Source organism: Gordionus sp. m RMFG-2023, chromosome 1 (genome assembly GCF_954871325.1).
Source record: "Gordionus sp. m RMFG-2023 chromosome 1, tfGorSpeb1-WG-v2, whole genome shotgun sequence".
In the NCBI taxonomy this organism is placed as follows: Eukaryota; Metazoa; Nematomorpha; class Gordioida; order Chordodea; family Parachordodidae; genus Gordionus; species Gordionus sp. m RMFG-2023.
Genome location: NC_088775.1, coordinates 23,155,863 through 23,227,951, shown reverse-complemented (window position 1 = coordinate 23,227,951; position 72,089 = coordinate 23,155,863). Strand labels below are relative to the sequence as shown.

Below are 72,089 nucleotides of genomic sequence, written 5' to 3'. Positions count from 1 at the left end.
TTATAGAGGTGGAACTTCGAAATCATTTTAAAATTTTCAGGAACACTGTACCCAATTCCAACTGTCTATGTAATTTACATTATATTGCATAAAATGTTGTGTAATTCAATGTGAGATGTTTATTTAATTTCCTAATATTTTCAATTTTTTTATTTGCTTTATTTAACAGTTTTGAATCGGTACCAGTACCAGAAGCTAAAACTCTCGGAACCGCATTAAATTTAGAAACCGGAACTATAACTCACTTTTTAAAATTTTAGGAATCCGAACCAATTTCTAAAAATATTAAAAATCGAATCCAGAATTCCCTTTTGTCCAATTCCAGACTCCTAAAAAATAGCATTTAAAATGTGTTGGATTTATGGTAAGCATACTGTCATAAAATATTTGTGATATTTATAAAGCAAAATTGATCTTATTGCTATTTTATTTTTCAAAGGCAAATTTAGATGACTGATTAAGTGTTAATTTACTCATGCTATGGGTAGGAACCTTTTTCCCATAAAATAAATATTTTGCTTAAATAATAATTTTCCCAAGGATTTCAACGTGTTTTCATTTTGCCGGGTACAGGTAGCGTTATTTAAATGGAAGGGAAATGGGCTCGAGTAGCGGTAGGTAAGAGAATATATTCTAAATAAGTTATATTATATATACAATAAATATAATTTTTATAATCGTAAATCTGAATTAATGATATTTCAGAATAATATTAAGGGCTTTAAAGGAGGATATGTTCAAACTATATTGAAATATCTCTAATTAGTCATCAGGTAAAATATATTTAGGAAATGAAAAGGAATATATGATTGGGATATAGAATGAAATCTATGGGGGTTCGGAATTTCTGAATTTTATATCATTTACTCAGGGTGATTAGTAAATTTGAAAAGTCCGATTTTACCGGAAACGCTTTCCAGCATATGCAGAATACATATAAATTTCAGGCAATTTTCGCCATAAACATCTTTGCAATTTTTTTTAATTTATATGAAAAAGATATAAAAAGCGACAAATTAAGAATAATTTTCAAAGTTCTTATCAAAACTGCTGAAATTCACAGTGTGAATACTCTATTTATGTTAAATAACCTTTCCTGTCAAATTAAATTTTTCAATTTAAAAATCGCGCTCAGTAAAATCTAGATATTCAGAATCCCAATGCCTATTTCACAATGCGACATATAGCTTAGATGGTAGTGTTGGCATGATTATATAAAATTAATATAAATCTATGGTTGAATAAATATCAAGATTTAAATCAAATTTATATTTTGCTTGTACTTCATATAATTCGTTTTTTTTGATGAAATAATAACATTTTCTTATTCCTCATTTTGCTTTATGCGTGTAAATTTTAATTAATGTTTATCCTTAAATTATTTCCTATAAAAAATTCTTTTTTTTAATATAAAATTATTTATCATTATAAATTTAAAGTCCGTCACAAATGAATGAAAATATTTAAAGCAAAACATGACATTTAAAAATACAAAATTTTGATTCAATCGATCCTTTTTAATTATAAAATTTAGGGCTATATTAAAGAATCTATATATATTGTAATTTATAGTAATTTGCCATTCAAATTTTTTATCAATTCACGGCTTCATGTGGCCTATTATCCATCGTCGTTTTTAATAGTATTTTTATTAGTCGTTTATTTTAATCTTTTATTTAAAATATATATTTACTTTTTTGTTTTGTTTTAACATATATTATCTAATACATATATATTGTAATGAGTACAAATAAAACTTTCCAAATATAGGAGTTTCCATTCAAGAATGGAAATGTGTCAATCATAAAAAGAAAAGAGTCAATCAAAAAAGGAAAAATCCTAAAGGCTTAGGAAAAAGTCCGATCAAAAAAGAAAGCGTCAAACAAAAGGAAAAGGTCTAATCAAAAAAGGAAAACTGTCAATCAGAAAAGGAAAAGACTCATAGGCTTAGAAAAGGTTCGATCAAAAACGGAAAAGTGTCAATCAAAAACAGAAAAGGTTCAGTCAAAAAGGAAAAGCGTTAATTAAAAAGGGAAAAGTCCCAACAGCTTAAGAAAAGTGTCAATCAAAAAGGAAAATTCAAAAGGAAAATCGTTATTTTTTTTATTTATTTTACAAAAAAATTATATAATTGTTAATTTTTCTTGAATTTTTATTTTTAGCTATTTTTAATCTTTATTTTTCTTATTTTTCTCAATTTTTTATCTTCTCATTTTTGATTCTTTTATACCGATCTTTATAATGAATACCTCCTTAACACCCTCTTTTTAAGAGATTTTTAAATGTGAAAACTTTATGAAGAATATACATAAATTCTTTCAATGAGAAAAAAGGCCATTAGTAACTACTTAAATGAACACACCTTAATGAACTCTTTCGAACTAATCACTAACTTATAAGAAGAACCTCCATATAGTGAGCCCTTTAAAAATAAACCTTATACCATCTTTATATTGCTAAGTTCTTTTATACTTCCAACGGTGGTAAAAGCCACTGATAATAATATATCCATCAACCTTAACAATATTTCAGATAGTGAGGGTTTGGTAGAGAGTATGGTTACAGGAAAATTTTTATTATGTTTGTAGTTTCAGGAGAGGATTAAACTATCATAATTATTTGCGCTGGTAATATTTATTGTAATTATTAAAAGCAAACTTATGGTTCATTTCAATAAAATAGTTCAAAAGAGATTAAAACTAGATTGAAAATTTTTTTGAGAATGCTTAAACAGGATTTTTGAACAAATTTTAGCTAAAATTTTAATATAAATTTTTTGTGACTTTTATGAATAAAATTCTTTCATGATAAAGTCACAAATCTTCAATTTTACTATCTTCAAAGATTTTTTAAAAATTTTTGGCAAAGAAAATCTTCAAACTCTGGATATCAGTGGCGTCACTAGGGGGCGCAGGGGCTAGACCCTGAAAAATTTGAATAGCCCCCTGAAGCAAAATTATTTTTTATAATGGCTCCTTAATATCCCGTTGAACTAAAAATAAATTTTTTTTGCCCCCTGAACGATTTCTTTTATAATTAATTGAGTAATATATTGATTTAATTTTATTATTTAAAAATTAATAAGACTATCTAAATTTTTATTAAATGAATACTTAGATTAGATTAATACATATAAATTATATTTTCACTATATCAGTTTGCATACAAATTCTGTGTTAAAAATATATAAATATCACTCATTAATAAATTTAGCATTACGAGTTGAAGCTTAATTGATCTTTATTATTTAAAATATTATATAACCCTAATTAAATAAATAGAATTATTTATTAATTGAAAATTAACAATTTTATATTTTAAATAGCCGAGTTCAAAATCGCTAATCAACTATATTATTGATTTTTAAATTTAATTACCATGCCTCTTCCTAAAATTATTTTAGGTCCAAATCCAAATAAGTATAAGAGATTTATTTATTAAAAGTAAGTAGACATATAGTTTATAATCCTCTATTATATATAATTGGTTATAAAATATTTGATAAAATGCCACTTTTACAGACGTATTTGACAGTTATATAATATATTACAGTTAATATTTTAATAAATTTTACTAATAAATTCCTTTGATAATAAATATAAGAACCATTTGCATTCAAATAAACGCCATCTATTTATTTAAAATATTATTTAAAACAACGTCTTATTATTCATCCCACAATGGCTGTAATAAATAAAATATCTTTTCTTTTCTTTTTTACATGTTTTTAGGAAAGCTATTTTTTTATTCTTTGAAAAACAGTTTTGAGTTAAATTTTTAGAGTATATTTTTGATATTATTATAAACTACTATTATTATTTTAAGATATAATATACCAAAGGTGGTGCGACAATAATATATAAAATCTTAATTGCTTTCATCATATCACTTTGGTTCTTATTTTATAGTTACAAAATGTTTTATTTCTAATATGACATCCTTGCCATGTAAATAACTCAAGGCTTCAATATATTTGCAGAATTTCTTCTAAAGATTTTAGTATTTTTGTTTTATCAATTTATCTAACATAATAAATTCTGATATGAGTTAACATCGTGCGTGTCATGGCTATTGCTTATTAATCAGCATCTATTATTTGTGCGGCTATGTAATTTAAGATTATTACTACAGCCTGAGAACATATGATTGCATATTTTGTAGTTGTTTATATACCATTAAAAATGGAAGATAATCTTTTAGATTAATATCTCACAATAATTTCTTGATTACTTAACTAGCTTCCATCATGTCATCTAAGAGGAAGCTCTATCCATAATATAGTTTTATGATTTGGATTGGTCGTTTATATTCTCTTCTTCAAATATTGTTCATTTGGTTAGTTCTATAAAATTTTCCTTATTATTCCATTCTATAAAACATTGTCTAAAATGGTAACAGAGTGTTATATTAGGTTAGGTCTATAAATTTTTCCTTATTATTCCATTTTGTACAAAAGATCTTTTTTGAAGATTTTTGAGCAAGATCTCGCTCAAAAATTCGAGCAAGATTTTTTGAAAATCGTAAAATTTGAAGTAGATCTTTGAAGATCTTTTATTTAAAAAAATTTTAACAACGATCTTTAAAGATGTTCAGATCTTCATATCTTATAATGTTATAGTAAATTATTATTTTTATATTTTTTGGAGTTAAGCATGTTAAATTAAAATAAAAATTCAATATAGATGTACCGACAATTTTCATGTTCGTTATGTTTTTAAAACTTTTTTTGACATATATTGAAAATTTATATTTTAAAAAATTTCATATGAAAATTTCAATGAAGATGTAATGTAAATGTAACATAGAAAAGTGACAATAGTCATAATCGTTATTTTTTAACTTATTTGATTTATTATGTCGCAAATGGGTTAAAATTTATATTAAGATCTAAAAATATAATTTCAATGAAGATCTACCATAGAAAAGTGAAAATTGTCATAATCATTATTGTTTAAAAATAGATAATGTTAACATGTTAAATTAAAATTTCAGTGAGGATGTACCAGGGGCGTCGCTAGCCTTCACAATCTCAGGGGCTCAACTAAAAAAAATTTATGGGGGGCTTCGCCCCCATATTTCCCAAATTACGGGTCTTCGGTCGGGTATTATATTAATATATTATACTTTTTTAAAATTTGTTAACTCTGAACAATTATTCTGATTTTCATATTTTGTCATTTATTATATTATGCATACAAAATAAACTGGCATATAAAAAATCACATAATGCAATAATATAATTCTTAGCAACTTACATTGACAAAAGGTTATCAAACTAGTATAATTCTCTGTAACCATTTAAGACAATGTTTTATAGAATGGACTAATAAGGAAAGATTTATAGGCTGCCTAAACCAAATCAACAATTTTTGTAGGAGAGAGTATAAACGACCAATCCAAATCATAAAACTAAATGGTGGTTAGAGCTTCCTCTCAGATGACATTATGGAAGCTAGATAAGTAATCGAGAAAATTATTGTGAGATATCAAATTTCTAAAAGATTATCTTCCATTTTAAATTGTATATAAACGACTACACAGTTGACAATTATTGTTTATCTAAAATATGCAATTATATGCTCTCAGCCGTTATAGTAATAATCTTAAATTACATAGCAACACAAATAATAGATGCTGGTTAATTTGCAGTAATAGCCATGACACCCACGAAACTAATATCAGAATATGTTGGATAAATTGATAAAATAAAAACATTAAAAATCTTTGGAAGAAATAATTATGTAAATATATTGAAGGCTGGAGTTATTTACATGGCAATGCCATATTAAAAATGAAACATTTTCTAACTATAAAATAAGGACGAAACAATTAAGATTTTATATATTGTCGCACCACCTTGGTTATCTTAAAATAATAGTAGTTTGTAATAATATCAAAAATATACTTGTATTAAAAATTTAACTCAAGACTGTTTTTCGAAAAAGAAAAAAATAGTTTTCCTAAAAACACGTAAAAAAAGAGAAGAGATATCAAATTTATTTATTGCAGGATGAATAATATAATGTTTAATTTTAAAGATAAATAGATGGCGTTAAATACTTGAATGCAATTGGTTATTATATTTATTATCAAAACCATTTATTAGTAAAATTTATTATAATATTAACTGTAATATATTATATAACTGTCAAATACGTCTATAAAAGTGGTATTATATCTAATATTTTATAAACAACTGTATATAGTAGAGGATTATAAACTATATGTCTACATTTTATAAAGAAATCTCTAACTTATTTAGACCTTGAAAATATTTTTAAGGTATGATAATAAAATTTCAAAATATATATACAGTTGATTAGTCATTTTGAACTCGGCTAATTACAATATTAAATTTGTTAATTTTCAAATAATATATGATTATATTTATTTAATTAGAGTTAACTAATAATTCTAATAATAAGTCAATTAAACTTCAACTGTTAAAGCTAAATTAATATTTAATGAGTTATTGATATTATATTTTTAATACAGATTTTGATTGCAAGCTGACATAGTGAAAATATAATTTATATGTATTAATCTAATCTAATAATTAAAATAATATTCATTTAATAAAAATTTAAATAGTCTTATTAATTTCTAAATAATAAAATTAATTATATCTATATATTACTTAATGGAATTATAAAAGAAACCATTCAGTGGGCAATCAAAAAAATTTATTTTTAGTTCAAGAGGATATTAAGTAGCCATTAAAAAAATCTTTTTTGCTTCAGGGGGCTATTCAAATTTTTCAGGGGGCTCGAGCCCCTGTGCCCCCCCTCCACTAGCGACGCCACTGAGATGTGCCACAGGAAGGTAAAAATTGTTATAATCGTTATTTTTGAACTTTTTTAAAACAAATGGGTAAAAATATAGATATTTTTAACATGTTAAATTAAAATTTCACTGATGATGTACTACAAGAAAGTGACAATTGTCATAATCGTTATTTTTGAACTTTTTTAAGACAAATGGGTAAAAATAGATATTGTTAATATGTTAAATTAAAATTTCAGTGAAGATGTACCACAGGAAAGCGACAATTGCCATAATCGTTATTTTTAAACTTTTTGAATTTTTTTTAAGACAAATGGGTAAAAATAGATATTGTTAACATGTTAAATTAAAATTTCAGTGATGATGTACTACAAGAAAGTGACAATTGTCATGATCGTTATTTTTAAAATTTTTTCAATTTTTTAAGGCAAATGGGTAAAAATAAATATTGATAACATGTTAAATTAAAATTTCAGTGAAGATGTACCATAGGAAAGTGACAATTGTCATAATCGTAATTTTTGAACTTTTTTTTAGATATAACATAGAAAACTGACAATTGTCATATGTAATATTATTATACTTTTTTAAAATTTAAACAAGGATAAAATAAAGATATTTTGAAAATTATTTATTATTTCAAAATTATTGAAAATATATATTGTTAACCAAGTTTGTTGTCAGATCGGTTCTACCCCATCTAATTTTAAAAAATTACCGTCACCAATCCAATTTTTTATTAATAAAAAATATTGGCTCAGCATGTTTCTTAAATCTTTGATGGCTTTAGATTATAAAATATTTAAAAGTGGGGCTTCTAACTCCTATAATCTGAGCGTTATTTAAGCAAAAATCGTGCTTTTACAATTTACAACGACATTAAATAGCAAGTCTTTGCGAGCTATAAGGCATAGGTCAAATTTAGATTACGAGTCCAGATTTTTTAAATATATTTATGGATAGTCAAATTCTTGGTTTTGACGAAATAATAAACCTGACCTAACTTATTCAATTGAGTCGATCTAGTTTTTTTTATTCTGAAAATATTTTATATTTTTGAAAGGGAGATTAAAGAGGTGTTTGAAATTAGCGTAAAAGTTAAATATATTAAGATTAATTTTAAAAGGAGAGATACAAGAGGTGTTTGAAATTTGAATAAAAAATTAATATATTGGAATAAATTAAAAAAATATAGGTTAAATTATAAAAGGAGAAATACTAAAGAGATGAATTTTAAAAGGAGAGATACAAAAGAGGTGTTTTAAATTACGTAAAAGTTAAATATATTAAGATTAATTTTAAAAGGAGAGATACAAAAGAGGTGTTTGAAATTTGAATAAAAATTAATATATTGGAATAAATTAAGTATAGGTTAAATTTTAAAAGAAGAAATACTAAAGAGATGAATTTTAAAAGGGGAGATACAAAAGAGGTGTGTGAAATTTGCGTAAAAGTTTAATATATAGGGAGGATATATTTTTAAAGAAGTATGGGTTGAATTTTAAAAGGAGAGATACTAAATAGAATATAAGATAATTATTTCGATGTTAATATTTAACTATTTCCCTAAGTTTATAATAAATATTCATAATTATAACTGCATTTCGCGATTCGAGCTGATAGAAAAAAATTAAAAAATATACAGTATTTTCAGAATAAAAAAAACTTAATCGACCCATTTGAATGAGTAGGATCTGGTTTATTATTTTGAAAAAAACAAAGAATTTAACAACCCATATATATAAAATATTTGACTTAAATTTGACCTATGGCATATTACCCGGAAAGGCCTCCTATTTTATGTCGTTGTAAATATTAAAAGCACGACTTTTACTTAATATTAAAAATTAAAATTATAGATGTTAAAAGCATCGTTTTTAATATTTTGTAATCTAATAATAAAGCCATTAAAATCAAAAATTTAGGAAACACGCTGTACAAATATTTTTTATTAAAAAAATTTAGTAGGGACGCTAATTTTTAAAATTAGACGGGGTAGCACCTATCTGACAATAAACCTGGATAACAGTATATATATATTAATAATTTTGAAATAATCAAAGTTTTCTATGTTATATCTAAAAAGTTCAAAAAATATAATAACGATTATGACAATTGTCACTCTTCTATGGTACATTTTTATTGAAATTTTAATTTTACATCTTAATAATATAAATTTTAACCTATTATCCTCAAAAAACAAAAAAGTTCAAAAATGACGATTATGAATTGTCACTTTCCTGTGGTACATCCTCACTGAAATTTTAATTTAACCTGTTTACAATATATATTTTTACCCAATCTGCTTTAAAAAATTCAAAAATAACGATTATGACAATTATCACTTTCCTGTGGTACATCTTCACTGAAATTTTAATTTAACATGTTAACAATATCTATTATTACCCATTTGTCTTAAAAAAGTTCGAAAATAACGAATATGACAATTGCCACTTTTCTGTGGTACATCTTCACTGAAATTTTAATGTAACATGTTAACAATATCTATTTTTACCCATTTGCTTTAAAAAAATTCAAAAAAAAACGATTATGACAGTTGTCACTTTTCTATGGTACATCTTCATTGAAATTTTATTTTACATCTTAATAATATAAATTTTAACCTATTTGCGACACAATAAATCAAATAAGTTAAAATAACGATTATAAATTGTCACTTTTCTGTGTTACATTACATCGTCATTGAAATTTTAATATAAATTTTTTTTTAAATATAAATTTTTACCCATATATTGTCAAAAAAAGTTTTAAAAAAATAACGATTATGAAAATTGTCGGTACATCTTTATTGAATTTTTATTTTAATTTAACATGCTTACTAACCCATTTACTTTAAAAAATAATAATTTACTATAACATTATAAAATATGAAGATCAAGATCTTTGATAGCTGCTCAAAATTTTTTAAAAATAAAAGATCTTCAAATTTTACGATCTTCAAAGATCTTTCTATTTTAAGCAAATGTATAAGTCTGACCCCAGGGGCGGACTGGCCATAAGAACCGGTGGGCATTTTGCCCACGAGGCCACGAGAAAATGCCGATCTTTGAGGCCGATCAGAGGAAAATATCAAAATAGAGCCCGATTAGAATAAAATTATTATGTTCACATTATTTTCTCTTATCATTTATTTATTTTTAATGATATCTCTATGATTTAAATATCACATTCCTTGAGAATTGTCATGTCTTACTATATTTTAAATAATATATCAATAACGTCGCTTGACGCTACACATCATTACCACGTTCTTTTCTTTGTTTTTTTCAAATGAAGTAAAAACGCTTCCGTTTGAGTAGAGTGAAAGCTAAGTTTTGGTTCATTTATTATATTATATTTTTATACATTGATTTATTGTAGAAATAATATAGCCAACATTTCTTGTTCTTAATTCATTGAAATCAAATAAAATTTAGATCGGTGAATCAGATAAAAGGATGGATGCTTGGGTAAAACAGAATAATTCATCTGGCCAAAATAAGTTAAGAAGGCTGCTAAAAAATAGGTGAGATAAGGTGGTGGGCACGTGAAAAAGCCCTTAGATGGATATAAAGAGAGCTTGCTCCCAATAACGATAAAGGCACTTCAATTTATAATAGAATAAATAATTTGAGATAAAAACTAGATAATTTATCTAAATTTATGACTCTAAGTACAGCTATAATATATTTGGAAATTTTTAAAATAATGGGGCCACTGTCATATCTTCAAACTAAAAAATTAGGTACTTTGTCAGCATGGAAAATGAAAGAAGATGCTAAATCTTCTGTATCATCGATTCAAAAAAAAGCAATAAAATGGCTGCTAATTTAAATGAAACATTTTCATATTTATAGCTCTCGGAGAGTATCTGAAAAATGCTCTGTAAAAAGATCGAATAAGATGAGCGAAGAGAATATATAGTGACAAATGTCAAGATGAACGTCCTCAAGAATCGATTGACCTTTATAGGTTCGAACTATTTAGTCCTATCCGGAACTACTTTCTGCGAATTCAGAGCTTATCTTGAATGTGCTATATTTGTATCCAAGACATTTTGATGAAATAAATAGTAAAGGTATTTCTGAAAAAGCCTTCGAAAAACTGGCACAATTGACATATATATTGAATGGTAAATTTTATAACGAATTATGTTCATTCAGTGTATTCAAAGATTTGGTAGCAGAATTAAAAGAAACGGACGATGATATCGCATGTACAAGTGAGGAGTCAAATGAAGAAGATGGAATATTACAATATGATAATAAATCAGAGTGTGATAATAAATATACCAAGTGTTTAATATGCGTGTATGAAATCTTAAAAGATACAATAAGCATACAAGTGACACTAATTTATTTTTGGCTTATGAATACATTTTAACTTTATCATTTAAGCAGATTAATTGCGAAAAAGCATTTAGTAAATTAAAAAATAAGCTGAGAGCTAATATTGACTAAGAAAAATAAGAAGCGTTTTTAATGATGTAAGTTGAACGAGAACTATTAGCATAGATTGAACTAGAAGATATTCCTGTATATTTGGGCAAAGGTTCAAAGTTAATGAGAGATTTATTAACGTAAATTTATATATTTTCTTTATTCTTTTATTAGAATCTTATTAATATTATTTACAATATGATCGGTGCCTGATTTTATAAAAGGGCACCAATTTTATTCTCTGTAATATTATATGACTGCAATAATTTTATATTTATAATTAATTGATTTAATATATTGAGTATGCATTTTTTTTTATATTTAACATGTGATGTGTGATTTGATTTTATAGTGCAATATCGTTGTAAATCTAATATAAAATATATATTTTAGATGAATATTATTTTATATAGGTAATGAATATGATTTTAAATGTGCATTTTTTTTAAATAAAATATATGATTATTGTATAATACTATTCTTTTTTTTACTAAAAATGTAAAAAGTTTGAACTTATTTTCAAAAAATAAGAAGCCATTTAAGGGAACCCGGTCGAAGACCGGGCAAAAGCGGGCCGAAGGCCCACAAAATGGAAGTATGGGGAAGAAGACCCCATATAAATGAGGCCGCTATAAAAAAAATGCCCACGAGGCCGTAGCGTCGCCAGTCCGCCCCTGACTAAATATAAGAGAATATTTTATCAGTTTACCTCCATTCTATAAAACATTGTCTAAAATGGTAACAGAGAATTATATTAGTTTCATGACCTTTTGTCAATGTAAGTTGTTAAGAATTTAAAAACCATTATCAATTGAGGCATACGTATGAATTAATTAACCTTTTTCATCACTTGTAATTCTTTAGACGCAAAATTTTTTTATATCAGCAATCGAAAATATTTTATACTGTATTTTAGAAATATCTTATACTGTTTAATTATTTATATGCAAGTTTATTTTGTATACATAATATAATAAATGACAAAATTTGATATTCAGAATAATTGTTGAGTTAGCAAATTTTAAGAAATATAATTCAATATAAAAAATTTTACCCGGCCCTTTGAGGGGCATGGGGGTTTCGCCCCCCATAAAATTTTTTCTAGTTGAGCCCCCTGAGATTGTAAAGGCTAGCGACGCCCCTGCTGGTTATTACATATAGATTTCATGTTTAATTTTATTTTCAATCTACCAATTTAATTGTTCTTTGACTTACATTTATTAACAAACCCAAGTATAAAGTATTGAACGTAAACTATTATAAATTATATTTATTAATTTAAGATAGGAATAAGGATAAAAATTTATTTTTATTTAAAATAAAAAAAACGATTTCCAAAATATGCAACTATATTTTGTTTTCAAATTTTTAGGTAGTATCTTTTTATAATGATTAATTTTTCGAAGATATGTTTCACTAATTAATGATACCAGTTTGATTGCTGAAAATGAACAACTTTGCAACGCACACTCTATGTAAAACATTTCAAAATATAGCGACTGGTATATTAAAAAAAAACATTAAACAATTAATTTTATATATAGAGAAAATCATATTTAATAAATCAAACTCGGGCGATACTACGGGAAAAAATTGATTCATTTTAATGATTTCTAAAACTGCATTTTATTTTTTATTATTTAAAAACTACATTTTTAAAACTGCACTATTAAATATAGAAATTTGTTATATATATCAAAAAATTATTTATCATGGTGTTAGTTTATAATGTTACACGTTAGTTAAATTGATTTAAAACAAAGTTATTAATATAAATTGAATGATATATAAATTTATAGTAAAGGACAAAATATATAAAAATGTTTACTAAATTTGACAATAGTGATCGTGATATATAGCGCTTTTGCCCCTTAGCGTTGAAAGTTCAACAGAGCTATGCTAGGTTTCCCTCATTTCCATCTAAATTGGAATTAATTTAATTTGGGTGTATAAGTAAAAAATAAGAGGCCACATGTTTGTGGGCAAGCCGTATGTACTTGTTCGGGCAATATTTCGAAAAATGTTGCTTAAACGTCTATAGGCTTAATCAAAATAACGGGTTAAAAAAAGAGCCTATACCTGAGAACTCATAATTTAATTACTTTAAGGGTGGGGGGGGGGTGGTGGTGGATAATTTTAAGTTTAATGTGTCAGTACTAATTGATTACAGATGGGTTTTGAGAAGATTCCTCTATTTGATTGTATGAAAATCAAGAACATAAATCGCATCTATTGAATTCTAAATCTTTATAGTAATTTGTCTAGGCAAGTAAAATCTACTAGAGATGTATTGGTAATAATACTTTTTGTTCTTGATTGAGCGAAAATTTTAGGTTGTGAGTTTTCATTTGAAATACCTCTTTGATGAGAAATAGTTTTTTGATAGATATCTTGGAGTTGATTTTATAAATTGTTTCATATCGGTATTTAATTTCATCACATCCTGTATAGTTTTGTAGTACCATAGTACTGTTTCTCTTTGTATGTATAAAGCCATGTTATGGCATCATGTACTTGATTATGATCAGTTTCTTATTATGTGGGCTAGGAACTGAAATCGGCTTTAATGTTATGTTTATTGCGTATGATTTAAATTTTTCCAAAGATTTGAGTTTGAGATGATTCTTGGATAAAAGATATCTTTTATTGTTCGTAGGCAATTATTGATAAAAGATTGAGTCGTCTATTTTTTGTTTATTTCCCATATGTCCCCTCCATAGAGTAATATAGGCACTATTTGACAATAATCATGTTTAATGAATGTTAAATGAAATATTCAAATAATAGCAGAACTTTTAAATAGGGAATATAATATATCTTGAAAGTAATAAACTTAAATTTGTAAAAAAGTAACTTAAGAACTTAAAATTTATTGTTGCTTTGCGAGAACAAATTAATAACTTTACATTATATAAATTTCTCTACCTCACAAAATTCCCTTTATTAAAAAAAATATATTTCAAATACAAAATAGGGTATAAAGTGTTTATTATACTATTGTCATATATAATTATAATTTAAACACAAAATGAAATATATACACTATATATATTTTCTCATAAATAAAATACCCACCCATAATTTTTATTAGCTCTAGTTCAATATATATATTTTTTTTCGCAATTTTTAGAAATTTAATTTTACAGCATTACCAAAATGCAAATGCGACCTCATTTAAATTTAAAACACAAAATTTTTATCATACCCTAGAATGAGAAAAAAAATGAAACAAATAAATAGTTATTTAAAAAATTTAACTTTATTAAATTCCCCCCATATCTATTTGATTATGTTATAAATATAATTTTTATTATGGCCAAAAATAATGATAATCTATTTCAGAAAAAGTAAAATATGAAATAGTTTTCCCATAAAACTCATACATTTTAAGTATTTTATATTATTAACCCAAATATATATTATGTGGAAATAAATAATTCATTTCCACTACTTACCCATTAATTTATTAAAACCACAAATAATTCACCAACTTAACTTCAGCTTGCCCCATACCTATTTGATTTTATATTACAGATATCTTCGCCTGAGAATTAGATTATTGTATATCAACTTTTTGTCAAAAATAACTTTTTTAGACAAATCAATTTATAATTATACTATTCTATTTACGCAAAAAAATTTGAAATATTTATAAAATAATTTAAATTATAGCCAATATAAGATTAAGGTTCCTATTGAAAACAATAGAAGCTTAATTATTAAAATTGTGCTTCCGTAAAATTACAAAAAGTGAAGATGAAATAATCGAATTCTCAAGTGACGATATATTTTTTAGTTAATGGCCAAATAAAAGGTACCAAAATAATAATGATAATACAATATTAATCAATGATTTTTAAATATTCTTTAGAAAATCCCATTCTATTTCACAAAGAGTGAGACTTGTTGAAATTGTTTTCCTATATTATTATAATAACTCATACATTTTAAATTTGATTACAGTTTACCCATTCCTAATCGTAATCGCATCCCAAATATTATTGCCTGAGGAGAATCAAAGTGTCTTGCTCTCTGTGAAACAGTGAGAGGGCAAGCGCAGTGCTTGAGGTGTTTATTTTTAGTGTAAATTCTTTAAAATTATAATCTAATGGCTATTATCTTTAAGTCTTTATCAAGTGTTTCACATTTTAATTGTTGAACACGTATACTATAAATTTGATATTTTATAAATAATAAATTATATGATAAAAGTTTTAATATATTAGAAAATTTTTTTTTATTCACTCTATTATATTGTAGTATCAAATAAAAATATTAATTTCAAGGTATTTATTTATATCTAATTAAATGATTGTTCCTCTTTTGAAGGTGAACGTTGAATGCATTAGATTTTTTTTATAAATCTAACCTTAACCCAAATCTATGAAACACACCCTAGTTAAAAATATTTTATATTAGAATTTCATGGAATGAATGAGGATTAACAATTTGCATATAATTTAAAATTACAATCATTAAATATTATTTTTGAATTTGCATTTTAAAAAATTAAATGTATATATAATTTATAATAACTTTCATTCAGAAAGAACTGGTGATCTATAAAATATATAAAAATATAACTATATTAATTTTGATATATAATTTGAAACATTCTAATTGTAATATGTAAGTGGTGCACAATTGGGCAAATTGACATAAAATTTTTAACATAATCATATATTTTACAAATAAATAATTTTTTAGAAAAAAAGACGAAACCATTGGCAATGAATTATTATATCTTATAAAAGAAAATTGATCTTTTGACTGTATAATAATTTATGTTTAAAATTTAACATTATATCTACAAGCCAATAAATTTCTATTTTTTAAAAAAAAGGTTATGAAAAAATAATGATTTTGGTAAGAAAATATTATGAGCATATAAGAATTTTTTAAATTAAAATTTGTAAGATTTTTATTAAAGTTATATTTTTCTAGAAATTTTGATTGACTAGTACAGTAATATATAATTTTTTTTTTAAAAAAGTACTATATGGAGGAATTCTTTTTACTTCGTAGACATATAAAATTATTAGAGGTATTAAAAAAGGAATCCTAGTTATATAAGTTTTTATAGGGTATAAAAAAATATTATTATACAGCACTTTATATTGTAATTATATTAAAAAATTTATTGTTTCAAGAATTTTTATTTAAAATTATTTTTTTAAAAAATGATTATTTTAAGAATTTTTATATTATAATTATTTTTTTAAATGTTATATTATAATTATTTTAAATGTTATATTATAATTATTTTAAAAAAATGATTATTTTAAGAATCATTGGCCCCTTAGGATGGAAGAAATGGTGTTTTAAATTTTTTAAGTTCATTTAAAAATATATATGTACAATCCAATTAATTTGGGCATCAATATATATATATATATACGCATATGTACTTAAAATAATGGGTTTGTGTACCCTGAAAAACATAATTAGCATGGCTTACTATTATAATTTTCCCCAAATTCTCAATTTATAATATAGTTAAAATAAATTATATAGTATGTTGTAATATACAATTTTAAAAAAATTGAATTGGGGAGGATGTTATAAATTACAAACAACTTATTTATCGAAATTCGTTAATTAAGAATTCATTCTCTAATGAATATTAATAAGTATTGATAGGGGTAAGAAAATCTTAAAGAAATTTTTGAATCGTAATTAGGAGTTGAAAACAGATAGAAACGACATCATCAATATCAAGCTGATAATAAAATTATTGGAAAGGAATAGAATGGCGAGAAAGAATCTAATAAACAAATATTAAAATTTTATCTTGTATAATTTTTTTTTGATATATTGAATTGAGCAGATTTAAAAATGTAGCAATATCCTTAGATAATAAACAATGGCTAAATTATTCTAAAAAAATATTCAAAATTTTTGTTAAAAAAAATAAGAACTTTAAAAGTTAAAGCATGAAATATGCTCCTGGGATTTGCTCCTTCTCTCTTCTTCCTCTAATATTTGATGTCGAACGTATTTTGCAGGAACTCGTAGGTGAATAAAGTAACACCGAATTGAGGGGAAGATCTACATACTCTGGCTATTAAAAAAATATCATTTGAGGTTGTTTTTCTAAACTTTTCGTTAGCTTTAATCTATTTTTGATGCAGTTGTTTCTAGTCCTGTGCGCCGAGATATAAATCAGCGGTGGCTATTTATTTTATTTTTTTATCTGCAGTAGTCGAAGCGCCAAATTTGCCACCGCCTAATAAATTGATGGCGCGGTGGGTTATTTTAAAATTTTTAATAAATTATAATAATTTATTCAAATGTAATTTGTATAATATATTAAGGATTTATATTAAAATTCTTAATTTTTTCGGGGTCCAACTCTGTATATAATAAGGTATTTTTTCTCATTCTCCTAAAATAGATTTATGATAAAATAACTTTTTACTCAGTGGCTACAATAATATTTTATGATTTATAATAATATTATTAAACAAATTTATATTCAAACACTATCTTTAATATTATCATATAAATTTCAAATAATAACAAAATATTTAGGAAATATATTAATAAATTAAAAATTAAATTTCGCTAAATGATAATTATCGTGAATAAATGTTTTTATCAAGATTAGTGTAAAATATAACATATAGAGATGTCCTTTTATTATATGTATTAATCCAGCGATAGAAAAGATCCTTCGTTAGGCACGCAAAGAACATTTCTATCTTTTCCCAGGAGCATAACGTATCTTTTTTCTGGTACATATGTTGAGCAAGTAAAATATATTATTCCTGCTCTAAATTGTTAATGCTATTTGAATCTTTATCAAGGAAGAAATGCTTTCGATCTATTTTCGTAATACATAAGCTTGATGTGCTTCGTCTACAATTCTCCTTTTCTCCCTTTATATATCATTGTCAATTGGAAGCTTAATTTTGTATTAAAATATTCGGCAAAAAGTCTTCGAATTTAATTTGTATAATAATTAAAATTTTAAACAAACTACTATGAAAATAAATCATGTTTTATTGCTAGTTTAAGTAAGATCCACAAAAAATATTATCATAAAATTAGAATGCTTTTCTTGTTTTCTTTCTTCAAAATTATTTTACCGAAGTATCTCCAAATATGACTGGTTTTATTATTATTAGAGAGAGCATTGGCTTTTTTTATATAATTAGAGAGCAGTTATTCCATAATTATAAACAGGGTGTTTTAAACCGTTCGAGTCTATTAAAATATATTAGGCGAATAAATGACAGGAAATGGAAAGGATATAGACATATCAATGAAATTCATATTAATTTTAATATTCAAATAAAAATATAATCTATATAATTAAATAGCATTTTTTTAAATTTCCCACTCTGCACTAACGGCGAGCCTGTTGGTGACGTTTAACTCAATCGGTAAATTCAACGTGGCAAAAATAACTGGCCGCATTGTGAGCGGGCTGCGCACAGGTTTAAGCTGTCCTAAGATGTTTGATGAACAAAATTAGATGAGCTAACGAAAACTTTGGAAGTGTATAATAAGAAGAAAAAAGTTTTTTTTTTAAATAAGTATATTTTTTATAAAAAAAAAATTAACAAATTAAGGATAATAAACATGTCGAACCGAATCGGAAAAAATAAGCCTATATAGTAGGAATTCGCCGATTAGTAACAAAATTCTAAAAAGAGTGAACCGAAACATCATAAAAATATTTGAACCGGTTTAAAACGGTTAAATGTATATTTATTTATCTTAGATGATTATCATAATTTGTATATTATTTTTAATTAATAGCATAAATTTATATTTATTTAAATGATTAGCATAAATTTATATTTATTTAAATGATTTAGCAAAATTTGAAATGTTTTTATTATTTTTAAATTATTAATAAAATTTTAAAAAATATATATTGTATAATTAGTATTTTTCATTGTTGAATATTATTTTAAAAAGATTTAATCAAATTTCCTTTAAAAAGAAACATTAAATTTAGATAATTGTGTGAATTAGAGATCTGCAAAAGTAGGCCCAGCCCGTACACGGCCCGATTTCGGGCTGGGCCTAATATTTTTTAAGAAAATTCGGGCCGAGTGTGGTTGGGCTTTAGAAATTTTTCAAATATATCTAAATTTATCAATTTTATGTTAATTTTTTATGTAAAATAAAAATATGTGATTTTATTTATAGAAAGTGGATGCCATATAACTAGGCCTAAAACGAATTATTTGTTATTTGATATTCGATTCGAAATTTCGAATCGAATATGAATAATGAGGAAAATTATTCGTATTATTCGTATTATTCGAAATTATTTATATATAAATATTCGTAATTATTCGCAAATATTTCATTGCAAGTATAATAAAAAGAAGTAATTAAATTTTCCTAGTGGATATCATTTCGTTTTATTTTATTTCCTATTATCAAATATCAAATCATAACAAGTTATATTTGCTGAAGTTTAATGGAAGAAAAGGAAAAGTTTCAAAGTAAAATATAATTATTTTATTTTGATTGTTTCTCTTTAATCTATGTTATGAACAAGTCAAAACATTTTTATAGAGTGTGCCTCTTTCCCATATTCTCGAGCTCCTGGCAGATAAATAACTAAATTTTTTTGACTAGTTCTTATTATTTGATTAGGAAAATCCTTTTCCCATTTAGTAACCTTATTTTTGGCAAATTTTATGGGCAATCTAATTCAGATAGTGCATTATAATATCGTCATCCTCTATTACATTGTCATAATCACCTCTAAAAATTACATTAATAATTAAATAAAGGAAATTTATGCTACTAAAGTATTTTTATATATTAAATAAAATCTATAATGAAATACTTTCTAAAATTTTGTTATATTTTATATGCAAATATTTAAAATATAGATATTTTAAATAGATTATAATTTTAAAAATATTTTGTCATAATCACCTTCACCTCTAATTAATAAAATGTTATTAATAATAAAAATAAATACATGATTAAATAAAGGAAATTTATGCTACTAAAGTATTTTTAATAAATAAAATCTATAATGAAATACTTTCTAAAATTTTGTTATATTTTAATGCAAATATTTAAAATGTAGATATTTTAAATAGATTATAATTTTAAAAATTTTATTTTGTCATAATCACCTTCACCTCTAATAAAATGATATTAATAATAAAAATAAATATATGATTAAATAAAAGAAATTTATGCTACTAAAGTATTTTTAATAAATAAAATCTATAATGAAATACTTTCTAAAATTTTGTTATATTTTATATGCAAATATTTAAAATGTAGATATTTTATATAGATTATAATTTAAAAAATTTTATTTTGTCATAATCCCTTCACCTCTAATAAAATATTAATAATAAAAATCAATACATTATTAAATAAAGGAAATTTATGCTACTAAAGTATTTTTAATAAATAAAATCTATAATGAAATACTTTCTAAAATTTTGTTATATTTTATATGTAAAAATGACAATTAGTTTAGAGAATCCTTAAAAGTGTCATCTTTAAACATCTGTAAAAATTTTTTTGCAAATATTTTATAAGCTTTAAAAAAATTTGAATCGAAACGAATAATGATTTTATTATTCGTACGAATACGAATAGCGCAATTATTCGATTCGAATTTTCGAATCGAAAACTAATAATAGTATTATTCGATTCGATTCGTTTTTTTGTAGGCCTACATATAACCTATATCGTATATTTTGAGTAATTATAAAAATTAATTTCTATATTTAAATAAAATCGGGCCGGGCCGGCAAAACTAGTGTGAATCGCCCTTTAAATTTAATTATTAATACATACCTGATCTACCAATTTATTTTATATTTAATTTAGCTTTTCTTTTTCTTTTTCTTATTATTTATTAAAATTATTTATAAGATAACATATATTAAAACTATATTAAAATAATAGATTTGTATAATTAATTGTAGATATGCAATATTTATATCTTCTAAAAATTTCAATTAAATTTTTTGCCTAATATATAAAAATTCTGTCTCATTTTGCCGCCTGGATTTTTTTAAAACTTAAATACCTTCCTCGTGTTTACGGAAAGATTGGGATACTCCCCTTAAAAACGCTCCGTCACATGGCTGAAATAATTTATATGATGACGATCTCACTAAACCACATGACCCAAGAATCTCGATTAGCTTTTCTGCACAGAAGAATAAAGTTGCTATTGAACTATGGGTAAATTGAGATTTCGTTTTGCCTTGCCAATGCAAACACTGTGAAACCAGTGTTGACAGCAAGGGGAATTGCCTCCACTGCCGATTTTTCAGAGTCCGTTTCCCGCGGCATACCAAATGTAACGTCCTTATTTTACGAGCACAGCACTTAAATCCACGGCATCCTCTCTAGCTCACCAAGCAGAATCTTTAGAACTAATAGGAATCATCCAAATGGAATGTCCTCAATTCCTTGGTAAAGGGCCCAGCTTCTGGTTTTATCTGCATTTATCCAAATGTCCCATCCAAGCATAAGGTCGATGCCCGAACAATTGCCTAATCTCGTTAAATCATTAAATAATGTTATATCGATCGGTCTTATGTATTCCTTCCCATAACTTGCTTGATAGCAAATCTCAAAGCTTTTTAAAAAAAAATAGGGAGACGGATCTACGAAAATACTGATCAGCCCAAAGAATCTCTTTACGACAAAGCTTTTACTACAGTAATTATTATCTCTTCAATCGAATAATTTGTGCATACTTAATCCAACTTTCTCTTAGATTCTCTTTGCTACTTCCTTCGATATTTTTTAAATTTCCATTCTTTTTCTCTTTTTAATCATAGTTTTACATTTAAAGCCTATTTTAAAAGGTAATACGTGTTCTCATCCTTTATTATAAATAATATTTTAATATATGCGGATTAAATTTTGTTCTTTGCGCGGAAAATATAAACTTTCAACTGAAGAATGCCCTCTCCACTGACACTTGTTTGAGTAGTTGAAAGTTAGCAGGCTCTCATTTTTACACTTTCTGAATAATTTAAAATATCAGCATTTTTCCTAGTCTTTCCATATTGACAAAGAATTGAATTAATTATTGATCTAATATGCCTAGCCTCTAGTTCTTCAAAATTTTTTATTGGAAATTTCTTGGGACTTTAGAAAACTCTCAAAATCATATTCTATGATTACATATGAATTAGAAGATCGTGTAGGTATATTGCCAATTTACATTCATCATTTGAATATTGAATTAATTTTTATGGATGCTTTCTCGACATCTTCTTTTCATTTTTTGATAAAAAAAACCGTGAATCTAGATATATCATTATGCAATAAATACACTTTATTAATAAATTTTTTAGTAGCTTTTATCGAGGTGGGTGACTTGAAGGTAGCCAAAGGGATAATTAATTTTGCTCGATTATGGCACATTTACTCAGTTTGTAAGTATTTTATCAAAATATAAATTCAAGTGCTCTAATGTACCTTATTTCATTTCCATTCGTCTCCTTATAAATTTTTATAAAGATCATTATCCTGAGTGATTCCTAGCAAAATAATTTCTATCCTATCAACCTTTCTAAAAAGAGATAGGTAGAATTTCAGTTTCTAAACTTTAAAATCATCATCCTAGTTAGATTACAAATTTTTTTTACACAAGGGTTGGGCTTCATTCATAATTAAAACTTACTCTGAATTTTCTACAATCATTAATTGATAAATGAAATGTTTGTGATACGAGACCTTCTGGGCGTTAATTCTTTGATCAAGCCCGGCCCAGGCTCGCAGTAAAAAAATGTAAGCCCAGGCCCGGCCCACATTTAATATTTTAAAAAAAATTCCAGGCCATTGATAAGTTTCAAAAAAAATCCGAAGCCCATATCCAAAATTTTATAATTATTCTATTTAATAAAAAATAAAAACAATATTAAAATTAATTATTATTAGAAGAAAAAAAGTGTAATATATTTTTTTAATTAGCAACTAATTTAATAAGCACCCAATCCCAGGCAAGCCCATTTAAAAAAATTAAAAAATTAGGCCCAACCCACCAGGCCCGCTAAAACATGTAATATCGGGTATGGACTTGTGCGGGTGCCTGTGGGCCGACCCACCCATGAAGATCTCTGATGTGATAACATCTATTTCCCACGAATACCCATATTTTGTTTGCTTATAAAATAAATCAACAAAGGCTAAAATAACTTAGTAAGTTTAAAATATAATTATTCTTGTTTTTTGGGAACTTGTAGTCCCACCTCCGTTTATATAGAATAAGGTTTTATTTTATTTTATATTTGATATGTTAATTTTCATATAATTTTATTTGATAGATAATAATAAAAAAGCATAGTATTAAAAAAAAAGTTAAAAAAAAGTATGGAGATTAAATAATCATCAAAATTTATAATTAGGAGAAATAAATTTAAAAATAATATTTTATAATCCACAAGGAAAAATATGCGAATTATATTTTATATATTTTTTTAAATTGATCCTAATCATTAAGTCGACTTAATTTAAATAGTTTTTTCAATTTTTTAGATATGAAAAAAGTTATACTAACAATCTTTAGAAAGAATCACTTTATGCTAATCAATTAAAATATATAAATAAATATAAATTTAAAAACCGTCTTATAAATAACGTTTTGGTTCGTTTTTAATACTTGTTATAACGGTTAGATTTTGATTCAGAAAATTATAAAGGATTATTTCGGCTTCGCTAAAAAAGAGGGATTTATATTGCTCACAAATGATTTTTAAAGGTCGTTTGCAATTATTTTAAGAAGATACTAATGATATTTCATGGGTATAATATGTAAATAAAAGGAAAGAAACTATATGCGATATATCCAGGGTCAGGGAAAAGAAAATTGAAGGTATGAATAGTTTTTGAAAAAATATACAATTTGAATCACTCACCAAAAGTTCCTTTCCAGAGGGCTCCAAAGCCTTCGTTCTTGACGATGCTGGCAAAAGTGTTTATTACTCCGAAATTATTATTTCCGTTTGAGATTCCTTTGAAACCTACTTCTAAATTTTGCAATAAATTAACCTTCCTTTCGACTTGCAAACGTGTTTTGACGACATCCGCGGGGGTAACCAAGGCAGCCGCAGGTATCCCGGCCAAAGTTGCGGCCCATAACATGCCTACGTGGTTGTGGGCCTTTGGCGCACTGCAAATTTGTTCTTCATCCTCGTCTTTGAATTTTTTAAAGATAAAAGAGGCGATAAAAAAAATATAAATGATAATAGAAATGCAATTTTAAAAAAAATAGGAATGATGATTTATTCCTTAAATTTATCACATTATTAGGTAGAAAAGTAAGTTTTCTATTTCAAGCCATTATAATGGCTATATATCAAAGTAATTGCATTTCAATTCATGGCTCCATATAGCAATGCAAGTAAGCCGATCTCTTAATTGTTTTTTTTTAATTTAATTCTTTTTTTATTCAGTTGTTTATTTATTTTTTAATTTGTATATAAATGGCCGATATTTTATAACAGTTAAATGTTTTTTAAATAACCTTTGCTTTAAATTCGTTTTTAATAATAAACTCAAAAAAAATATATTAGTTAAAATTATTTCGAATAATTTACATAGGAGGTTTAATGGTGTTTCGTTTTTATGGTCTGCGAGAGTTTTGTCGTTATCAAGTTGACCATTTTTGGTATTCAAAATATCTAGATCCTTCGATTCGTTAGCAAGTTTTGTTGATTTAGAAGCATGGCCTTTGCGCACGTTTGAGATCTCTCCAATAGAACAGAAATAAATTTTCAAATGGGCATAAGTTGGGAAGTAGATGGCACTAAACGGTAAATCACGCATGAGACATGCGTGGGCACCCTTATGTATATAGAATACAAATAAATGTTTATTTTATTGATCCCGTATTCTAAAAATTTTATTCTTGCGTCAAGGTTGACTAATTTCAATTCAAAAAATATTAGCGCTGAGTATTATAGTCTTCTATATCCATCTTTCAATATTTTTCTGGAGAGCATTTTTAGATAAATATTTCTTATATTTTAAATAGTAGATAAAAATGTGGATAATGAAAATAAAAGATTATTCTTAATTATATTTTAATATTTTGATATGGAATAATATATTAGTCTATATTGATTTGTGTAAAATATTGTATTTTGCAAAAAATTGGATATAGATATAGAACACCATAGTACTCATCAGATGTAATTTTATTAGATATATGAAAATTGATAAATTTTTAAAGCCAGTTATTAATACTTCCTTATGTTATAACTAGTGTTGCGTAATCGGCTAAATTTAGCTAACTATAAAATGGCTTAGCCGAGATTTTAGGTGAAAAAATCGGCTAAGCATAATTAGATAAGCTTAAAAATCGGAAAATTAAATTAGTCAAAATTCTGCATCGATTAATTATTATTTATTTATTTTAGTAAATTAATTTATTTTATTTATATTTAATGTAAATATTTTATTAGGGCTGTGCCGATATTAAATATCGGATCGGATCGGTTCCGATATTTGGCGTTTTTCAAAAATATCGGATCGGCCCGATACCTGTAAAAAACCCGATCCGATCCTTTTACTAAAAATGCAATTCTTATAAAACTTTTGAGTAATGAAACTTTGAATTATTATTTTTTAATAAAAAAAATTTTTTTAAAATATTTTAAAAAAAAATAAATTTTTTCGAGTTTCTATTTTACATTAATAATATTTTATAAATAATTTTTTTTTAAACAATGCAAATGTTATTTATTTTTTTAAATAGATTTTACAAGTTTTTTTATAAAAATAGAAAGGAACACCCAAAGTTTTATTTATTTTTAATTTTTTAAAAAAATAACACCATATATAGAAAGTATGACAATATATTTTTCATATTAATTTAAATATTGCTTGGTTGGGCTATGATTGACCCATTTGTTTGGGTGATTTTTCAAAATCAACAAAAGATTGGGTTTGTATGAAACCCACTATTTTATAAATGCTAATTTTATATTTGTGTTATTTATTTAGAAAACTCGAATAACATTGATGATATTAATATTATATCCCCAGTGAATCCACTTGAATATTGGAGAGTTAATGCTGTAAAATTTCCAACTTTATCAACACTTGCACGTAAATTTTTGGCTCCTCCAGCAACAAGTGTCCCATCTGAGTCTGCCTTCAGTACGGCAGGGGATATTGATAGTCCTCATCGTAGAAGCCTATTGCCTGAAAATCTAGAGGCTCTTATATTTATTAAAAAAAATCTAATATATTATAATATATTTTTTTTAAAATTATTGTTGAAATAAAAAAATTAAATTATGCATAATTCTTTTATGCATAAAAAATATTGATTTATTAATTACATTTGGTTCAAAGAGAGGTGGTAAAAAATTAATATAAATATCGGATCGGTTTTGAACCAATATCGGATCGGATCGGTAAAAAATATGTGGATCGGCATAGCCCTATATTTTATTATTATCAACAAATAAAATAAATTTATTTATTTGATGTTTTTTTAATAAAAAAAATAATACGCTGCTATATTGTAAAAATGTAATATTCTTTCTAATATAATTTATTAGTGAATTTCACAATCTTCTTTGTAAATACATCTTTTATTGAGGAATTATATTGTAAATTTTATTAGATAAATAAACAATTTTTTAGGTGAAATCTTTTATAATTTTTTTTATCATTTTTTTTAAATTATCTATTTTTTATTAAATGAAGGTGGATTTTATGAAACTTTTTTGATGTTATTTTATATGATCTATTTAAGATAATATTTTAATGTGAGAATTGTCATAATCGTTATTTTATAAGTTTTTTGAAGAAAATATGTTAAAATAAGTATTAATAAGATGTTTAAATAAAAATTTAGTGAAGATGTACATTAGAAAAGTGACAATTGTCATAATCGTTATTTTTAAAGTTTTTTAAATTTTTTTGAAGAAAATATGTTAAATAAGTATTGATAGTTTAAATAAAATTTAGTGAAGATGTACCATAGAAAATTGACAATTGTCATAATCGTTATTTTTAAAGTTTTTTGAATTTTTTTGAGGAAAATATGTTAAAATAAGTTTTAATAACATGTGTAAATATAAATTTAGTGAAGATGTACCAATGAAAAGTGACAATTGTCATAATCGTTATTTTTAAAGATTTTGAAGAAAATATGTTAAAAAGTATTGATAACATGTTTAAATAAAAATTTAGTGAATATGTACTCTAGATAAGCGACAATTGTCATAATCGTTATTTTTATGTTTTTTGAAGCAAATGGGTTAAAATTAATGCTATAATTAATTTTATAAATTAAAAAATTAAATTACAAATATTTATTTTTTTTAAGCTAAAGATAATTTGATTGATCAATAATTAACTCGACATTTTTTTCCCTATTTTTTCATAAAATTTGATGTAAATATTAATAAATTTTATTTATTATAATTTTTAAAGGTGATTTTTATTCATATTAAGTGTTGTTTATGAATTTTTAAATGTGGTTTTGTAAATAATTTATTTATGAGATAGCAGTAGAGGTGTTATTTGAATGACGCTAATTTTTAAATTATAAAAATTTGTCACTTTTCTATGGTACATCTTCACTAAATTTTTATTTAAACATGTTATTATTACTCATTTTAACATATTTTCGTCAAAAAAAATCAAAAAACTTTAAAAATAACGATTATGACAATTGTCGCTTATCTAGAGTACATCTTCACTAAATTTTTATTTAAACATGTTATCAATACTTATTTTAAAATATTTTTGTCAATAAAATTCAAAAAACTTAAAACGATTATGACAATTGTCACTTTCTACGGTACATCTTCACTAAATTTTATTTAAATATGTTATCAATACTTATTTTAACATATTTTCTTCAAAAATATTCAAAAATATTTAAAAATAACGATTATGACTATTGTCACTTTTCATTGGTACATCTTCACTAAATTTATATTTACACATGTTATTAATATTTATTTTAACATATTGTCGTCAAAAAATTCAAAAAACTTTAAAAATAACGATTATGACAATTGTCACTTTTCATTGGTACATCTTCACTAAATTTAAATTTACACATGTTATTAATACTTATTTTAAGATATTTTTGTCAAAAAAATTCAAAAAATTTTAAAAATAACGATTATGACAATTGTCACTTTTCATTAGTACATCTTCACTAAATTTTTATTTAAACATCTTATTATTTTAACATATTTTCGTCAAAAAAATTCAAAAAACTTTAAAAATAACGATTATGACAATTGTCACTTTTCTACGGTACATCTTCACTATTATTTAAACATGTTATCAATACTTATTTTAACATATTTTCTTCAAAAAAATCAAAAATATTTAAAAATAACGATTATGACTATTGTCACTTTTCATTGGTACATCTTCACTAAATTTATATTTACACATGTTATTAATATTTATTTTAACATATTGTCTCGTCAAAAAAATTCAAAAAACTTTAAAAATAACGATTATGACAATCGTCACTTTTCTATGGTACATCTTCACTAAATTTATATTTACATATGTTATTAATACTTATTTTAACATATTTTCGTCAAAAAAATTCAAAAAACTTTAAAAATAACGATTATGACAATTGTCACTTTTCATTGGTACATCTTCACTAAATTTTTATTTAAACATCTTATTAATACTTATTTTAACATATTTTCGTCAAAAAAATTCAAAAAACTTTAAAAATAACGATTATGACAATTGTCACTTTTCATTAGTACATCTTCACTACATTTTTTCTTCAAAAAAATTCAAAAATATTTAAAAATAACGATTATGACTATTGTCACTTTTCATTGGTACATCTTCACTAAATTTATATTTACACATGTTATTAATATTTATTTTAACATATTGTCGTCAAAAAAATTCAAAAAACTTTAAAAATAACGATTATGACAATCGTCACTTTTCTATGGTGCATCTTCACTAAATTTATATTTACACATGTTATTAATACTTATTTTAACATATTTTCGTCAAAAAAATTCAAAAAACTTTAAAAATAATGATTATGACAATTGTCACTTTTCTATGGTACATCTTCACTAAATTTATATTTACACATGTTATTAATACTTATTTTAACATATTTTCGTTAAAAAAAATTCTAAAAACTTAAAAATTAACGATTATGACAATTGTCACTCTTCATTAATACATCTTCACTAAATTTTTATTTAAACATCTTATTAATACTTATTTTAACATATTTTCTTCAAAAAAATTCAAAAAACTTATAAAATAACGACACTTTTCTATGGTACATCTTCACTAAATTTTTATTTAAACATGTTTTTAATACTTATTTTAACATATTTTCGTCAAAAAAATTCAAAAAACTTTAAAAATAACGATTATGACAATTGTCACTAATCATTGATACATCTTCACTAAATTTTTATTTAAACATGTTATCAATACTTATTTTAACATATTTTCTTCAAAAAACTTATAACGATTATGACAATTGTCAATTTTCTATGGTACATCTTCACTAAATTTTTATTTAAACATGTTATTAATACTTATTTTAACATATTGTCGTAAAAAAAATTCAAAAAATTTTAAAATAACGATTATGACAATTGTCACTTTTCATTAGTACATCTTCACTAAATTTATATTTACACATGTTATTAATACTTATTTTAACATATTTTCTTCAAAAAAATTCAAAAAACTTATAAAATAACGATTATGACAATTGTCACATTAAAATATTATCCTTAAAAAGATCATATAAAATAACATCAAAAAAGTTTCATAAAATCCACCTTCAATTAATAAAAAATAGATAATTTAAAAAAAATGATAAAAAAAATGATAAAAGGTTTCACCTAAAAGATTGTTTATTTATCTAATAAAATTTACAATATAATTCCTCAATAAAAGATGTATTTACAAAGAAGATTGTGATCACTAATAAATTATATTAAAAAGTATATTACATTTTTACAATATAGCAGCGTATTATTTTTTTTATTAAAAAAATATCAAATAAATAAATTTATTTTCATTTCAAAATATAATAATATAAATAAAAAATATTAAATCATATGTTTATTTGTTGATAATAATAATAAAATATTTACATTAAATATAAATAAAATAAATTATTTTACTAAAATAAATAAATAATAATTAATGCTAAGCATCGGTGCAGAATTTTGACTAATTTAATTTTAGCCAATTTTTAGGCTAAGTTAGACGATTTTTAGGCTTAACCTGATTAGGCTTAGCCGATTTTTAGACTTAGCCTAATTAGGTTTAGGCGTAGTTTTAGCCGATTACGCAACACTAGTTATAACTCATTTTGGGGATGATTTTCGTAGATTACCTATTAAAACTTGTGAAAAGTAATATTTAAATTAAGGAATATATAAATACCAGGTGGCTGCGTTTTAAATCTTTATAAATTTAAAATGCTTGTTTTATAGAAATTTCGTATTTTATTAAATAACTATAAAGCTTTATATCCTGAAATTTTTGTTAGAATTTGTTTAACCCAGTTTTAAAATTAGGATCAAAAATGTTAACATTTGACAAAAAAGAACTCTAAGACCTTTAATTATTTTTCAAAAAAAATGACTAGATGAATTCCTATAAGGTTGAACTTTCCGGACGCTCGCCTTCTTTCAAAACTTGCATAATCATAAATTATAACACTAAATATTTCGGTTATCAAACAAATCTTATTATATTATTAAATGCCTTTTATTAGAATGCATGGAACTAAAGTAAAGCTGAACCGTTAAACAAGTATTAAGTTATTATTTATCGAGCTAAACCGAACCTGAACTATTAAAATATTTGTCACTCAAACCTGAACCGAATTTCTAAAAAGGTCAGTGAACCGATTTGAACCTTTTAATATTCTCTTTTTAAGATGATTATTAATAATTGTTTGATTGATAAGTATCAGTAACTACTTTTAGGTATTTTTATATATTGGTATTTGACGGTGTCCAACTACCCAATTTAGCGTATAGAATTTTCAGACATATAAATTATTCATTCTTCTTATAGAGATAATTTGAAAGAATAGAATCTTGAAAATATTTTAATTGCATATGGCTCAATTTTCTTAACGAATATTAATTATTAAAAAATAGGCTTCTCTTTTAGAGCTGTACCAATATTAAATATCGGACCGGAGCCGATATTTAGTGTTTTTATAAGATATAAGATAATATATTTCATCTAGTCTGATATTTTCATTGTTTCTGGTTATTTATGATTGTATATATAATTATATAATATTTTTTATTTAATACATAGCATAATAATAATAATAATTAGTGTTGTAAACGAAGTTCGTTATTTTGAAAAAAATGAAGAACGGCGTTCCTTTTATTTTTTGACGAAATTTGAACGTGACGAACGCGTTCGAATTTAACGTTAGTTCAATTTTAAAAATATTTTTATTTTTATTTATTTGAAAAATTTAATATTTCGAAATTTTTTTAAAAAAAGTATTATTTATATTTTTTAATCGGCTGTGTATTTCCTTTTCACATTTCAATTTTTTTAACACATAGTTTATTAATTTGAATATTATTGTTTATATTTTAATTTAATTTATTAGCATAAGCATGGATATTATTATTTAATCCTCATGATTTATCATTACCATAATGTTTTACATTAACATCCTATATTGAAGGAACTAATCTAATGCTTACCAAGTGTAAAATGTGGCCAAAAAGTATTATATTGTCAAAATCTTCAGGTTCTAATTTGAAACGACATTTGACTTTAATATTAATTATTTGATTTTATATGATATAACTAAGTTAAATCATTAAATTTGAAGAAATACATTTGGGATATTTGACCCCAACAATAACGATAGTTATTTTAAAATTAAAAAAATTAGTGGCCTCAAATATGGTCAACCATTGATGGACGCCGTATTAAATGGGATTAATAAAAGGTATTAAACCTTTACATATATTTTATTTTTTTAAAGATTTGAACATATATATAAGGATCAATATATTCTTTCTGCAATTATACATCAAGCATTCAAGCTTCAATGGCAATGGATAAAACTTCCACAGAAACCTATTAAAAATAAACTTATAGCGTCATTGAAAAAAAATGTTATGAAAACCCTAGAGAACTGTTAATTTAGAGATATCCTTTTTTTTTGTCAGGAGGATAACTTATCTCAATTTTTTGCAAATAACAAAACAATATTTTTTTAATTAATTCTCCACTTTAAAAGAGCTGTTTATTAAGTATAATACCGCATCCCCTCATCTGCCCCTGTAGAGCGCGTTTTTAGTATAGCTAATGCCGTATTAACTGCCAAGTGTTCCTGTCTATCAGATAAATATTTTAACAATTGTTATTAAAATTTAATAAGAAAATTTTTTTATTAATAAAAATATCTTTTTATTCGCTATATTATATTTTATTTATAATTATATTATCAAAATAAAACTATATTATTTTTTAAATGGCCAAAATATATTGTAAAAAAAAAATATAAGTTTATTTATATTAAATTAAATTTAAAAAAAATTTATCATAAAATTTTGAACAGTTTTATGGACGTGAACGCGTTCTATTTTTTTGAACATGAACTTGGCGTTCGATTTTTGTCAATGAACGTTGAACGCGAACGAGTTCGATTTTTTTTAGAAATGTTTACAGTACTAATAATAATACATTCATAAAAATAGCTAAAATTCAATTTATTTGTAAAGTTTAAAAAATCTCCAATCATTTTAAAAGTAATGTTATACAATACAAACTACAAGAAAATGATTTAAAATTTTTTAACAAGTCACATTCTATTAATGTTGGACGGCTCCATTCTGTCAATTTTTTATAATGGCAAACTCAAGATTTTAGCCAAGAAAAATGAGATTTTGGATGGTACAAAGGTTTGGACAACGATTAGTGAAATTTCGAGGCATATGTAATAATATTTTGCTAAAATTAGCCATTTTTAAAAATCAGGTAAATCAAGGCGTAAAACAGCACTACATTCAACCATAAAGGTTAATGATATTTTAAAAACACACTTAATCAGTGAAAGTTTGTTGGGTATTTATGGAAAGGATTAAAAGATAGATGGTAAATAAAATTCAATATAAACAACGGATCGTTAGTCACATTGGTTTTATATTCATATCGGAAAATATCAGATCGTTGAAGCATTTGGGGATTGACACACCTCTATTCTCTTTATATAATTCTAACACGATTGCACGAAAAGGTTCAAACCGGTTTTTAAAGGTTCCCACCGAACTGATATTTTTATATTTCACAAATAGAATAGAACCTGAACCATAAACCTTTAATCTGAATAAACCGAACCGATATTCGTTACCGTTCGGATCCCCGCAAAAATGTTAAACGAAAATTTTGTATATTAAAAATGTTCTTAAAAAAGATCTTGTGCTGATTTAATTATGCCATGAGGAAAAAAAATCAGAACGTACCAAGTTTAATTGCTAAATTGAATACCCTAGGAAGAGGTGAAATATATTCGTGCAGTTCAATGAGCTTTAAGGCGACTTCAAAATACGGGATTCATAAAGGCCTCTGATCCATAGCTACCATATTAGTGTGAAACGAATTAAAAAACTTTAGCTTATAAATATCGACTATACTCTTTAGAACTTGATTAATAAATTCATGAAATATGGTCCTTAATTTCGCAAGAAAAATTAAAGTTAGCGTTCGATCCGTGGAGAATGAGATTATTAAATGTTATAGATAGTTTAAAATGCTCCTCAAAATAAAAAATCAACAAAGATTTATAAAAATGAAGATTTTTTTTGAGAGCTCAAACAGGATTTTTGATCAAATTTTACCTATAATTCCATTTATAAAAAATTTTTTATGAGCAAATCTGTAGTGAAAATCTTTCATGATGATTAAAAATTTGATCAAAAAAATGTTTAAAAATCTTAGAAACTTTTATTTCAAACTCTGGCTATACAATAATAGATATAGGGGCTTATCTAATATATATTTTGGTAATTCTATAATTGTATATAAATAAATATTTCAAAGTACGCTTGTATTAAATCTTTTTAAAAAAACAGGCATTATTTTCATTATAAAAATTTCAAAACGCAACGTTTTTTGTAAACCCCTTGGAATATATTAATATATCAATTTAATTAGGTGGATCTTTTATAATGCTTAAAACCTACGATTAATATACGGTTCATAAAAAAGTTAAATTTCTTAAGGTTTTATCTATAGTCAATGATAGAGAGATCGGTTACAATATTTATGTTGAGTCTAAGTCTTTTAGCCAGCGAAGGTTAACGGTCCAAGTTCATACTACTCAATAAACAGAAAAATATTGTTTCTAAACTCGATACGAATTCCAATGACTACTTTTTTTTAAAAAAAATTCCAGTTTTTGGAGAGTTTAGAATCCGGACCATTGACTTTCACTACTTTTAGCTTGCTCCATACTTTAAGAATATTGAAATTTTGTTGTAGCAATTATTTCTTTTTATTTTTTTCATTCCTTTTTCAAATTCGGAGTTAAATCTAGCTATTTCTCATTAAATTAGTTAAGAGATTATCAAACTAAAGTTGATATACAATAGGGATCTATACAAACCTGTCAATCCAACTATTATGGTCATAATCGGAAAGATATTCCGATTAATTCTACCAACTGTAATCAACCAAGCTTAAAAATTAAAAAAAAACCGTGTATAACCGACGAAAGCCCAACTCTTTCACGATACCAAAGGCCGTTTTGCTTGGAACTTTGGATTTAGAGGTCGATGAGGTAGTTGCATGTTCGCTTTCGAGGGCATTTAAATTAGAGATTTGTAATCGTATTTTCACTATCTCCATCGGGTTTGTAAAAATTACCTGAGAGGCTCCGGCCTTTTATTTATTTTAAAATGAAATTATCCGTTATGTATATAAGTGGCCTTGATCCAAAAACAAAAAAATATTTAAAAAAATCTCAAACTTTAATATATGAGATTTTCCTGTTTAAAATTTTCTCCTCCCAATTCTGACTCAGACTTTGTTTTAAAGCAAAAAAAGCCACCAAATAAATAAATATTTTGAGCTGCTTCGCAAACTATCTTTTCATTCCAATTAATAGCAAGCATTGTTAGGCCCTATAGTCTCCAAAAGCCAGGGTATGTTTTACACCATCATAAATAAATTAGCAATTCTATTGGGCGTTCTTTAACATTTAACGCAGAAGCCATTGATATATCCAAGAGGAAACTTTTATTTGTTATGTCTAATTGTATAGTTAATTTATTTTTAAACAAATTTTGTTTTTGGTTCAAACTCTAAATGAATAATTTGTAGGGCTGTGCCGAAATATCGGATCGGCACCGATATTTAACGTTTTCCAATAATATCGGATCGGGCCAATGCCTGTAAAAACCCGATCCGATCCTTTTACTTTTCTTTTTTTTTTGTTATTTTATGTATATTTATTTTACATTTTCTAAATATTTTTTTTTAAACTATGCAAATGCACAACACCCTTAAATTTTATTAATTTTTTAAATAGATTTATATAGTTTTAAAAGTTTTTTTTATAAAAATAGAAAGGAACACCCAAAGTTTTATTTTAAATCTTTTTAAATAATAACGCCAATTTTATTATTTATAATTTAATATTTACAAATTTCTTAAATTTATTAAATTAAAATAATTACATAAGTTTTTTGGAAGGAAGGGCCTTTCTTTTTTATTCTTATATTCTACTTCTTTCTTTGCTATACTCATTACTAAACATATATATGGCTCGGATGTAGTTCCACCTTCATATAACCTCATATCTGGGTTATAAGGTTTGTTGGTATCCTTGAGAAAAAAAATCGGCATAATTATATGAAGGATGGGCCTTTATATAATTCACGTACGCTCACCCTTGGGCAAGTCTATGACCAACGTTCAAATAAAGAAATACTTTAAAATAAAAGAATTTTTTTTAAATATGGTATCTGAATTATAGAAATATTTTACAAAAGACAAAGATAATTTTGCAAATTGTAGAAATAAAAAAATTAAATTAAATGCATAATTCGATTTTTTGCATGAAAAATATTGATTTCTTAATTACATTTGGTTCAAAGTGGGGTGGTGAAAAATCAATATAAATATCGGCTAGGTATCGGATCATTTTTTAGTCAATATTAGAAAATAACGAATCGGATCGGTGAAAAATATATGGATCGGCACACCCCTAATAATTTGTATTGTTTATTATTTCTTATTTTTTCTTGGCAGCTTCTTTTATTTATTTTTTCCCTCTTTCTTCATTCTTAAACAGGAATAACTTACGCATCCGCCAGATACTATTTCGCTCCATAGGGGCAACCTTTTTCGGTAATGCAAGATAAACTTGTCCTTCACAAAATCGTTCACCTTAAAAAAAATTAATTTTAAAAGTGATAATAAATAAAGGATAGATAGTTATATTATAATAATTTATTTTTATTTCAACCGCATTAAAAAAAATTCTTTTAATTTTTAAACTATTATTTTTGAAAATAGGTAAAATAAGGTGTCCAAGTTGATGCAATCAGGAACAAAGCAGAAATTGGACTCAAGTCCAAAAAATTTCAAAAATTTGCGTCGGGTCAAACAGGCTTATAAAAATATTTTAAAAAAGTAATATAAAAAATGATGTTTTTCTTTTCAAAATAAAATAACAATTAGAATTTCTCTAAAGGCCCTGCATCTCGCTGACCCGGTATGCTGCTAAAATAAATGGCTTTCTCATTTTTTTTTACCTATCTAAATAATTCCAGAAATTTTTAACAATTTTAAAAGGGGTCGGCTGAAAATGCGTCTATTTTTGTCGATTTGACATGGTATGGCTCTGTACAAAGCAATTAGTAATATTTTGCTTCATAAAAAAGTGTAAAGATATAAGAAAAATAAAAAATTTCAAGTCGTGTTCGAGCTTAAAAATAAAATTAATAAGTATATTGGATAAGGACCGGGCCAAAAAAAATTCGCAGGGGTCTAATGTGAATGCAGTAATCTAAAGAGAAATGCATAATCTGATCAACTAGCTCCTTTCGGGGTATTCCCCAACTAGTTAAAATGGGTCTAAAATATAATTTATATTTTAAATACTTGTATAAAAAGTGTGCATCTTATATATTATATGAACAAAAGAACCCAATAATTATAAATTTGGTGGCTATAGCAAACGCTAAAATAGGTTTTTCAAGGTCAACTAATAGAGCCATTTGATATCAACCATACAGATGAAAGATTTCCAAGGGTTTAAATATTTTCTATTGAATCCAAAATGATCAACAAAAAAATCTAGGAAAATCAATATATAAAATCTAAGTTTTCTCAATTATATAAACATAATTTTATGTTATTTTTTATACATTAATTTTAATAAAGAAATATGAATATTTTATTAGTTTAAGAAGTGGCAAATAAATTATTGCCTATGCTTGAAAGAGGTTATTCATGGCACTGTAATAAGAAAATTTCTAAACAATTTTGTATATATCATTCTTAAAATAAAAGGTATTTTATAATCTAATATATATAATGTCCATAATATAAACATGATCGTTTTCGTATCATCTTAACCTAATAAATTTAAGGAAACTATTATAGGGTAATGTTAATTTTTTTGCCATCTATTAGTATCAAACCCGGAACCTCCATTTCAAAAGCAATGCTTTGAGCTTGAGCTACTATGCATATTGTGATTATTCATAAAAATTTTAAATTATATTTTGCTTTTATCACAACTTTTTTAACATTTAACTTTATAGTGATAATATTAATGGATCTTAATAAAGATATTTAAATTAAGAGTCTTTCAATTCAGCTAACCATTTTAAAATTTTAAAATCTGAATAGAAATTATTATGAAATAAACGTATTTCAATCATTTAGCTTACATTAAATAAAAACTTTGATTTATCCATTACTAACATTTGCATAGTTGAAGGTACAAAATATATACTTTGCTAACATATTTTATTTAAATACAATAATGCTTTATTTTAATATATACTTTACTCTCCATCAGCAACATATAAGGGGCTATCATTACATAGATATTTTTCATTTTCTGAAGGTTCCAGAATATATGTGCTCATAAATAAGCATAAATTATTTAGAAGATTGTAAACTTTCTGATATAAATTTCATAACAAAAAAAAATTCATTGATATAGTTTCAGTAGAAAATAATCAAAATTATTTATTATAATTTTGATTTTTTTTAATATTATTTTAGAAATTAGAGTAAATCACATTTTTGCTGTTCAGTATGAAATAAAAAATAAGGACTGGGCTCTCAACTTATTTGAAGCATCTGACAGCCCTAATATCTATCATCTTTTTATAGAGGTCTTATTATAATAGTATTTTTTATATATAAAAATAGTTATATTTATATAAGCAGATAACCTGTCAAGAATGATGGAGAATAATAAATTTCTTCTTTATTTGATGATGGGTCAGAAATGTCCTCTTTATTATTTGATTAGATAAATCATAAATTAACCTATTTTATGAGGTGTGAATCAGAAATTTATCTTTGTTTTGATTAGAGCTTATTTATTTTAATATTATTTTTATAGGATATATTAATGAAGAATTTATTTATAGTACCTTCAATATGAACACATAATTGCAACATATATGTGAATCAGTGGTTGGCAAATGACAAAATTCTCATGCCCGGCCCAGTGAGAATTTAGTTAATTCCCAGCAAGCCAAATTCTTGCTCAGCCCAAACCAGTTTTAATTTTTTTTACTAAAGTTGTCTGGCCTAGCCCAATTTTAAAATTTTTTTTAAATGCAAGGCCTAAACCAAAATATGTTGTTGAACTTAAATAAATAACTATTTAAGATCTAGGGGAGTGGTTAAATTAAAAACACTTTTATTCATCAAGTATATATATATATACAAAAAAAAATTTGCATGGTCTGTCTACTTCATTTCTTTGCCCAGCCTGGCCCAAAAAAATTCTCAGATATAAAGGTTAAGGCCTGGTATTGCAGACCACTAATGTTAATATACATAATATCTAAAAATGTCTTTATGTGGAGTGGATAATGTAAAATTATTTTAAAATGCATTTAATACATTTATAATTTATAACCTAATAATTTAATCTTGCTAGATGAAGGTTATGTAGGGCAATACATATGTATGTTCAATATATTTCAGAGACCTGCAGGCCTGGCCCCAAGCTAAGGCTGGGTACACAGGCTGGTCCATATTCTAAATTTTTTAATATACTCGGGGCAGGTCTAAGAATTTTTTTTAATATACTTGGGCTAGGTCTAAAAAAATTTTTTAAAAAAATACCTGGCCCAGGCCTATAATAGGTGAGTGTATTGGATAACCATTTGGTCCTACTTGGGTAATTCCATGACAAATCGACCAGTGATTCGGCCGACCATCTCAAAAATGAATGAAACTTGGCATGTTAGTTATTTATGTTGTAAATGTTAATAAAATCCAAATTTTAGAGTCCCAGCTCAACCAGATCGAAAGATATACGCCTTCAAAGTAGAGAATCGCGTAATGCTTGATTTCTTAAATCTTGTTTTTCTTAAAAAATACTTAAGATAGAATTACAAATAATATATCACTTTATAGCCCTTAAAATTTTACATTGGAAAATATTAAAAAATTTTAAGTGTTTTTGTATTTCCGGTAAAAATAAAAATTTAACATTCCTGGGAAGGGATATTTTTTTGGTGTTGATACTCTCTAAAAATGTTTATTACCTTTAGATTAAACTATTTAATGAAAAATCTCGATAGCCATTTTTGTTTTTTTATATATTTTATATATAAAAAAGGATAATATAGATGGCGTTATATTAATTTTAATAATAATATATTTAATTTAATAAAAATATGTTTTATATCGGTATTAAAATCAAAAGAAATCGATTAAGTATAACCAGTATGATGTCCTGGGGCAATAAATGAGGAAGCGGCCCATATAAAGATACTTTAAAATTATATTCAAGCTATTATAAAAATATATCTATTTATCGCAATCCATTTTGCGCTTAAATAGAAATTCTTGAGGCCGTAATTTGTATATATTTCACACTTCTGGATCTACTATCGTTATTATTTGAAATTAAAGATTTTATCATCTTTTCAATCATGATTGATAATTAAATTTCCTATTTATCGATATAAAAATTTAATAGAAAGAAAGGAATGAAAAATAAAATAAGATGATAAAATCTTTAATTTCAAATAATAACGATAGTAGATCCAGAAGTGTGAAATATATACAAATTACGGCCTCAAGAATTTCTATTTAAGCGCAAAATGGATTGCGATAAATAGATATATTTTTATAATAGCTTGAATATAATTTTAAAGTATCTTTATATGGGCCGCTTCCTCATTTATTGCCCCAGGACATCATACTGGTTATACTTAATCGATTTCTTTTGATTTTAATACCGATATAAAACATATTTTTATTAAATTAAATATATTATTATTAAAATTAATATAACGCCATCTATATTATCCTTTTTTATTTATAAAAATAATAAAAAAAACAAAAATGGCTATCGAGATTTTTCATTAAATAGTTTAATATAAAGGTAATAAACATTTTTAGAGAGTATCAACACCAAAAAAATATCCCTTTCCAGGAATGTTAAATTTTTATTTTTACCGGAAATACAAAAACACTTAAAATTTTTTAATATTTTCCAATGTAAAATTTTAAGGGCTATTAAGTGATATATTATTTGTAATTCTATCTTAAGTATTTTTTAAGCAAGATTTAAGAAATCAAGCATTATGCGATTCTCTACTTTGAAGGCGTATATCTTTGGATTTGGTTGAGCTAGCACTCTAAAATTTAGAATTTACAAAAATATACAAAATAAATAACTATCATGCCAAGTTTCGTTTATTTTAAAGATGGTCGTCCGAAAATCGCGTTTTTTTGTTCGATTTGACGTGGAATGACCCACTTATTATTTTTAAAGACAATTTCTTACTAATATGGAGTTTTTAGTGGGGGATTACATACTAGCTGATAACCAGTCAAGAATAATGGGGAATAACTTGTCCTTTATTTGACGATGGGTAAATCAGAATTTTGTGCTTTATTTGATTATGGATTTCAGAAATCAACTTATTAGGGGTGTACCGATACCACTTTTTGGAGGCCAATCCGATATTTTCAATATTAAATTGATATCGGCCGATTACCCATCCAATATCATATATAATTTTGTATTCTGTAAAGATATCAATGGTTTTAATTTTTAATATACTTTTTATTAGTATAACATCTATAATTTAACTATACCATAACTTATGTCAATTAAATATATTATAATGATCAGTTATAGTTTATATCCAATTCAATTGAAATTCTAAAAGTATATAAAATTTTATTGTTAAATAATAAGTAATACATTAACCTATATACATAATAAGTAATAAACAAATTTATATGAAATTTGAAATAAATATTTAACATAATATTTAACATAAATATATCGAAGATTTCCTTTTAGAAATACCAAAATTTCCAATTTATCAGAGCCCTGTGGCGGATGATAACTATTGTTAAAAAGTCGAGTTCTTACGACTTGCGACTCGAGTCGTAAAAAACGGCTCCGACTCAAGCCGATCAAGGAGCCGACTCACTTAGTCGGCTCGTGTATTCGACTGTTGGGTTTGCACAATTTTTTTGTTATTTTATAAAATCTGGTAAATTGCTAAATTATGGGAAATAGATTAATGTGAACAAAATTACAATAAGAATATGTTGTTTTTAAAGTTTTTCGAATTTTTTTGGCATAAATCGGCTAAAATAAGTATTGCTAACATGTTTAAATAAAATTTTAGTGAAGATGTACCCTCGATAAGTGACAATTGTCATAATCGTTGTTTTTAAAGTTTTTCGAATTTTTTTGAAGTAAATGGACTAAAATAAGCATTGCTAACATGTAATGTTGCGTAATCGGCTAAAAACTACGCCTAAGCCTAATAAGGCTAAGCCTAAAAATCGGCTAAGCCTAATTAGGCTAAGCCTAAAAATCGGCTAAGCCTAATTAGGCTAAGCTTAAAAATCGGCTAAGCCTAATTAGGCTAAGCCTAATTAGGTAAGCCTAAAAATGGGCTAAAACTAAAAATCGGCTAAGCCTAATTAGGTTAAGCCTAAAAATTGGCTAAGCCTATATATATCTGCTAAAATTAAATTAGTCAAAATTCTGCATCGATGCTTAGTATTAATTATTATTTATTTATTTTAGTAAAATAAATTTATTTTATTTATATTTAATGTAAATATTTTATTATTATCAACAAATAAACATGATATGATTTAATATTTTTTATTTACAGTGAAACGATACACATGTTTAAATATACTATAAAAGGGGGTAAACAAAATAAGATTTTATTTTTAATAGAATAAAGATTGAAATTAAATATGGACAAGCAATTAATTAAGAAGATTAATAGTTGATTAATCATTATAAAAAGAAATGTGTTACATATATATAATTTGTGATGAAAAATGAATTTTTTTCTTATTTTCTTTGAGAATGCTCAAGTAAGATATTTGATTAAATTTCATTTAAAATTCTAAATCATTTTTTGTAAAAAGTCTTTTTAATATTTGAAAATATTTTAGAATTTCTTAAATGTAATCTATTTTGTATATCCATTTATTTCGATAAAAATATGATAACACTATAAACTTTTATAATAATTTCGATAAAATAATTAATACATAAAAATTATATTTAAAATTTATCAAACATTTGTTGTTCTTCCGGCATTGATAACATTTTGGTAAATATATCTAATTTTTCTTTATTCCAATATTTGTGTATTCTTTTTGGTCTTTGAATTCTCGACGAAGATTGGGAGTTTTCATTTAAATTGGAAAAATTAGTATTACTATTGGATAATAAAGATTCTATATTAAACATTTTTTTTTATTATTTAAGAAAAATTAAAAATAATTAATATGTAAGTATTTTAATTTTTTATTTTGAATTAAATTTTAACACATTTTTTTTATAATGATTAATCAACTATAAATCTTCTTAATTAATTGCTTGTCCATATTTAATTTCAATCTTTATTCTATTAAAAATAAAATCTTATTTTGTTTACCCCCTTTTATAGTATATTTAAACATGTGTATCGTTTCACTGTATATTATTATATTTTGAAATGAAAATAAATTTATTTATTTGATGTTATTTTAATAAAAAAAATAATATGCTGCTATATTGTAAAATTGTAATATTCTTTTTAATATAATTTATTAGTGATTTTTACAATCTTCTTTATAAATACATCTTTTATTGAGGAATTATATTGTAAATTTTATTAGATAAATAAACAATCTTTTAGGTGAAATCTTTTATAATTTTTTTATCATTTAAAATTATCTATTTTTTATTAAATGAGGTGGATTTTATGAAACTTTTTTGATGATTTTATATGATCTTTTTAAGGATAATATTTTAATGTGACAATTGTCATAATCGTTATTTTATAAGTTTTTTTGAAGAAAATAGGTTAAAAAAAGTATTAATAACATGTGTAAATATAAATTTAGTGAAGATGTACCAAAGAAAAGTGACAATTGTCATAATCGCTATTTTAAAAGTTTTTTGATTTTTTTTGACGACAATATGTTAAAATAAGTATTAATAACATGTTTAAATAAAAATTTAGTGAAGATGTACCATAGAAAAGTGACAATTGTCATAATCGTTATTTTATACGTTTTTTGAATTTTTTTGAAGAAAATATGTTAAAATAAGTATTAAAAACATGTTTAAATAAAAATTTAGTGAAGATGTACCATAGAAAAGTGACAATTGTCATAATCGTTATTTTATACGTTTTTTGAATTTTTTTGAAGAAAATAGGTTAAAATAAGTAGTAAAAACATGTTTAAATAAAAATTTAGTGAAGATGTACCAAAGAAAAGTGACAATTGTCATAATCGTTATTTTATAAGTTTTTGGAATTTTTTTGAAGAAAATTTGTTATAAGTATTAATAACATGTGTAAATATAAATTTAGTGAAGATGTACCATAGAAAAGTGACAATTGTCATAATCGTTATTTTATACGTTTTTTGAATTTTTTTGAAGAAAATATGTTAAAATAAGTATTAAAAACATGTTTAAATAAAAATTTAGTGAAGATGTACCATAGAAAAGTGATAATTGTCATAATCGTTATTTTATACGTTTTTTGAATTTTTTTGAAGAAAATAGGTTAAAATAAGTAGTAAAAACATGTTTAAATAAAAATTTAGTGAAGATGTACCATAGAAAAGTGACAATTATCATAATCGTTATTTTATAAGTTTTTGGAATTTTTTTGAAGAAAATTTGTTAAAAAAAGTATTAATAACATGTGTAAATATAAATTTAGTGAAGATGTACCAAAGAAAAGTGACAATTGTCATAATCGCTATTTTTAAAGTTTTTTGATTTTTTTTGACGAAAATATGTTAAAATAAGTATTAATAACATGTTTAAATAAAAATTTAGTGAAGATGTACCATAGAAAATTGACAATTGTCATAATAGTTATTTTTAAAGTTTTTTGAATTTTTTTGAAGAAAATATGTTAAAATAAGTATTAAAAACATGTTTAAATAAAAATTTAGTGAAGATGTACCATAGAAAAGTGACAATTGTCATAATCGTTATTTTATACGTTTTTTGAATTTTTTTGAAGAAAATATGCTAAAATATGTATTAAAAACATGTTTAAATAAAAATTTAGTGAAGATGTACCATAGAAAAGTGACAATTGTCATAATCGTTATTTTATACGTTTTTTGAATTTTTTGAAGAAAATAGGTTAAAATAAGTAGTAAAAACATGTTTAAATGAAAATTTAGTGAAGATGTACCATAGAAAAGTGACAATTATCATAATCGTTATTTTATAAGTTTTTGGAATTTTTTTGAAGAAAATTTGTTAAAATAAGTATTAATAACATGTGTAAATATAAATTTAGTGAAGATGTACCATAGAAAAGTGACAATTGTCATAATCGTTATTTTATAAGTTTTTTGAATTTTTTTGAAGAAAATATGTTAAAATAAGTATTGATAACATGTTTAAATAAAATTTAGTGAAGATGTACCATAGAAAATTGACATTGTCATAATGGGTATTTTTAAAGTTTTTTGACGAAAATATGTTAAAATAAGTATTAATAACATGTGTAAATATAAATTTAGTGAAGACAATGAAAAGTGACAATTGTCATAATCGTTATTTTTAAAGTTTTTTGAATTTTTTTGACGAAAATATGTTAAAATAAGTATTAAATTAATAACATGTGTAAATATAAATTTAGTGAAGATGTACTCTAGATAAGCGACAATTTACATAATCATTATTTTTTAAATTTTTTGATTTTTGTTGACGAAATAATAACATGTGTAAATAAAAATTTAGTGAAGATGTACTATAGAAAAGTGACAATTGTCATAATCGTTATTTTTAAAATTTCTTTGATGTAAATGGGTAAAAATATAGATTGTAAATTTAAAATTGCCTGAGTATATGCCATAGAAACACATATGGTAATAATAGATTCTTCCCCAAAAACAGGAGCAAATTGGCATTTTATTACATTTGTTCATCGGGTCAGAAATTAATATGCAAAATTTATATCATAATATCTAATCCTAATTTAGAAATTATTATTTTTTTTACCAATTTTCATCAGACAATCTTGTTTAAAATTTGGGTAAACTTTTTTTTCTATTTTAAAATCAATATCGATGCAAGTTAACTATTTTCGTCAAAAAAAATCAAAAAACTTTAAAAATAACGATTATGACAATTGTGGCTTATCTAGAGTACATCTTCACTAAATTTTTATTTAAACATGTTATCAATACTTATTTTAAAATATCTTTGTCAATAAAATTCAAAAAACTTTAAAAATAACAATTATGACAAATGTCACTTTTCATTGGTACATCTTCACTAAATTTATATTTACACATGTTATTAATACTTATTTTAACATATTTTCGTCAAAAAAATTCAAAAAACTTTAAAGATAACGATTATGACAATTGTCACTTTTCTATAGTACATCTTCACTAAATTTTTATTTAAACAGGTTTTTAATATTTATTTTAACATATTTTCTTCAAAAAAATTCAAAAAACTTTAAAAATAACAATTATGACAAATGTCACTTTTCATTGGTACATCTTCACTAAATTTATATTTACACATGTTATTAATACTTATTTTAACATATTTTCTTCAAAAAAAATCAAAAAACTTTAAAATTAACGATTATGACAAATGTCACTATCTTCACTAAATTTATATTTAAAACTTTAAAAATAGCGATTATGACAATTTTCACTTTTAATTGGTACATCTTCACTAAATTTATATTTACACATGTTATTAATACTTATTTTAACATATTTTCGTCAAAAAACTTTAAAAATAACGATTATGTCAATTGTCACTTTTCTATGGTACATCTTCACTAAATTTATATTTACACATGTTATTAATACTCAAAAAACTTTAAAAATAGCGATTATGACAATTGTCACTTTTCATTGGTACATCTTCACTAAATTTATATTTACACATGTTATTAATACTTATTTTAACAGATTTTCGTCAAAAAAATTCAAAAAACTTTAAAAATAACGATTATGACAATTGTCACTTTTCTATGGTACATTTTCACTAAATTTATATTTACACATGTTATTAATACTTATTTTAACAAATTTTCGTCAAAAAACTTTAAAATTAACCATTATGACAATTGTCACTTTTCATTGGTACATCTTCACTAAATTTATATTTACACATGTTATTAATTCTTATTTTAACATATTTTCGTCAAAAAAATTCGAAAAACTTTAAAAATAACGATTATGACAATTGTCACTTTTCTATGGTACATCTTCACTAAATTTATATTTACACATGTTATTAATACTTATTTTAACAAATTTTCGTCAAAAAAATTCAAAAAACTTTAAAATTAACTATTATGACAATTGTCACTTTTCATTGGTACATCTTCACTAAATTTATATTTACACATGATATTAATTCTTATTTTAACATATTTTCGTCAAAAAAATTCGAAAAACTTTAAAAATAACGATTATGACAATTGTCACTTTTCTATGGTACATCTTCACTAAATTTATATTTACACATGTTATTATTACTTATTTTAACAAATTTTCGTCAAAAAAATTCAAAAAACTTTAAAATTAACCATTATGACAATTGTCACTTTTCATTGGTACATCTTCACTAAATTTATATTTACACATGTTATTAATTCTTATTTTAACATATTTTCGTCAAAAAAATTCGAAAAACTTTAAAAATAACGATTATGACAATTGTCACTTTTCTATGGTACATCTTCACTAAATTTATATTTACACATGTTATTAATACTTATTTTAACAAATTTTCGTCAAAAAAATTCAAAAAACTTTAAAATTAACCATTATGACAATTGTCACTTTTCATTGGTACATCTTCACTAAATTTATATTTACACATGTTATTAATTCTTATTTAAAATATTTTCGTCAAAAAAATTCGAAAAACTTTAAAAATAACGATTATGACAATTGTCACTTTTCTATGGTACATCTTCACTAAATTTATATTTACACATGTTATTAATACTTATTTTAACAAATTTTCGTCAAAAAAATTCAAAAAACTTTAAAATTAACTATTATGACAATTGTCACTTTTCATTGGTACATCTTCACTAAATTTATATTTACACATGTTATTAATTCTTATTTTAACATATTTTCGTCAAAAAAATTCGAAAAACTTTAAAAATAACGATTATGACAATTGTCACTTTTCTATGGTACATCTTCACTAAATTTATATTTACACATGTTATTAATAATTATTTTAACAAATTTTCGTCAAAAAAATTCAAAAAACTTTAAAATTAACCATTATGACAATTGTCACTTTTCATTGGTACATCTTCACTAAATTTGTATTTACACATGTTATTAATACTTATTTTAACATACTTTCTTCAAAAAAATTCAAAAAACTTATAAAAGAACGATTATGACAATTGTCACATTAAAATATTATCCTTAAAAAGATCATATAAAATAACATCAAAAAAGTTTCATAAAATCCACCTCATTTAATAATAAATAGATAATTTTAAAAAAATGATAAAAGATTTCACCTAAAAGATTGTCTATTTATCTAATAAAATTTACAATATAATTCCTCAATAAAAGATGTATTTACAAAGAAGATTGTGAAAATCACTAATAAATTATATTTAAAGAATATTACATTTTTACAATATAGCAGCATATTATTTTTTTTTATTAAAAAAACATCAAATAAATAAATTTATTTTCATTTCAAAATATAATAATATAAATAAAAAATATTAAATCCTATCATGTTTATTTGTTGATAATAATAAAATATTTACATTAAATATAAATAAAATAAATTATTTTACTAAAATAAATAAATAATAATTAATGCTAAGCATCGATGCAGAATTTTGAATAATTTATTTTAGCCAATTTTTAGGCTTAGCCGATTTTTAGGCTTAGCCAATTTTTAGGCTTAGCCGATTTTTAGGCTTAGCCTAATTAGGTTTAGCCGATTTTTAGGCTTAGCCTATTTTTAGGCTATACCTAATTAGGCTTAGCCGATTTTTCCACCTAAAATCTCGGCTAAGCCGTTTTTAGTCGGCTAAAATTAGCCGATTACGCAACACTACTAACATGTTTAAATAAAATTTTAGTGAAGATGTACCCTCGATAAGTGACAATTGTCATAATCGTTGTTTTTAAAGTTTTTCGAATTTTTTTGGCATAAATGGGCTAAAATATGTATTGCTAACATGTTTAAATAAAATTTTAGTGAAGATGTACCCTCGATAAGTGACAATTGTCATAATCGTTGTTTTTAAAGTTTTTCGAATTTTTTTGAAGTAAATGGACTAAAATAAGCATTGCTAACATGTTTAAATAAAATTTTAGTGAAGATGTACACTAGATAAGTGACAATTGTCATAATCGTTGTTTTTAAAGTCTTTCGAATATTTTTGTCGTAAATGAGCTAAAATAATAAAATTTTAGTGAAGATGTACCCTAGATAAGTGACAATTGTCATAATCGTTGTTTTTAAAGTTTTTCGAATTTTTTTGACGTAAATGGGCTAAAATAAGCATTGCTAACATGTTTAAATAAAATTTTAGTGAAAATGTACCCTAGATAAGTGACAATTGTCATAATCGTTGTTTTTAAAGTTTTTCAAATTTTTTTGAAGTAAATGGGCTAAAATAAGCATTGCTAACATGTTTAAATATAATTTTAGTGAAGATGTACCCTAGATAAGTGACAATTGTCATAGTAGTTGTTTTTAAAGTTTTTTTGACGTAAATGGGCTAATATAAGCATTGCTAACATGTTTAAATAAAATTTTAGTGAAGATGTACCCTGATGAAAAAAAAAGAAAATTGTTAAAAAAATGGACCTAAATTGATAAATTAAAGAAATAAATTGAGAGAAGATATAGTAAGAAAAAATAAAAGTAAAGAAAATCGCAAAAGGTTAGAAATAAATTGAGAAAAGATACAGTTAGAAAAAAAACGTAAAGAAATCGCAATAATTTAGAAATAAATTAAAAAGGAATAACTAAAATAAATAAAAGTTTAAGAAAAATTGACAAAAAATTAAAAATATAAAACTCTGAACCCGAACCGAACCTGAACCCCATTTATAAAATTTTCAAAACCCCGAACCGAACCCAAGAATTTTATTTGAACCCGGGTTCAATCGGGTTCAGTGTATTATTTAAAATCATATATTAATATATGTAAATACAAATATTATATTTTCAAATTTCCAATTAAATGAAGTCTTAATAAATTTTAAACAACTTAATTCATTTATGCCATTTTTAAATTTATTCTCGATTCCTATTGGAGTGTTAAAAAATTTTAAACAATTGAATTAATTTACGCCATTTATTTTTAAATTTTTATCTTATTATTCTTAAAGATTATTAATTAAAAAATTATTATATTGTTAATTAAAAAATTCTAAACATCTAACTTAAAAATTGTTAAATGTAGGGCAGTTTTTGAAAATGATTTTAAAATTTATATATGCTAATCATTTATTTTTGGTTCAGTTTAATTTTTACAAGATATTAATGAAGTGCATATTATAAATGAAATTAAATTTATAAATATCTCTTTTTTAATTCTGAAATCATTGCTATTTAAAAAAATTGTTCTCTTTTTATAGATTTAAGATTAAAGATAAAGTCATATTTGATAAGCATTTTACCCTTAATACAATAGAAAAAAAATCAATATGTTCAAATTGCAAAGTAAAAATGTCTGGTAATCACTTGTCAAATTTAGAAAGACACCTGGAAAGAAATCACAACAATGAATATTTAAATTATTTAAATGAAAAAACCAAATATCAGGAATTGTTATTGGCAAAAAAACCTAAAATTAATATAGAAACCTTTTTTCCAAAAAAGGATATAAGTATAAATATATCATCTAATGATTTGATGAGTTCTATACTAGAACTTGTTACTGTAAATGGCCGGCCTTTATCAATTATTGAAGATTCGGGATTTCAAAGAATTATAAATCCACTCCTATCTGGGCTCAATTTAGTTATAAACAAAGAAAATTTATCCAGAACTATTAATAAAACAGTCCAATCAATTAGAGACAAAATATCGAGAGAGGTAGAAGGAAAATTAATAAGTTTAAAAGTTGATGCAGTTCAACGACTAGATAGGTCAATTCTTGGTGTAAATATTCAATTTATATCAAAGTCCATTATAAATTTGAGGACTCTTGGAATTGTAGAGCTGAAAGAGAGATGTACAGGAGAATATATAAAAAAGAATATATTAAAAACTTTACTAAAATTTAAAATTAATATTCAACAAATATACACAATTACTTCTGATAATGGTTGTAATTTTTTAAGAGCTATAAAGCTCCTGCAACCTGAAACTGATTATGATATAAGGAGTGAATCAGCAGATGAGGAAAATATGGATGTAAATGTATATAAATATGATATGATGATTTACAAAATACTTTTTTATCAACTATTATATCCTATCCGATTTATAGTGTACGGTGTGCAGCTCACACACTTCAGCTGGCTTGTGGAAACCATTGCAAAAGCTAGGAGCCTACATTTAAAATTAAGACATCCCACTTACCAAAAGTTATTAAAAAATATGAAACTCCCTAAGCCTGTGTTAGATTGCCACAGATGGCATTCAACGCATGATATGTTAGAAAGGCTGATTTTACTAAAACCCAATATCGAAGATTTTTTACAGAGCAATCTGATTATTTATTGACTGAAGATTGGAAAGAGATAATAACGATTGTTGAAATTTTAAAACCGCTAAAAATCGCAACCAAACAATTCCAATCTGAACAGTTAACACTGACAGATTTTTATGCAGCATGGTTAAGATGCTGCATCGAACTGGAAAAAAATCCAAACCATTTTGCTCAATTACTATATTCTTGTCTTAAGAACAGAGAAGAAAGGTTTATAAAGAACGAAATTCTCTTAGCTGCCATATACCTGGACCCAAGATACAAGGTTAATTAAAAGCTTAGTAAATTAATTATTTTAGATATATTAAAATTGTTATTTTATGAAATATTTAAATATAAATCCTTAAATATTACAGGTATTACTTAGTGATGATGATAAGATTTGTGCGAAAAAACATCTTGTCAATTTATGGAGACGAATTAAAAGCTTAACACGCCGATTTTATCTGATGATATTAGTTCCGATGAAGTTATTGAACAAGAAGATGATTTAGAGAAATTGATACAACTTAAAGAAAGGCAGGAGAAAATACTTAAAAGAGGGCCAACGATTGCTGAGAAAAGTATTGGAACAATAATTACTGGATTTAGCGATTATAAAAGATTAGATAAGAAGGAAAATATTTTGCATTTTTGGGAGTCTGCTAAGCTGGAACACCCTGAATTATATATTTTATCTAAAATCTTATTTGCTGTTCCTGCAACCCAAGTTAATTTTTCATATTTTCACATATAAATACATTTAACATAGGTTAGCGTTGAAAGATCTTTTTCACATTTGAAATTCATTCTTTCACCACATAGATCGAGGATGAGTGAACAACTCTTGGAAGATATTATGCTAATACGTCTAAATAAAATTTTTAAAATTGATACATGACTATATGCTTTGTATTTTTAACTATATTTGCCTATAAATAAAATAAAAAATTTATTTTTTATATCAAATTTATGTCTAGTTTTTAATTATGATTTAAATATAGAATTTTTTTTATCAACTCAAAAATTCTTGAACCCGAACCGAACCCGAACCAAACCCGGGTTCAAAAATATTTCCCTGAACCGAACCCGAACCAAACCCGGGTTCAAAAATATTTCCCTGAACCGAACCCGAACCGAACCCACCTTTTTTTATACCCCGAACCGAACCCGAACCGAACCCGGGCAAAAATTTTGTCGGGTTCGCATCCCTGCATACAGATATAATATTCTCTTTATGATTAATACATTTTAATCTTTTGCAACATTTTTAACCTTTTTAATCTGGTCATTTTTAATCTTTATTTTTTTGTGCGTTTATCTATTTTTTCTTCTCATTTTTTATAATTATTTTTGCTAGTTTAGTTCATTACAAAATCCTAGAACATATAATTTTGTTTATTAAAGACCATTTAGTTAAAACATCTATTTTATATCTGACTTTGATCAAACTAATTTATAAATTTAAAAAAAAAAATTAAGGACGCATTTTTTTTACTATATATAATCTTTATTTATATAACCTACACTTTATATTATAATAATGTACAAAAATAACTCGAATTAAAATCCATGAAAATATTTTTAAAAAATTAATTTTATTTAGTCTGTCTTCCTCTTCTATTGTTTTAAATAATAATAATTTTCTAATGTGTAAAAAAATAAGAATTTAAAAATGATTATATTTTATTAATTTAAATATCGTTTGGTATTACAGTTAAGGTAAACCAAACGATTAATTTATAATTTAGCAATTGTAATTATATTGTCTGCCAAAAACATTAAATATAATTTTACAATTTTTTTATCAAAAATGAGAAGAAGAAAATTGAGAAGAGGTCAAAAAAAATAAAGATTAAAAATGACGAGATTGAAAAGGTTAAAAATGTTTGTAAGAGATTACAATGAAAAAATCATTAAAAGAATATTGTATCTGTAACGTAAAGAATTGTTAAAAAAATGGACCTAAATTTATAAATTGAAGAAAAATAAATTGAGAGAAGATATAGTAAAAAAAATAAAAGTAAAGAAAATAGCAAAAAGTTAGAAATAAATTGAGAAAAGATATAGTAAGAAAACAAACGTAAAGAAATCGCAAAAATTTAGAAATAAATTAAAAAGGAATAACTAAAATAAATAAAAGTTTAAGAAAAATTGACAAAAAATTTAAAAAAATTACGATCTTCTTTTTTTGAATGGAAAACCCTGTATCTAGAGTACATCTTCACTAAAATTTTATTTAAACATGTTAGCGATGCTTATTTAGCCCACTTGCTTTAAAAAACTTCAAAAATAACGATTATGACAATTGTCGCTTATCTATGGAACATCTTCAGTAAAATTTTATTTAAACATGTTAGTAATGCTTATTTTAGCCCATTTACGACAAAAAAATTTGAAAAACTTTAAAAACAACGATTATGACAATTGTCACTTATCTAGGGTACATCTTCACTAAAATTTTATTTAAACATGTTAGCAATGCTTATTTTAGCCCATTTACGTCAAAAAAATTCGTAAAACTTTAAAAACAACGATTATGACAATTGTCACTTATCTAGGGTACATCCTCACTAAGATTTTATTTAAACATGTTAGCAATGCTTATTTTAGCCCATTTACGTCAAAAAAATTCGAAAAACTTTAAAAACAACGATTATGACAATTGTCACTTATCTAGGGTACATCTTCACTAAAATTTATTTTAACATGTTAGCAATGCTTATTTTAGCCCATTTACGTCAAAAAAATTCGAAAAACTTTAAAAACAACGATTATGACGATTGTCACTTATCTAGGGTGCATCTTCACTAAAATTTTATTTAAACATGTTAGCAATACTTATTTTAGGCCAATTACGTCAAAAATATTCGAAAACTTTAAAAACAACGATTATGACAATTGTCACTAACTTATCTAGGGTACATCTTCACTAAAATTTTATTTAAACATGTTAGCAATACGTATTTTAGCCCATTTATGTCAAAAAAATCTAAAAACTTTAAAAACAACATATTCTTATTATAATTTTGTTCACATTAATCAGTTTCCCAAAATTTAGCAATTTACCAGATTTTATAAAAAAAACAAAAAAATTGAGCAGACCAACGAGTCAAATACACAAGCCAACTACACCTGCCGACTAAATGAGCTGAATAAGCTAGCCAACCAATGCGGCTCATTTAGTCGACTCAAGTCAAAGTCGTTTTTTAGACTAAAAACTTAACTCGAGTCGCAGCTAAGTCCTTGGCCGTTTAACAACACTAATGATAATATCACGAGCTTCACTAAATACAGAATTCTGAAGAGATTATAGCACACTTTTATAAACAGAATGCGCAAAAAAATAACAATATGTCAGAATGTTTATTAATTAATTATTATTATTAAAAAAATATACATAAAAATTTTATTTATATAAATATATGATTTTAGATTAACATTTTACATTTTATTTTTGTTAAAGAGGCCATTTTATATCGGATCAAAAAATTTTCTGATATTGGCCAATAATTGATATTTTAAAATGGGTGAAATATTGGCCCAATCCGATAAAAAATATCGGTACATCCCTAAAACTTATCTTATGAGTTGTGAATAAGAAATTTACTTTTATTTTGATGTAAGGATATTTTGAGATGTTCTATTATTTTTATATATGTTAATGAAATACATATTTAGTACCTTCATTATACAAATAATTAGATCATATTTGTATATTTTCAATATATCTATTACATAATTTCAAATTAAATTGATTATTTTGAATAAAATTGTCTTTAAGTGCCCAATTAAAATATTTTCTATATTTGTATTTATAATTTAAGGCCTAAATATAATCCTGTTATCTGAGGGCTTTGTATACTTTCTCAATTATAATCTTGCTAGATGAGGGTTTTGTATACCTTTGCCATACTAAACCCTCATCTAGCAAGATTACATTTTTTCAACTACAAATGTAGAAAATATTTTTAATAGGGCACTTAAAGACAACTTTATTATAAATTAAATTATTAATATAGATATATTGAAAATACAAGTATAATAAAGCTATTAAATATATATTTCACTAACAAATATAATAATATTAAAACATCTCAAAATAAGCTTTCATTAAAATATTATATAATTTCTTATTTACAACTCATATAAGATAAGTTGATTTCTGAAAGGGCAAAATTCTGATTTATCCATCTTAAGTAAAGGATAAATGTATTATTCCCTGTCATTCTTGATGAGTTATCAGCTAGTGTTATTAAATGTAAGTAACTAATTTAATATCAAACCATTAAAGTAAAATATAAAATAAACTTTAAAAATGTCATAAATATAATATTAAAAAACCGTTAATTTGATAGCTTTTTCTGGAGCAACTCCAATCAGTACAGGGCCTATGCCTCTGTAAAGTCCTCTAACTTTTTCATATTTTATTATCTTCACCAAGCAATCAAATGAATTCTTGTAATAAGTTTTACTTTTTTCTATAGATATATTATTCCTTGTTATTTTTATATCTTTGTTAAGATTTTTGCCAATATTATTAATAAGGTCAGTATAAGGTGTTTTGTGGAGTTTTGAATCTTTAAATATATCATCTTTGCCATTAAAATTTATTATTTGCTTTTGATTTTGTAACCTAGTTTTTATCATATCAAAAGGATAAACAGCTGTGGCTCCTACAGCACCAGCTATACTACCAAGTAAAAATCTATAAGAATTTTGGATAATAGTTTTTAAATTTGAAGTCGAATGTTGGGTTTCATCTTTTAGTGAAGCCATAGGAGTTTATATTTTCAAATATAATATCGTCTTACAAATTTTTAATCTTGGCAGGGCAGGATTTTAGGTATCTTGATGAATAGATAAGCTGGATTTTTTGAATCAATGTAACTACAATAAAAAATATATATCAATCGCCTAACTTCTCTAGTAATACATTCGAACCATTTTAAGTACATCATATTTAAAAAATGCACCAGCAGCACGTGCTAAATTGTGCAAACGTTTCCGTAGTCTCGAATTATTATTAACTTTATACGTTTTGTCGCTTTACGAAAAGGTGAAAAAATGTGAAATTGAATTTACAAGCTAAATACCATTTTTCAATAATCAACCCAGCATACTACTTTGAGTATATATAAATAGGAAGTCAGGGGCGGACTGGTCATAAGAACCGGGGGGCATTTTGCCCACGAGGCCGCGCCGATCTTTAAGGCCGATTAGAATAAAATTAATATGTTCACATTATTTTCTCTTATCATTTATTTATTTTTAATGATATCTCTATGATTTAAATATCACATTCCTTGAGAATTGTCATGTCGTTTACTATATTTTAAATAATATATCAATAACGTCGCTTGACGCTACACATCATTATCACGTTCTTTTCTTTGTTTTTTTTTCAAATGAAGTAAAAACGCTTCCGTTTGAGTAGATCGAAAGCTAAGTTTTGGTTCATTTATTATATTATATTTTTATACATTGATTTATTGTAGAAATAATATAGCCAACATTTCTTGTTCTTAATTCATTGAAATCAAATAAAATCTAGATCGGTGAATCAGATAAAAGGATGGATGCTTGGGTAAAACAGAATAATTCATCTGGCCAAAATAAGTTGAGAAGGCTGCTAAAAAATAGGTGAGATAAGGTGGTGGGCACGTGAAAAAGCCCTTAGATGGATATAAAGAGAGCTTGCTCCCAATAACGATAAAGGCACTTCAATTTATAATAGAATAAATAATTTGAGATAAAAACTAGATAATTTATGTAAATTTATGACTCTAAGCACAGCTATAATATATTTGGAAATTTTTAAAATAATGGGGCCACTGTCATATCTTCAAACTAAAAAATTAGGTACTTTGTCAGCATGGAAAATGAAAGAAGATGCTAAATCTTCTGTATCATCGATTATTACATCGATTCAAAAAAAAGCAATAAAAAGGCTACTAATTTAAATGAAACATTTTCATATTTATAGCTCTCGGAGAGTATCTGAAAAATACTCTGTAAAAAGATCGAATAAGACAAGCTAAGAGAACATATAGTGACAAATGTCAAGATGAACGTCCTCAAGAATCGATTGACCTTTATAGGTTCGAACTATTTAGTCCTATCCGGAACTACTTTCTGCGAATTGAGAGCTTATCTTGAATGTGCTATATTTGTATCCAAGACATTTTGATAAAATAAATAGTAAAGGGGTATTTCTGAAAAAGCCTTCGAAAAACTGGCACAATTGACATATATATTGAGTGATAAATTTTATAACGAATTATGTTCATTCAGTGTATTCCAAGATTTGGTAGCAGAATTAAAAGAAACGGACGATGATATCGCATGTACAAGTGAGGAGTCAAATGAAGAAGATGGAATATTACAATATGATAATAAATCAGAGTGTGATAATAAATATACCAAGTGTTTAATATGCGTGTATGAAATTCTTAAAAGATACAATAAGCATACAAGTGACACTAATTTATTTTTGGCTTATGAATACATTTTAACTTTATCATCTACGCAGAATAATTGCAAAAAAGCATTTAGTAAATTAAAAATTATAAAAATAAGCTGAGAGCTAATATTGACTAAGAAAAATAAGAAGCGTTTTAAGTTGAACGAGAACTATTAGCATAGATTGAACTAGAAGATATTCCTGTATATTTGCGCAAAGGTTCAAAGTTAATGAGAGATTTATTAACGTAAATTTATATATTTTCTTTATTCTTTTATTAGAATCTTATTAATATTATTTACAATATGATCGGTGCCTGATTTTATAAAAGGGCATTAATTTTATTCTCTGTAATATTATATGACTGCAATAATTTATATTTATAATTAATTGATTTAATATATTGAGTATGCATTTTTTTTTATATTTAACATGTGATGTATGATTTGATTTTATAGTGCAATATCGTTGTAAATCTAATATAAAATATATATTTTAGATGAATTATAGGTAATGAATATGATTTTAAATGTGCATTTTTTTAAATAAAATATATGATTATTGTATAATACTATTCTTTTTTTTACTAAAAATGTAAAAAGTTTGAACTTATTTTCAAAAAATAAGAAGCCATTTAAGGGAAAATGGAAGTATGGGGAATAAGACCCCATATAAATGAGGCCGCTATAAAAAAAATGCCCACGAGGCCGTAGCGTCGCCAGTCCGCCCCTGTAGGTAGTATAAAGGTAAAAGTCTATAATAGCTTTACTGCTTATTTTACATGCACAAATAAACCATACCTTGGACGCTGGATTGTTAAGAATAATTTATTTACTATGTCCAAAGAGTGCACGAGTATATTAATTATAGATAAATTTTATATTAATATATTATAGATGCAATCTGCCTTCAAAAAAATTATTTTTCTGTAGGATGCCAAAGTAAAACCTATTTATATCATCCTTTAACATTATTTACCTCTTTATTAAAGCTTCCATTTCATATGCAAATATTGGGTGTCAAAGTAATACATTAATTATAACTTATTTACAAAATATTACAAATTATTCACCATGTAAAATACAATATATTTACCATATCAATTATAAAGTTATTCAAGATGATATTCCTATTCTCAGCCAAGAAGCTCAGTGAAAACAATTATGCATCAATTCCATGTAAATATAATATGATTAATACATTTACTTCAATTATAAAGCTATTCAAGATGATATTCCTATTCTAACCCAAGAAGCTGTTGTCAGTGAAATCAATTATGCATCAATTCCATGTAAATATAATATGATTAATACATTTACTATATCAATTATAAAGCTATTCAAGATGATATTCCTATTCTAACCCAAGAAGCTGTTGTCAGTGAAATCAATTATGCATCAATTCCATGTATATATAATATGATTAATACATTTACTATATCAATTATAAAGCTATTCAAGATGTTATTCCTATTCTAACCCAAGAAGCTGTTGTCAGTGAAAACAATTATGCATCAATTCCATGTATATATAATATGATTAATACATTTACTATATAGTATTTGTATATTAATGATAAATTAATATATTATAAATGCCATACAAAACATTGTAAAGGGAGGGGGATTTTAAATACTCATTTTATAATGACACAAAAGCATATTGATCATAATGATGAAGAAATATATAATACACTCATCACGAACAATATGCTTAAAACAGAACTTTTGTTAAATAAAAATATTAGTATTAGAAAGACATACAGAAAGGTTATGAGAGACAGAAAACTCGATCCTTTCTGTATGCAAAACCCCAAAAGGTTACCTACCTTTTTATCAGTTAAATCCATTATGAGACGTGTTATTCAATTAACACGACCCCCCCCCCTTCCCTTTTCAAATGGTGATATTATATTAACCCAAGAGCACATAATTACCATGACTGGAACTAATTTTTTAGTTCATAGTTGTGATGATAAAAAATTGTTAATATTTTCTACAAGATCTCTTCTTTCACGCCTTTGTTTGGCTGAAAAAAATTTTTTGGATGGAACTTTTAATTCCTCCCCTAAATTATTTTATCAATTTTATACTATTAATATTTTAATTAACCATACCTTAATTGTATGTGTTTATATATTATTGCCTAATAAATACAAATATACTTATATAAATATGTTTAATTTATTAAAAAATTATTGTTTAACTTTAGGTTTTTCCATTTTTGTCAATGTATCGTTAGGCTCATTCAGCAATGTGGTCTGACCATGATAAATATACAAAATAATGATGTAAAAAAAATTTTCCGTATAATTATGGCTATTCCGTTTTTATTAGAGCGAGATGTGCCATATATTATGAATGGACTAAAAATACAAGCTGATTCTTTTGGGTTGTATTCTATATACAACTTTTTAGATTATTTTAAAAATACTTAGATTAATAGTAATGCAAGATTAACTACCAAATGTGGAATACATTTGATGTTAGGGGTGAAAGGACAAATAATCGTGTCGAAGGTTACCATAAATCTTTGAAAGAATATTTTCCTTACTCTCATCCTAACATTTATCTTTTTATTGACACTATAAAAATTATAGAACAGGACATGGATCTTAAATTATTACAATTAGATGATGGAAGGAAAGTTACAGAGAGAAGAAAAATATATTACAAAATAGACGATAAAATTAGGGAAAATATATTTCTTTATTGTGGGTATATATATATACTCCTATGGAATATTTAGAAAAAATATCAAGATATTTATATTCAAAAAAATCTAATCACATTTAAGTTTTTTTAAAACTACAATGTCTACTTTTGCCATATATTCTTTTTTCACGATTTTTCCTCCGTCATGTAATTATATTAATTGTTCAATAATTTTCATGTTGTCAATAAAATAACAGCTATTAGTCTAAGTATTTATATTTTAGTCTGGTCATACAGAAGTGGTATACGCCAATTACAATATTTATGGTCGTTCTTACATTTATAGCCTAATTTTATATTGTATTTATCCACAATTTTTGTGATTTTTTATTTATTTATTAACGTTTTGTATTGCATTTATGCGCATTTTTTATCCTATTTTTTTCTGTATTTAACGTTATTCGTATATTTATACTAAATGATACCCTTATTAATAATGTATTATAAGATTATATATTTATTTGTGAAATTAATATTATTTAATAAAATAAAAATATATCCTTTGCTAATAAATGTGTAACATTGCAATAAGTATTAATCCAACGATAAAAAATTTATTAAGGGATTCCCTACTAAGCTAGGTAACTTATATATATACTAATAGAATCTCAAAAAAATTAAAAGATGTGAGGAAATCTGATGATTATATAAATAAGTATAATCCAACGATAAAAAATTTATTCAGGGATTTCCTAATAAGTTAGGTAACTTATATATACTAATAGAATCTCAAAAAAATTAAAAGATGTGAGGAAATCTGATGATTATATAAATAAGTATAAATCCAACGATAAAAAATTTATTCAGGGATTTCCTACTAAGTTAGGTAACTTATATATACTAATAGAATCTCAAAAAAATTAAAAGATGTGAGGAAATCTGATGATTATATAAATAAGTATAAATCCAACGATAAAAAATTTATTCAGGGATTTCCTACTAAGTTAGGTAACTTATATATACCAAAAAAATTAAAAGATGTGAGGAAATCTGATGATTATATAAATAAGTATAAATCCAACGATAAAAAATTTATTCAGGGATTTCCTACTAAGTTAGGTAACTTATATATACTAATAGAATCTCAAAAAAATTAAAAGATGTGAGGAAATCTGATGATTATATAAATAAGTATAAATCCAACGATAAAAAATTTATTCAGGGATTTCCAACTAAGTTAGGTAAATATATATACTAATAGAATCTCAAAAAAATTAAAAGATGTGAGGAAATCTGATGATTATATAAATAAGTATAAATCCAACGATAAAAAATTTATTCAGGGATTTCCTACTAAGTTAGGTAAATATATATACTAATAGAATCTCAAAAAAATTAAAAGATGTGAGGATATCTGATGATTATATAAATAAGTATAAATCCAACGATAAAAAATTTATTCAGGGATTTCCTACTAAGTTAGGTAAATATATATACTAATAGAATCTCAAAAAAATTAAAAGATGTGAGGAAATCTGATGATTATATAAATAAGTATAAATCCAACGATAAAAAATTTATTCAGGGATTTCCTACTAAGTTAGGTAACTTATATATACTAATAGAATCTCAAAAAAATTAAAAGATGTGAGGAAATCTGATGATTATATAAATAAGTATAAATCCAACAATAAAAAATTTATTCTGGGATTTATTACTAAGTTAGGTAACTTATATATACTAATAGAATCTCAAAAAAATTAAAAGATGTGAGGAAATCTGATGATTATATAAATAAGTATAAATCCAACGATAAAAAATTTATTCAGGGATTTCCTACTAAGTTAGGTAAATATATATACTAATAGAATCTCAAAAAAATTAAAAGATGTGAGGAAATCTGATGATTATATAAATAAGTATAAATCCAACAATAAAAAATTTATTCAGGGATTTCCTACTAAGTTAGGTAACTTATATATACTAATAGAATCTCAAAAAAATTAAAAGATGTGAGGAAATCTGATGATTATATAAATAAGTATAAATCCAACGATAAAAAATTTATTTAGGGATTTCTTAGTAAGTTAAGTAATTAACATATACCAATTAATTATAAAGCAATATATTATATAAACCAATATATATTTATATATCTAAATATATTATAAATAATTATAATTAAATTTTATATATGATGAAATTATATTCAATATATAATTAAATTAATATATAAAATATATTACACTAACTATGTTAATAATATTAACTATTATATTAAATTTAAATATATTGATTACATTATATTAAATACTACAAACAATCATATATTTAATTATTTTTTATATCAATGAATTAAATATTTAAATATATTATAAATATTTATAAAATTTTATATATGGTAAATAAATAATTATATTCAATATATATATACTAACTATGTTAATAATATTAACTATTATATTAAATTTAAATATATTGATTACATTATATTAAATTTTTTATATATCAATTAATTAATAAATATTTAAATTGTATTATTTACTTTATTAAATTACAAATTTCTAATAATTCGTTATTAATTTAATATTAATTTAAATTATAAAATCTGTCTCATTTGTAATAACCGATTGAAATTTATTGGCGGCCATGTTTTAATTTTACATTTATATTTTAAAATCTCTCGCTTCAACCTTTAGGGGCTATATTGGTCGCCATTTTAGCTTATTTCTCTTTTTGATACTATTTAATATTCGAGACAGCGGACCCAAATCCCCTTGTAAAATTAAAATATAATTTACCTTTTAATTTTACCTTAATATCAAACATACTTTTTACAATCTAAAGCATTGATCAATAAACTTCAGGAAAATATCAGAAATTATTTAAAAATAAATATTGAATTTTGAATTTTATCTCTATTAGTCAATATAAGATATTTTTATAAGTTTGATATGGCCTTATATATAAAAAATCACATGAGAGGAACATATCATAGTGTTGTTAAAAGACTCATTTTGAGCCAATTTTTTAAAGGCTAACTCAATATTTTAGCCAGAAAAATATTTCCTCAGCCTTGAGATATCGATTACATGTCTAGACCTTTATTCTTTCTAGGATCAAAATTTTCAGGCTTGCGTAATATCTTATTTTTAGGATAGTGTTGTTAAAAACCCGATTTGGATCGATTTTAAAAAAGCTCCCTATTAACCCTTCACTACAAAGGTGGGGTAAATAGGACCCCACAACTTTTATAATCTTTGTAATACAAAAGCTAGAAGATATTCCAACCTGATTTTTTTCATTAGTTTAATATTTTGTAACAAGGAATGCAACTTCCAAATTTCATGATTATTGATTTGATAGTTTTTGAGATATATGCTATTTGTTGAGCTTGGGGTAAAATATACCCCACCTATGTAATGATGTAATTTTTTTTTAAAATCCAATTTTTTTTTTGTTACTAATTATATTTATGTATGTCAGGTTAATAAATATAATTGAAAGAAATATAATTATATCTATTTTTTGATTGATATATATGACTTTAAATTTGAAAATTTTATATTATTTATTTTTTCGGTGGATAATTTGAATTATTCTAGTGACATTTTATACTTTGAAAATAAAATTATATGCTGGCAATCAGCCTGAAGGACCTTATAAATTGAGAAATAAGCCTTTTGATGTGGTTGAAAGGTTAATTCAGCCCATTTCTAAGAGTAATAGGAATGTCACGACAGATAACTGGTTTACCAGTTATGAACTTGCTATACATTTATTAAATTCCCATTCATTAACAATAGTAGGAACTTTAAGAAAAAATAAATAGCAGTTTCCAACATCATTTAATTTTAAAAAGAAAGATATTTGTTCAAGTTTATTTGCCTGCTAAGATAATATGACATTATATGTACCAAAAAAGTATAAGCATGATGCTTTCTACCCTTCATATGATAACAATATTGATACATCAACTGGGGATTTGAAAAAACCAGAAATTATCACATTTTACAATCTCACCAAAGCTTGTGTTGATGTTGTGGATCAGCTATGCTCAAATTATTCAATATCCAGAATAACAAATAAATGGCCTATGACAATTTTTTATAATTTGTTGAATATATCTTGCATAAATTCTTTAATAATTTATAAATCCAATAATTTAAAGGAGATTAATAGATCAAAGTTTATAAAATTATTAGCAATGGAGCTAATAACTCTATTAATGAGTAATAGATATGAAAACCCACATGTTAATAAACTACTAAGGGATAATATTGGGAACATGCTAAATATAGAGGAATTAAAACCTATTTCAACCAAACAAAAAGGAAGGTGCTCCTCTTGTCCAAGGGTTAGGGACAAGAAATCCTTATTTATTTGTTCAAATTGTTCAAAATTTATATGCAAAGATCATATGTATGTAACATGTCGTGAATGTTTTTTAAAAAAAAATACATGAACTTTAATTTCAAATATTTCTTTTAATATCTGATGTTTTATTATAAAATTTATTTAATTATTACTATAAAATATTGAATTAATAAAATATATAATCAAATTTGCTTCCATTCATTTATTTTTGGTCATATCATATGATTAAGAAAAGTTCCAAAAAAAAGATTTTTTGAGCAGCTTTAGTAAATATATCATAACTTTATTTAGAAATAAATGTAAATCTAGAAATTTTATATTTATTATCTCTAATATTTTTACAATAAGTATATAAAATTTTAGTTCTTAAATTTTATTATTTTCTGAGATATAGCTATTTAAAATTTGGGGTAAAATAGACCCCACCTATGTAACCGCGGGAGTTTTTTTCACCTATGTAGTGAAGGGTTAAGATTATAACCAAAATGACATTATGTAAGCCTAGATTTTGCTCATAGCTTTCAGAAATGCTTGAGCATCTATTTACCAAATTATGATGCTTTATAATATTTTTTTAGATAAAATCTTAACAGGCCATCTTGAAAAATCGACCCAAATCGGGCTTTTAACAACACTACTCGATTAAATCACCTGTAAAAATTCCGGTGGATTATCATGTTTATTTATTTTTTTATTTAAAAAATTTTTAATAATTTTATTTGACAATTTATAATGGTGCGCTTAAGTGAATTGAAGGTTATTATAGTTTATTTCTAAGAATATAAAACTGTCTTTTTTCAAAAAAAAATAACAACACCAGGGGCGTCGCTAGCCTTTACAATCTCAGGGGTTCAGCTAAAAATATTTTTATGGGGGCTTCGCCCCCATACCCCCCAACTTGTGGGCCTTAAGCCTGCTTTTGTCTGGCCTTCGGCCGGGTTTTATATAAATATATTATACATTTTTAAAATATGCTAACTTTAGACAATTATTCTGAATTATTTTGTCATTTATAATATTTTGCATACAAAATAAACTAGCATATAAATTAAAACAATACAATAAATTTCTAAAAATAATATTTTTTAATACAAAATCTATTTATTACAGTATAATATTTTCGATTGCTGATATAAAAAATTTTGCGTAAATAATTACAATTGATAAAAAAGGTTAATTAATTCATACATATGCCTCAATTGATAATGGTTTTTAAAAACCACATAAGGCTATATAATTCTAGCATGTTACATTGACAAAACGTCATGACACTCACAATGTTAACCCATATCAGAATTTATTATGTTAGATAAATTGATAAAACAAAACCATTTAAAATCTTTAGAAGAAATTATGCAAATATATTGAAGTTTTGAGTTATTTACACGGCAAGGATGCCATATTAGAAATGAAACATTTTTAACTATAAAATAAGAACCGAGTGATATGATGAAAGTAATTAAGATTTTATTATTGTCGCACCATCTCTAGTTGGTTTATTATATCCTAAAATAATAATAGATTGTAATAATATCAAAAATATATTCGAATTAAAAATTTAACTCAAAACTGTTTTTTAAAGAAGAAAAAAATAGCTTTCCTAAAAACACGTAATAAAGAGAAGAAAAGATATCTAATTTATTATATCCATTGTGGGATAAATAATTAGAAGTTTAATAATAATAATATATTTAATAAATAAATGGCGTTAAATATTTGTATGCAGATTGTTACTTATATATCAAAACCATTATTATTAAAATTTTAAATATCATTTTATAAATAATTATATATTATAAAGGATTATAAACTATTTATCTACTTACTTTTTATAAATAAATATCTTATACTCATTTGGATTTGGACCTTAAAAATAATTTTAGGAAGAGACATGATAATTAAAATTAAAAATCAAAATGTAGTTGATTAGTGATTTTGAACTCGGCTAATTACAATATAAATGATTATATTTATTTAATTAAAGTTATATAATAATTTAAATAATTAAAGTCTATTAAGCTTCAACTGTTAATGCTAAATTAATATTTAGTTATTGATATTGATATATTTTTAACACAGAATTTGATTGCAAGCTGACAGAGTGAACATATAATTTATATGTATAATCTAATCTAATAATTAAAATAGTATTCATTTAATAAAAATTTAGATAGTTTTATTAATTTTTAAATAATAAAATTAAATATATATATATTACTCAATCAAGGGTAAATTAAAAAAATTTATTTTTAGTTCAAGATATTAAGGAGTCATAAATAAAATAATTTTTGCTTCAGGGGGCTATTCAAATTTTTTAGGGGGCTCGAGCCACTGCACGCCCCCTCCTAGCGACGCCACTGAACAACACAAATAATAAATTATAGTAATAGAAGAGGTGGATGCGGGTCGTGAAAATCTATGTGGCGCGGGTTATAGTGGGCTCGTATTGTTAAAGAGCACGATATGGATTGATTTTTTAAAAGGGCCGAATTACGATCATAGCCAAATTAATATCGTGTAAGCCTCACGATTTAACAGGTAGTAGGCCAAAACTTTTACCATCTATGAACAAAATTACTAAGGATACACAATATTATTTTGGTTGATATCTTAATCTGGCCGTTTTTTTAAATCGAGCCAAATCGGGCTTTTTAATAACACTAAGTAAGTCAAGCTGTGATTGTGATGAATTTAGAAGTATCTTTAGCAAAAAATCTATTTCGCGTGATTGAGCACATATAAAATTTTGGTAGGGGTGCCTTTGATCGTAAGACACTTCATCGTATTTTTCGTCTAACTCGTCCAATTCGTTCAAAATGGAGATTAATAGGTTTGAAATGGTAAAAATTAAATTTTTAGTATAATCTTATGTTAAATGTTAATAATTCTTTTGGAATGGTAAAATTTAATATATATTATTCAAATATAGAATATTTAGCAGGTTTCAAATGGTAAAAATTTATCTTGGCTCTTACACAATATCAAAAGAAAAACCTAGGATATAATTTCTACAGAAAATTAAGAAGATTAATAGGTTTAAAATGGTAAAATTTAATATATATTATTATTCAAATATAGAATATTTAGCAGGTTTCAAATGGCAAAAATTTATCTTTTTATCTTAGCTCTTACACAATATCAAAAGAACAACCTAGGATACAATTTTTACAGCAAATTAAGAAGCTTTTATTATTCAAATTTATAATGTATATGACATATGTTAATTATTTCAAATGTATAAATCGAATACAAAAATATAAACAACTAATATTTATTTAGCATGTATAAAACAAATATAAATTATTTACAATGTAAAATACAATAATAAAAATTATATATTATCAAATAAATTTGAATTATATATTAATTATTGCTTAAAAATAAACTGTTTATAAAAATAAAATAATTGATGAAACTAGTTATAGTTGTTTGGTAGTTTGCTACAGAGAGTTGAGATGGGGCACATATATTGCCTAAAATTAAATTGATTATAGAAATTTTAATTTGTGAAACTTGATATGGCATTAGCAGGTTCCATGTTCTGTGTTACTAAGGGTTGACATGGAGTAAACATATTGCCTAAAAATAAACTGTTTATAAAAATAAAATAATTGATGAAACTAGTTATAGTTGTTTGGTAGTTTGCTACAGAGAGTTGAGATGGGGCACATATATTGCCTAAAATTAAATTGATTATAGAAATTTTAATTTGTGAAACTTGATATGGCATTAACAGGTTGCATGTTCTGTGTTACTAAGGGTTGACATGGAGTAAACATATTGCCTAAAAATAAATTGATTTAGTGATTTATTTATAAAAATATTTACCAATATGTGATTTACACTGTTCTATGGTATTATCCTGCGTCTCTGTGAACCTACCTGATTGTAAAATACCCCGTCCTAAGCAACTCCTTTGTCTACACCTGTAATACGATGTGGCATTTATTACTCTATGGATGGTATGGATGGTATATTCTAAATCATTAAAACATAAAATATCACGTCCTCTTTTGGATTTTTTATTAGTAATTTTGTTTTCTAAAATTAAAACTAAATTATTTATATATAGTTAGATTGCTAACTTTGAATTATAGTGGGATTAATTCTTCTCTCAAGAAGAAGTTTGATATTGTTTGACACCCTTTTAATTTCCATTATTATGATTAAAAATAAAAATATGTTTACACTTTTGTATTTCCCGCACTTTAATGGACCAATCACAGAATTGGACGAAACTTTACGATGAAGTGTCCATACGATCATAGGCACGGAAATCAAAATTTTGCATGAATAATTTTTAATTTTTTTTTAGGAATATAACCTAAGTTAAATATTTTTAAAAAATGAATATTTTTGAAAACTAAATATATTTTAAAAAAATAAATAATATAGCATAATATTTCCCCGAAAAAATTCCTTCGGAGACTATTTGCACAAATTTAGTTTATATCTAATAAAATTTTGTCATGTCTTTTTCATTTTTCAAGTGAAAATGATCATCCATAAATATGATTAGTATGTGAATAGATGATTCTTAATTACAACAAAAATGAAGGGGAATAATATTTTGGGCTGGGGGAGGAAGGAGGGAGGGTAAAATTAAGGGCGGTGGCGTCACTAGGGAGGTCGCGCAGGGGCTCGAGCCCCCTGTAAAAATTGAATAGCCCCCTGAAGCAAAAATTTTTTTTTTAATGGCTCCTTAATATCCCCTTGAACTATAATAAATTTTTTTGATTGCCCCAGATTTAATTTTATTATTTAAAAATTAATAAGGCTATCTAAATTTTTAAAATTAATACTATTTTAATTTTTAAATTATATTAATACATATAAATTATATTTTCGCTATGTCAGCTTTTCAATCAAATTCTGTATTAAAAATTTAATATCAATATCACTAACTAAGTATATATTTAGCATTAACACTAGTTTAATTGACTTTTATTATTTAAATTATTATATATCCATAATTAAATAAATATAATAGCTTATTAATTGAAAATTAACAAATTTAATATTGTAATTAACCGAGTTCAAAATCACTAATCAACTATATTATTCATTTTTAAATTTAATTACTCCTAAAAATTTTTCAAGGACCAAATAATTATAAGAGATTTCTTTATACAAAGTAAGTAGACATATAGTTTATAATCCTCTATTATATATAATTATTAATAAAATATTATGTAAATTGCAACTTTTACAGGCATATTTGACAGTTATAGAATAAATAACAGATATTTTAATAAATTTTACTAATAATGCTTTTGAAAATAAATATAGGTAACAATTTGCATTTAATTCTTTAACGCCATCTATTTATTTTTATAAAAATATATAATTAATAATTAAACATCTTATTCATCCAATGACATATAATTATATGTCATTGTATTCATCTCACAATGGATGTTATTCTTATTAAATATTTTTTTTCCTTCTCTTTTTATTATGTGTTTTTAGAGCTATTTTTTCTTCTTTGAGAAACATTTTTGATTTAAATTTTTAGTACGTTAATATTTTATATTTGAGAAACATTTTTGATTTAAATTTTTAGTACGTTAATATTTTATATTATTACAAACTAATATTATTTTAAGGCATAATATACCAACTAGAGGTGGTGCGACATATAAAATCTTAATTGCTTTCATCATATCACTCTAAATAACTCAAGGCATCAATATAACATAATTATTTCTTCTAAAGATTTTTAGTGTTTTTGTTTTATCAATTTAAATAACATAATAAAATCTGATAATAATTGACATCGAGTAGTGGCTATGACTGCAAATTAACCAACATCTATTATTTATATGGCAATGTAATTTAAGATTATTACTCCTGCAGCTGAGAGCATATGATTGCATAATTTAAATGCGCAATAATTGTCTAGTCCTTTATATATCATTAAAAATGGAAGATAATCATTTAGAAATTTAATATTTCACAATAATTTTTTCGATTATAAGCATCCATCATGTCATCTAAGAGGAAGCTCTAACCACCATATAGTTTTATGATTTGGATTTGTTTATATTCTTTTCTTCAAGAATTGTTATGGTTAGGCCTATAAATTTTTCCTTATTAGTCCATTCTATAAAACATTGTCTAAAATGGTAACAGAGAGTTATATTAGTTTCATGACCTTTTGTCAATGTAAGTTGCTAACAATTATATTATATTCCATTTTTATTTGAGACATATAAATGAATTAATTAACCTTTTTTATAACTTGTAATTCTTTAGATGCAAAATTTTTTATATCAGCCATCAAAAATAATTTATACTGTAATAAATAGATTTTTTATTAAAAAATATTATTTGTAGAAATAATGTCTTGATTGTTTTTTAATTATTTATTTGCTAGTTTATTTTGTATGCATAATATAATAAATGACAAAATATGAAATTCAGAACAATTGTTCAGAGTTAGCAAATTTTAAAAACATAATATATTAATATAAAACCCCGCTGAGGCCAGGCAAAAGTATAAAAATTTTTCAGTTGAGCCCCCTTAGATTGTAAAGACTAGCGATCCCCCTGACTAAGGGGTGTTGCCTCTATTTTTTTTTCTCTTACCTGTAGACGCTAGACGTTGATAGTCATAAAAAAAATTGATGTCATAGTTATCGAGCGGGTCGTTAATAAAATATTAGGCCCACGCTGATCGTTAATTCTTCATTTTAAAAAATATATAAATAACTAATAGAAAATAATGTTTTTTTTATAAACATTCTATTATTAAATTATGTGTGTTCTTCGATTATGTCTAACTCTATATTTCAATTGCACTTTTTCCTTCAGTTATGTTTTTATGTTTTAAAAAACATGTTATTATAGTTTTTTGTCGTTCATCTATTCAAATTTTAAAAGTATCCCAAAAAATATTCATTTTTTATAAAAAAAGTTAGTTTTTTTAAGTAATTAAAAACATTACAGTGCTTTTTATTGACCTTTTGTATCTTTAAAAAAATTATAATGGATTAAATTTTTGTTAT

The 72,089-nt window shown here is 24.4% G+C and overlaps 1 protein-coding gene across 5 annotated transcripts; it reads right to left on the bottom strand.

Moving 5' to 3' along the window:
- Nucleotides 1-16,526: 16,526 nt before the first annotated feature.
- On the bottom strand, nucleotides 16,527-56,599 carry LOC135922656 (electrogenic aspartate/glutamate antiporter SLC25A13, mitochondrial-like). 5 transcript variants are annotated; one of them, XR_010570985.1, is made up of 8 exons: nucleotides 56,526-56,599; nucleotides 55,934-56,479; nucleotides 36,516-36,599; nucleotides 34,908-35,090; nucleotides 24,776-25,022; nucleotides 24,095-24,373; nucleotides 17,141-17,283; nucleotides 16,527-16,986 (listed from the first exon to the last, which is right to left on the bottom strand). XR_010570985.1 is itself a non-coding variant. In XM_065457087.1 (7 exons), exons 2-7 carry the CDS (start codon nucleotides 56,366-56,368, stop codon nucleotides 17,198-17,200), a joined length of 1,314 nt encoding a protein of 437 aa, XP_065313159.1. In that variant the 5' UTR covers nucleotides 56,369-56,479; nucleotides 56,526-56,599; the 3' UTR covers nucleotides 17,032-17,197. The 5 variants fall into 5 exon arrangements, 4 of the variants coding, with proteins under 4 accessions (XP_065313159.1, XP_065313156.1, XP_065313158.1 ...); XM_065457087.1 differs by lacking the exon at nucleotides 16,527-16,986 and having other exon boundaries at nucleotides 17,032-17,283; XM_065457084.1 differs by lacking the exons at nucleotides 16,527-16,986; nucleotides 17,141-17,283 and adding an exon at nucleotides 18,425-18,673.
- Nucleotides 56,600-72,089: the final 15,490 nt, after the last annotated feature.

Excerpts from the sequence above, each read along its gene's own strand:
- LOC135922656 (XM_065457084.1), bottom strand. The coding sequence starts at position 56,368 with ATGGCTTCACTAAAAGATGAAACCCAACATTCGACTTCAAATTTAAAA. Across the intron at positions 36,600-55,933 it reads AAAAAGCTATCAAATTAACG|GTGAACGATTTTGTGAAGGA; the intron begins GTTTTTTAATAT and ends ATTTTTTTTAAG. Across the intron at positions 25,023-34,907 it reads GCTTTCGTCGGTTATACACG|GGTGCCCACGCATGTCTCAT; the intron begins GTTTTTTTTTAA and ends TATATACATAAG.